Here is a 72089-nt window from a genome sequence, read left to right on the forward strand (position 1 = left end):
AGGTTTTGCAAGTTCAAAATCTTTCTCAAATTCGTCTTTTTAGCAGTTTTAGTAGGCTAACCCGACGAGTTTGATCCTCTTTGCCACCACTGAGTCAAACCAAGGATCCAATTTTCACCATAGTGCCATAATTCTCTCATTTTGATTGTTTTCTTTCTCTATCTCAACCGTAACATAGCAAGTTTATATCAAAGAAGATTTTTAATTCCATCTTGGATTTAACTATTTAAGAACTCGTTCATTTGATTTTAATTTGATTGACATATTAAACTATTGTTCGAATTCAAATTCACATCAATAAATTAATTATAATAATATAAAAAAAGCTATACTTGACTAATTAGTTTTGAAAAGGTGACATGTTTTTTACCAATACGATAAATATATAAGATAATTTTTAAATTTTTTAAAAATTTTAAAGACAACAAATAACTAGTAACTTAGAGTTTCTCTAATAGAATATTTTTTGAGTATGATTTTTGATACTTTTAAGAAGTAAATTAATTTAAAATTAAAATTTATATTAAAATTGATTGATAAAATAAAACTAATATCACCTTAAAAATATAATATCACTTTAATAAAAAAAATTAATAAAATTTTGTTATACATATAATTATGTTAATAAAATAATTAAATATAATATAAAGTTTTAATTAAATTAAAACTAAATATTAAATAGATAAATTTATTTTATTATTTATGAGATATAGTCTTATAGATATTTATGTATTATTTTAGGATTTTTTATTTAAATAAAATAAATATTTTATTTACGGAAATACATAAACGCTGGGGTATTTACAAAATTGCATAACAGGACGCATCTCGTATGCTGAAGGGAGGGTTTCTAAATACGAAAATATATCGACATCTCAGACCCCATTCTGTGACAGGGTGACGCCAAGTCATATATAGGGAGCACCCGGATATGTAATGGGGCAGAGATCGGGTGCCGATCATCCAAGATATGCTCGGAAACGAAACGGGATCTCAGCACACGAGATGTATATAGTTTCTTTCTTCTGGCCTTAGCAATCCAAAATATTGTCTAGCCTCTATTTTGGTTCACAGCACCAAATGATAAAATAGTCTTAGCAAGGTTTGGTGGTCAAGGATCTCTATCCTTATCACTAACCACAACATGAGAATTGACAAGGATCAATCCCATTAAATCATCCTCTAACTTAGTAAAGGAAAGTCAAATGAACTATATTAATCCAAGTCCATAAGTCCTAAATTGGATCTAACATCAAATATTCATAACTAAATTGGCAACAATAAGTAATCAATAATGGAAATAAGTAAAGTAGAGTATTAGAACAAATAAGAGTAGAAGAGAACTAAAATTGAAAATAAGATAGAATTTAGAAATTGAGAAGAAATAAAACTAAGATCCTAAAACCTAGAGAGAGGAGAGAGGTCTCAAAACTACATCTAAAACCTAGATTATGAATAATGAGAAGTGTCCCTCTGATTCTGCTCCACTCCCAGCCTCTAATCTGTGTTTTTTGGGCTTGAACTGGGTCAAAAAAGCCCAGAAATTGCCCCCAGTGATTTCTGATCGTTGAAATCTACGCAAATGCACACATATGCATGATGCACGCATGCGCGTCGCTTAACTGCAGGGCAACCAAGGCAAATTATATATCATTTCGAAGCCCCAGATGTTATCTTTCCAACGCAACTAAAACCGCCTCATTCGAACCTCTATAGCTCATGTTATGATCAATTTAGTACGAAGAGGTCAGACTTGACAGCTCAGCCATTCCTTCAATTTCTTGTATTCCTTTCACTTTTGCATGCTTCCTTTCCATCTTCTAAGCTATTTCTGTCCTATAAAACCTGAAAACACTTAACACACATATCACGGCATCAAATGGTAATAAGAGAGCATTAAAATTAGCAAAATTAAGGCCAAACAAGCATGTTTTCAATCATAGCACAAAATCAAAAAGAAAAATATAAAACATGCAAATTCTATGAATAAGTGTGAGTTTAGTGGCTAGAATCCACTAAATTAAGCACAAGATAAACCGTAAAATATCAATTTATCGATCTCCCCACACTTAAACATTAGCATGTCCTTATGCTAAGCTCGAGAGAGACTATAAGAGAGTACAGATGAATGGTATAATATATGGAATGCAACCTATCTATATGAATGCAACTAAATGTGAAATGCTTCTACTTACTTGGTTAAAAATAGATAAACCCTTTCAAGAACAAATATGAACTGGATTTCACTAATTCAAATCATAAAAAAATGAAGTACAAATAGACTTGCAGAAGAAAATAGCTCATGAAAGTCGGGAACAAAGAATCGAGCATCAAACCCTTATCGGAAGTGTATACACTGTAATCACTCAAGTGTTTAATGTTTGATTCTCTCAGTTCTCTACTAATCTTGCTCTCTAAGGCTTGCTGCTCTTCTACCAATCAACAAAGAATTAATGTACAGATACACATTCAAGAGGTCTTTTAAGGGTTGTAATGGAGTTAGGGTAAAGGTAGGATTGTATTTGGTCAAGTGGACTAAAATCTGAATCTTTGATTAACCTAAACTTCCCACCTAACTTAAGACAATCAATGTAATAAGAATATAAAATATAACTACCCATTAACTATATTTACCACGTATTCATGCATCCCAAATTTAAGTACAACTCATATGCATTGATATTATTAATTAACTTGGGGTATTTTGTCCCCTTTTTTTATTATATTTTTTTCTTTTTCTCTTTGTTTTCTTTTGTTTTATTTTTCTCAATGCATATGATTAAAGTATTGAATGCATAAACATGTCCTCAACATTCTTTACACATTTTTACAAAAGGTATACAACACCCAATTCTCAAACCAAACGTTTTCAAACCCAATTTTTCCACACTTAAATCATGAGCACTCTCATTAGTCTAAGCTAACCAAGGATTCAAATTAAGGATATTATTGTTTTTCACTTAGAGTTAGTGATGTGATAAAGTAAAGAATAAATGGGATAAAATAGGCTCAAAATTGGTTTGCAAGGGATAATGAAAGATTAAGGCCATATGGGTATGTAAGCTAAAGTGAAACAAGGTCTCAATCATATAAGTGTATGCATACATCAAACAATGAAAATATAGAATTAAGCAAGACCAATATCACAATTTTAGAGAGAACAACACACACCAAAATAAAACATTGGTTGATAAAATGCAACCAATCAAATAGGCTCAAAATCTCACAAGGCTGTGTGTTCGAGCTCTAAAACCATGTTCCAAAATAAATTTTCTCAAGCAAGTTTACCAAAAATTTTAATTCAAATTAGTGAGATGCTATAAAATAGTTTCTTTGAAAAATAATTTATCACTTCAACCAAGTAGTACCTAAAATATGCACGAAATTTAACAAACATGCAATCAAACATGCAAATGCAACAACTGACTAATGAACCATTGGTGTTGAAAAGAAGGTAACTAACCCACGGAAGTCGGTATCGACCTCTCCACACTTAAAGATTGCACCGTCCTCGGTGCATGCTAAGATGTGCAAGTGGACGGGTGGCTCCAACTGACGCTTTGTCTCCAAAGAATGTGCGTAGGAACTTGTTTGCCGCCCCATGTAAAAGTCTTCCGTTTTTCTTCTTGATGGCCATCCTGAAAGAAGAGAAAAGGGAAGAAAAGTAACCCAGAAGTAAAGATAGAAAACAAATAAAATATGGGTGGGTGAATGCCGAATAATGAGGGTCTCAATTACATGGTAGCTACAACATGTGAGTAAGAAAATAGTAGAAGAAAATGGCATATCAATAGTGCAAAAATTGCAATAATGGGGGAGAGAGTGTGGGTAATAAAAGACAATATAAGTGCATATCAATGCAAATGGAATACAAGTATTATAAAAATTATCATTGACTTATAATTAATAACACCCAACAGTTTAAAACAAGTCACAAAGCACCAAAATAATTCAAGAAAAGATGCAACAGTTGAATAAGAACATTTAACACCAATGGTAAAATAGGAAATTAGAAAAGGAGATAAAAATATGAATAAAATAAAAAGGCAATGAAGGAAAGTATGCGAATGCAGTATGTAAAAGTGATGGAAAGAGAATAAGGAGTAGAAGAAAGTGAGAAAAGAAGAAGGAGTAAGAGAGGAGAGAAGAAGAAGGAGAAATGATAAGGGAACAAGAAACGGACGCGATGCGCGCGCATGCATCATGCGTACGCATGAAAACAAAGATGGCCATATGACGCGTAAGCGTCCTCCACGCATACGCGTGGGTGGCCGAAGATGAACATCGACGCGTGCGCGTCGGTCACGCGTACGCGTGACCACTCGCATGCTTCCAGCACAGTGGCAGCCCAACTCTCTGTTCAATTCGCGCTTTTACACCGATTTTCATGTCCTCGCGCACACATGATTGTCGCTTACGCGTGGATGGACTAATTTGCAAGTGACGTGTACACGTGGGGCACGCGTACGCGTGGAGTGGCTCGTGCTCCAGGCACCCCTCCCGCGCGTCTCCATCGCAACTCTCTGTTTGTTTTCTCTTTGTTGCGCATTCACACACGACGCGTGCACGTCGTAGACGCTTGCACGTCGATTTCCTTTTTTTTATGCAAAATAAAAGTAAATATGCAGAACTGGAAATTAAAACTGACAGAAAGAAATTAAAACTAATAAAAAGGAGGATCATACCATGGTGGGTTGTCTCCCACCTAGCACTTTTAGTTATTGTCCTTAAGTGGACATTTGGTGAGTTCCTTGTCATGGTGGCTTGTGCTTGAACTCGTCCAGGAATCCCCACCAATGTTTGTACTTCCAGTAGCCTCCGGGGTCCCAAACTAGGCGCATACAGCCTTCAAGCAAGTGACAGGGCCCTAAGAATGTTGATTGCTAGAATGAATTCCGGGGTCCCAAACCTTGCTTTTGCACCCGTCTTTGTGTTGATCATCATTGTTCCAACCGGGTGGCAAGCAATGTGAATTCTCAATGAAGTACCCAAACGACTTCCTAGACCCATTCAATCGAGCTCTACCCCAATCCTTGCACTTCAATTGGGAACGTGCAACCATAATGAACCTTGCATGACAACTCCTACCACTAACCATCTCCCGCTTACTCTTAAAGCCACATAGAGCTCTAAGTTGACCATCCGTCTCAAGTAAACCATATTCAAGTGGGAAAGTAAAGGTTAAGGATAAGGATTTTACCCACTTGAATGTTGTATTAGATGGTAATCGCTTTGGGAGAGGTGTTTCTAGTGATCTTGCAAGCTCCACTCCCTGATGCTTTTCCTTGACAACTTCCACCTCTGTACGAACTTCTTAAATTGCAACCGCTTCCTCTTGGTAGCTTTCTTCCAATTCAATCTCTTCTTCATTGCTTACCAAGGGCATGGAAGGTTGTGCTTCTTCTTCTTTATTCTCTATCTCTTGATCAACCTCTTTAAAGTCTTCAACCATGATATGCCTTGGAGGTTGTACACCCTCCTCAACATCAAATTCAAACTCCTTAGAAGGGGGCTCTATGGCTTGAGATTCCCATGGACGTTCCGCATCTTCTAAGTCTTCAACCACTTCCTCTTCTTTGATAGTTTTGGCTTTCTCCACTTGCTGTAGTACAAAATCAGACTCCTCCTTGATGTCTTCCACTTCATGACAACTTTCCTTAAGGGTCTCTACTACCTCTACCTTTTGGGCCTCCTCTTGCTTCTCTTGAAGTATGTATGCGTGAAACCGATCCATTACGTCCCTTAGACGATCCCTTCTCTCTTGTTCCATGTCACTAGTATAATTGGGATCATGTTGCTCTTGGATTGATGGATGTGGGTGCTCTTCCATAGAGGGTGGTGATGGGATGGAGAGATCATGATATGGTTGAAAAGGAAGTGCACTAGAGTTTGAGGGTTGAGTATTGGATGTAGAGGGTGGACCCATACGGGATATAAGAGCTTGGAGAGTAGAGGTGAGTCTAGTGAGAGTAGAGGTAAGTGTGCTTTGAAGCTCTTCTTGTCGTTGGCGAATAACATTAAAGGTATCATCTATGGGAGCTTGGGATGGATAGGAGGGTTCATTTGTTGGGAGAAAGGGCTCATAATACGAAGGTGGTTCTTCTTGATAAGGATATAGAGATGGTGTATATTGAGGTGGTGGTTCTATGTATGATTCATGTGGCTCATAAAGTGGTTGGTTTGGTGGATATGGGTTAGGGTCATATGAAGGTGAATGGTGAAAAAGGGCTTGTGAGTAGGGTGGTTCAAAGCTATGTTGAAGAGGTGGTCTATAGGTATGTGGTGGTGGTTGGTGACACGTACAAGAAGGACTACCACATCCATTCGATTGGTATGCATTGGGATTAAAGTTATACCTGTATGAGACCGGAGGAGGTTGTTGCCAAGAAGATTGTCTATAAGCTTGTGGCTCCTCCCAACCTTGAGTGTTCCATCATTGATGCATATCCTCATTGTAGCTTTCATTTCCTGCAACATAGTTTGAACCAAACTCATAGCCAAAGGGGTAAGAATTCATAGTAGCTAATAAAAACATGAACTAATAAAAATAAGCAAGTAAGTCCTAAAACTAGCAAAAAACTAACAAATAAGCAAAAGCAAATATTTACAATAACCAATAATAAGGCACACGTTTGTAATTTTCTGGCAACAGCGATTGAACGGACTTTTGTGTGGTCTAGAATTCACAAATATGTTCTTGTTGAAAGTATAGTTTCTAAACCAACAATAATCCTTTTATACAAAAGTTTGGTTGTCACAAGTAACAAACCCCTAATAAAATTGATAACCGGAGTATTTAAACCTCGGGTCGTCTCTCAAGGAATTGCAGGGAAGTATGCTTATAATTGGTTATGAGTTGTGTATTCTGGGGTTTTGGATTAAGAACAAGAAAAGTAAATTGCGAAGAAATTCAAATGATAAAATGGTCTTGGCAAGGTTTGGTGGTCAAGGATCTCTATCCTTATCACTAACCACAACATGAGAATTGGCAAGGATCAATCCCATTAAATCATCCTCTAACTTAGTAAAGGAAAGTCAAATGAACTATATCAATCCAAGTCCATAAGTCCTAGCTATCCACTAATTCAATTAGTGAGAACTAGAGTTAATGGCTACCAATCATCAATTACTTAGACATTAGTAACTCAAGAATTGCTAAGTTACCTTCCCAAGCCAAGAACATAGAATTCTACTCTAGCGTCCTTTCAAGCATTTCATCAAATACTTGGTAGGCACAAAATGAAAACATAGAAAACTAGCAAGGGAAATAGATCTAACTACCAATTGCAAGCATCAATAACACAAATCAACGAAGGCAACAATAACCATAGGAACATAAATTGCATTAATATAGAAATTGGATCTAACATCAAATATTCATAACTAAATTGGCAACAATAAGTAATCAATAATGAAAATAGCTAAAGTAGAGTATTAGAACAAATAAGAGTATAAGAGAACTAAATTGAGAATAAGATAGAATTCAGAAATTGAGAAGAAATAAAACTAAGATCCTAAAACCTAAAGAGGAGCCTCTCTCTCTAAAAACTACATCTAAAACCTAGATTATGAATAATGAGAAGTGTCCCTCTGATTCTGCTCCACTCCCAGCCTCTAATCTGTGTTTTTCGGGCTTGAATTAGGCCAAAAACAGCCCAGAAATCGCCCCAGCGATTTCTGATCGCTGAAATCTGCACAAATGCACGCGTGCGCGTCGCCTAACTGCAGGGCAACCATGGTAAATTATATATCATTTCGAAGCCCCGAATGTTAGCTTTCCAACGCAACTGCCTTAAGTAATACATGTCTACCACCTGACGAAAGAAGATTGCGCTTCCACCCTTGGATTCTTTTTCAAACCTTTTCTTTGATCATCATACTAAAAGAAGCCTTTTTTTATTTAGAGACTGTAGAAGGCAAACCAAGGTATTTATCCTGAGCCCCAATATGATTAATATTCATAGAGTTAGCCAGTAGTGTACGAGTAGTGGAGGGAGTGTTGTGGCTAAAGAATACAGCAGATTTATTAAGATTTACCCTCTGACCACTAATGCTTTCATAAGAATTCAATAAATGCAGGATATTTGAACATGCTTCAAGATTAGCCTTACAGAATAAGTTGAAATCATCAGCAAAAAGTAGGTGGTTGACCTTGGGACATCGCCTATGTATCTAAAGATCCTGAATTAGTCTGTTTTGTTCTGCCTTGTGTAACAAGAAAAAAAAATACTTATCTAATAAATTTAAAAAGTGAACAATATATTAACAAAAAAATAAAATTATTTTTTTAAAAATAATAAAAAAATGGCTAAATAGGCACATTAGTTTGCAAAATGAAAATTATATTATCCAAATATACACAGAAAAGAAATTTAAACTTGATTTCTTTTTATCAACAGTGTATGTATGGAGAATTCATCTTTAAAATTAGTTCTCACCCAAGTGTTTTAATTAATTAAACTAAGCAGCATTAGCAAGAAGATTATTACCCTAATTTAGCAAAATAATTCAATACTAGATGGTAAGATTTTGATCAATATGGGTGGCATCATACGCGGTTAGTTTATCCATTTTAATTTTAAGTCGTTTGCAGGTTTGATAATAAATAACAAGGGCCAAATATTGGATAGTGATAATGCCATTATAGAAGGTAGAAATTAAGAATTAAGAATTAAGATAACCACTTTTTTATTTTCTAACAAAAAATGTTTTTAATTTTTTTGAAAGATATATTTTCAATGTATTAAATATATAAAAAATCAAAAGCTTTTATTTATTTTTTAAAAACAATTATAACAAAAAATTTAAGAACCTTCACTACTACAAGAAAGTCGTTGAATTTACCGACAGATTTATTAAAAAAATTTACCGATAACCTGTTTACCATTGAATTTAACAGCAGAGTAAATTCGATCATATAAATTTCGTGGGTGATTATTTACTGAAGGATTCTTTTGTGGAGGATATAAACTTTAAATTGACACAATTCTAAAATTTGTTATCGTCATATTTTTTTCAATAAATTCGACGGTAATATATTATTTATTATTAATAACTAAATTAATAGTTAATGATAGATTTAACCGACAGCAAACTTAAATTTTAACAAGTGTAATTACTCGTGTCATGCACGTGCGATGCATGTGCCATGCATGTGCCATGCACGTGATAAGATCGAAATTATAATAAATCGTGGATATTTAAATATCTAATCAAATTAATTAGTAGATATAATTAATTTATTGTAATAAATTGTATTTAATGTTACATAAAAAATAAATTAAGAAATACGCTCAAAAATAGTGACGGATCCAAAAATTTTAAATAGTGGAGGTAAACATATAATATATAAAAATAATAAAAAATATTTATAAATATATCAAAATATATAAAAAATAAATAATATAAAAATATTAAATATTAAATCATTTTTATGTAATTATTATCAATATTAATATATTGATAAATAATAATATGATTATTAATTTATCTTTCTGTAAATTAAATATAATAATAATAATAATAATAATAATAATAATAATAATAATAAATAAAATTAATCAAAATATAAATAGGTTATCTTCTAATCAATAATAAAAGTGGAATATATTTTTTTATGAATTATATACAATAAATAATTTTTTAAATAAATGATATTTTTTATGTTATTTTTTTCAATAAATAATATCACGGATAATTATCATTATCATATATTATTATTATTATTATTATTATTATTATTATTATTATTATTATTATCATCGTAATATTTTGAATTAAGACAATGATAAAAACATTAATAATTATAGTAATGAGAATAATAGTAATAATAATTTTAATAATCAAAATAATATTAATACTAATTATAACAATAATAATTATAATAATAACACTAATGAAAACAATAACAGTAATAATAAGAAGAAAAAAATTATTAAAATTAATACAATTTTACTTAAAATAAATATTAAAGAAGAAGAAGAGTATAATAGACCCAAAAAAAATTATAAAAGCGAAGGTTGCAAGAAGAATAATATTCTCATAAGTTTAACTTATATCTAAATTTGCCTCCAATTGTTACAATTTATTATTTATGAACTGGTTTCTATATTTTTTATTATCTTCGTTTATTGCCTGATCTTTCAAGCTCCTGATTATACTTTCTTCATTGAAAAAAGCTTCATCTATATGAACGTAATTCGACACAATGCCAGTTGTTTTAGTTCGTTTTTAAGCACAGTATCTAAGACATCGTACAAGTATTGTTCATTTTTAAACACTAATACAAGAAATGACCGTCCAAACATTTTCAAAAACGGGAGAAAACTCCAAAACATTAATTTTATTGTTAACCCCCCAAAAATAAATAAATATGAAGTTGCATTATTAATTAGGATAATAGAGCAAACTTGATTTAGTGGTTACAACAGAAAATTATTAATAAAAAATTAATAAAAATAAATGAAAATATTGAGTATACTTAAAGTTGGAAAAAGATAAAATAAGAATTAAATTATCATTAAATTTGTAATTTTTATCATATTTAATTATTAGGGTAAAGTATACTTTTTATCCCTGAAGTTTGACAAAAATTTTAAAAATACCCCTAAGTTTTATTTTGTTTCAATTTTGTTCCAAAAGTTTTCGATTTGCATCAAATATACCTCTGACGACTAATTTTTCAAAAAATTTAAGATCAATTCAACAACAATATCATAAGAACAACCCTCAACACAAGCAAATCAAGCATAATTTTCATGTATTATTGTTAGATTAGTCTTAATTTTTTTAAAAATTTAGCCGTTGAGGGTATATTTGATGCAAATCGAAAACTTTTGGGATAAAATTGAAACAAAATAAAACTTAGGGGTATTTTTGAAACTTTTGCCAAACTTCAGGGACAAAAAATATACTTTACCCTAATTATTATTTTAATTTAAGAGTAAAGAAATTTTTACTTATTTATCTTATTAAAAACTTAATATCATAAAATTATACTTATTCACAAGTAGTATTAACACCAATACTGTTAGTCACGACAAGAAGACCCCGCCCAAATACATTTTAAAAAACGGGAGAGAATATTACCTTAGTTATGAGCATTACCTTAGTTGCATTGGAGCTTTCTTCAATGAGAAAAGTATTTTCAAAATTTTTATGGTCTAATATTCTCTATAAATCATAGCCATTGAATTTTTGAATCATAGCTTAGATTTAAAACTTTTATTAATAATATAATAATTATATATATGTTTAAATATTTTTACAAATACTTCTATTTAAATATTATATTTTTGATTGTCCTTATTTTTCATCTTTTTTCCATCATTCTCTCTTGCCAGTGACGTCACTGAAAGGAAGAGCACGATCGCCACAAGGAGCCGCCGTTGTCGTCATCTTCTCGGGCTGCCTCTGCATGTGCCATCCTCACCGTCGTTCATCCGCATCTTGCCATCACCGAACCGCCGTCGTCGTTATCTAGATATTTCAATGGCTGCCGCAGATGTTGAGTTCCGGTGCTTCGTTGGTGGGCTTGCATGGGCCACCGATAACGAAGTTCTAGAGAAAGCTTTCTCTGCCTACGAAAAAATCGTTGAATCGAAGGTCCGTTTATTGTAGGTATCATCGATCGGGATCTGAACACCGATTCGGATTTGGATTTGTTAAAGCTATCCATCTGATCTGTGATATGTGTTATGTGTTATGTGATCTGTTTTTCGTTACTTGATCTCTGTGTTATTCTTGTTACATCGATCAATTTCTATTCGGTTCTCGAATCTGATAATTATCTTTGTTCTTTCTCACATCTTTTTTTTCTGAGCAAGCCATGAGGGATGCGATTGATGGCATGAACGGCTCCAACCTTGACGGTTGTAACATCACTGTCAACGAGACTCAATCCCGTGGAGGTGGCGGAGGTGGTGGCTTCAGAAGCGGAGGCCGTAGTGGATATGGTGGTGGCGGATTTAGCCGTGGCGGCGGCGGTGGATACGGAGGCGGGACCATCATGAAGATAGATACAATAGAAACGGTAGTGGCGGCAGTAGCTACGGAGAAAAAGATGTGAGAAAAAGAAGAAGATGGAAGAAGAAGAAGATGATGATGATATTTATATAATTTACTATTTTATTTTATAAATTTTTTTTTCAAGACCACCAAAAACTTGAATATACTTTACCCACCTAAAACAAAGTCTAGTTGCATTAATTTTATTGTACCGCTTTCTTAGCTACTTTTACTGGAAAAATTTCACATTATTCATTTGTAAGATTTGGTTTCAATATTACATGATTTTGAATATAGGACAACTTTGGCATTGTGGTAGCCAAAGATGAAAATTGAAAGAGACATCAACTGAGTAAACATGATTAGTGTGATCGCAACACAATTGTGTATATATATACAGGGCCACACATATTCCTCAACTTAAATCAATAACACCAACAACTATTATACACTTTTTAATTTAGATATGGAAAGAGAAATGGTGTAGGACACAGTTATTAAGTGTATAGATGCTTTACGCAGTTGTGGTGTCAAAAGCAAATCGGACCGTCCGATTTGTATTTAAAAAATTAAAAAAATTACATCACACAAATCGGACCGTCGAATTTGTATTTTAAACAATTAAAAAAAATAATATTGAAATTGGACCATCCGATTTTTGTTTTCAAAATAAATTTTAAAAAAAGTACAAATCGGATCCTCCGATTTTTCCTCCTACATCCGATTTGTGTTCAAAATTTTTTTAACAAAGAAATCGGACAGTCCGATTTCTTCACTTTATGGTTCAGAAAAAATTATCCCACATTCATATCTAGCACCACCCACCTCTAGGGGTGGCAATGGGTAGGGTAGGGTAGGGTTTGGAGCCAACCCTAACCCTACCCGCGGGTTAAAAATTTCATATAAACTCAACCCTACCATACTCGCGGGTTGAGAATATCTCAACCCTAACCCTACCCGTTCTCAACCCGCGGGTACCCGACCTTACCGCGGGTTATAAAAAAAATACAACATTATCATATAACTTTATAATAATTTAAAATAGAACTGATTTTTATGTAAAAAAAATATTAAATTATCAATTAATAATATTCTTTTAGTGGCTAAGGATTTTTTTCATTTAGTGATAGATCTTTAGTTCAACATCCACTTGAAACATATTTTTATATAAGTATATAACATATACATATATAGGGTGTGGGTTGGTCGGGTAGGGTTGAAGTTCAACCCGCACCCTACCCGACCCGCATGAAAACCCTACCCGCATCCTACTCTATCCGCTGCGGATCGAGTTGGTAACTCTACCCGAATTGGGTACCCGCAGATATGATACATATTACCACCCCTACCCACCTCTATACCTATGCACAACACACACAGAATCTGCATATCCAAAAAAATTAGCCACCATGGTATGTCACTAATTTCCTCTGATTTCCTTTTCTTCTTTATTTATTTTTCTTTTTTTTTGGGAGGGGGGAGGGTCTTGGGCAACCCAGGACCAGAACAGAGAACCCATGTTCCCCATCCTTTTGCGCGCGCGAGAGAGAGGCTGGCTTTACCATGCTACGATGCGGCTTCCTCTCCTCAGCAACCCGGCGCGGTGATCGGAACCGTGAGCGCTGAGGGAAATTTTTCAGAGAAGGGAGGTTTTTTTTTTGGTCAGGACAACGGGCCCTTAGCTAGGCCCTAACCCAAACAATATAAAGCTTCACTCGATTCAGCTTCAGGCTGCATTTGAACTTGCTCTTCACCTGACCAAAAAGAAAAAAGAACTTGCTCTTCGAGAAGGGGCGTTTCTATAACGGCTTCCTCTTCTTTTGGGCATGACACATTTCTTTTTGTACTGGCCCAGTTTTTTATTCTTTTTAAATATATTTTTAGATTGCTTGTTTAAACTATTGTGTGTGTTCCATTATTTGTGACTAGTTAGTTTTTCTTTTATTTTGGGCTACGGCCCCATCAGTTTACCCAATTTTTTTTATATTCTCATATTATTTGCCTCTAATTGAATTAATTAAACAACTAAACTTCTGAATTTTTGCCTTATTGATATGTTTTCAATTTTACAGAACCATGTTCATATGGACAAAATATTAATTAAGATTAAGATTTTCAAATCAAATCTTTTATTTATTTTCTTTAAAAAACCTCAAAACCATCAATTTGTCACTTATTTTATATATACAAGTGTATTAACCCGTGTCATGCACGTAATAAGATTGAAATTATAATTTTAAATTATTTTATTAAGATTAATTTAAATTATAATAATTTGATTAATAAAAATATAACATGTTATATATTATTTGTTTTTTCTTAAACTAGTATTAAATATATTAACTCTAAAATAATTATTAATTAATTTTAGTAATCAACTTTTTTCAATAAATCAAACATATATATTTAGTGTGACCATAAATAACTTAATAATACTTAGACCCACCAACAAATTTTTATATATTGTTTTACTGTCAAGTAAGAATATATCAAAATTAACTCAAAATAAATAATAAATTATTAGAGAATTCTAATGCATAAAATTCTATAATAAACAATAAATAATTTAAATCAACTAAAAAATAACTCAATACTTTTCTTTGATACCTACAAAATATATACCTGAAATAATATTATATCAATGTTAGTATACAGTTTTACAATCATCGGCCGTATTTACTATACATGACTCCTTCTTAAAAGTTATTCTATACACGTGTGCAGTCGGAAGATAAATTATTGGACTTTATTTTATTTTTCTAAATTATTATAATTATGCATTATTCATTAAATGCTAATTGTAATATTGTAATATAATTATAATAAAGATATTTTTCTAAAATAAACTTAGAAGAGAGAATAGTAATTTCATTTTGGAGGAAAAATGAATTTATGAGAAATTGATACCTCACTTTTATTAGTTGATAATGTATTAAATATTAATTTTGTATAATTGTAATAAAAATATTTCTCTAAATTAGTATAATCATGCATTATTCGTTAAATATTAATTGTAATATAATTATAATAAATATATTTTTTTAAAATAAATTTAGAAAAGAAAATAGTGATTTCATTTTAGAGAAAAAATGAATTCATGAGAAATTAACACTACTTTTATTAGTTGGAGAAAAAATTCAGTTTTAGTATATTTTGTCATTATTATACATTTTTCTCTAATCATATATCTACTGTTTTCCTTTCTTTATTTCAGTATTTTGAATTTGGGTTTAACTTCTCGTAGTTCTAACTTCTCGTAGTTCTTACTTCTCAGTCATTCTATTAGATGTAGTTGATAACTATTGAAATTTTTTTATTAATATAGGAAAAAATATATTATTATATGATAGAATTAATATGAGTATATTTTATTATTAAATAAATAAAGTTAATATAAAATAAAATTATAAATAAAAAAGCAAAGAAAATAAAATTAAAATAGCAAAAGTGATAAAAAGATTATTTTTATAATTTTGTTTTGTCATTTTTATGTATAGAAGATTAAAAAATAGTAAATTTTTAACTAAATTAATTTATATTTGTTGTATTCAATTTAAATAAGTAATAAATTATCTTATTTTAATTTATTCCTTAAATTTATATATCATAAAAATTAAATCAAATAATTAATATACATAATTTTAAATTGTGTGATACTTAAATATCTATTCAAATCAATTAGTTGATATAATTAATCCATCATAATGAATTGACTTTAATGAGTTAAACAAAATAAAGCAGAAACATGCTACGTTGATTCTATCATTAAAGGTAAAAATTCGATTTTTATATAATAGAATAGATAGAATAGATAATATAATAGATGGCGAGAAAGAGAAAGATAAACATTTTAGATTCTAAGTTGTTTCATTTGAATGTTGCAATGTGGGTATCACATTATTTTACTTATTCTACCCAATGGACTCTTTTAATTTGTAACTTTATTTCAGTATTAATGGAATATCACTACGTTTGAGTACTAAATTAAAATTCAATTGAAACCGAAAAAAAAGTGAAGAGTATAAAATTATTGATTGAAAAACATTCTAAATAATAAAAAGTCAAATTAACTTTTATATAAATAGAAATTATTTAATTTAAATTACAATTTCATATAACAAAACAGTGGTTAACAAAAATTATGGAATCTTTTTTTGACATATGTATTATGCCATACGTATAAATTATATGGGGTATTTTATAAATTCATATATATGCATAACAAAACAGTTTAATATTATATATTGTCTACATTAATTATATGCCAAAATTTTGAAAAAAAGATAAAAGAGGAGATATATAAATATATATAATATTATTGCTATATATAAAGCAGTTTTATATTACTATAATTATAGAGACTTACTATAATTATATCAAATTTAATTATGACTGTAAATAAATAAAATAGGAAACAATCAAAACTAATTTTTTTTTCTTTTTATGGTCAAAAGTTACCGTAAATATAAAAAATAAAAATCTGTAATGCTTAAAAATTTGAGTAGAAAATAAAATTTCATAAGCTAAATTTAATTTGTTAACTAATTAATTTTATGTCCATATAATATTATTATTAGTCAATTATATTCAAATTATTAGTCAATTATTTTTATGAGAATTCTTGCTATAATTAGATTATACTTATGTTTTTATCTTGTATTAATCGTTATAATTAATTTAATAAAGATATTTATTAAGTATATATGTTATCTATATTAATTATATGCCAATATTTTTAAGAATGCATTAAAAAAGTGATATATAAATGTATATAAAATTATTGTTATATAAAACATAAATTTAAATAATATATAGAAAACATATATCCTGTGTATAAAAATGTGATTATTAGTAATTTTATTAATAAATCTTTTTTTAAATTATTACTAATTTCAATTTTATTAGAAAATTTGAGCAAATAATTTTTCTTGCCATAAATAATATACTAAAACTGTTAGTATATTGAACTCTATATGGTTAATTGAATTTATCAATGATTTTCCTGTGTAAATCGTTATTACCCAGTTTTTAATAATTACTTAATATACAAAATTTGAAATTGGAAATTGTTATTACTAATTCAATTAACTGATTAATTGAGTAATAATTGTCAAATTATTAAGGTGCAAAATCATTGATTTACTCAATAGATTTCCATATATTATTTATATTTCAAGTAATAATTTGAAATTATATTATTTACGCAGTTAATAATACTATTATTAAAAATTATTTTTTGCATTGATTTTTAAATCAATTATTAAATAATTATTTTTGTTAAGATAATTGTTTATAAATTATTTCAAATTATATTTTGTTAAGATATAATTATTTAAATTATTACTCATGGCACGGGTATAATTTCATTTTATACCAATTAATCAATTATAATTATATAGCACGGGTATAATTTCAATTTTATTCACGGATTATTTTCTGTAATAATATACGACATATTATTTACTGTGATAATCTAATTTAATTGATTTGTATCTTATTTACTTACATAAATGATTAAAATATATAACATAAATATCGTAATTATTATAATTAACATATTTTATTATAATTAAATATTGATTTGATATAATTATAATGAAAATATTTTTCTAAAATAATATAATCATATATTATTCATGAGCTAATTATTTGACAAAAAACCTTAATATGATTTTTATATCTCCGCTATGGGAAATAACTACTTAGATATACCAAATAATATGTAACATATTACTATCTGTATAAGTTAAGGCACAAAGATAGAATTTAATTAAGGTGATTGAAACTTTCACGAAATAGAATATGAGCTCAATTGAATAAAAAAGGGTACTCGATTTCGCATTAATTAGCTAGTCGAAGAAATAACATAATCATACATTATTCATGTTTCATTATTTTTTTTAGATAAAATCTATTTTTATTGGCAAATAAATTGTGTTTAGGTCAACGATTTAATATATATGTAGGTTGCATTTTTTGTCAAATATAATGAAAATACAAATAAAGAAATAAAGGATAAAAATAAACTTAATTATACCTGACACTACTTTATTTTATTAAATTATTTAAAAATAGCACATTCACAAAAAATATTCATAATATATAAATTGAGGCAATAATTTAAAATTCTATAATTATAATTTAATCACGTATAGTATAGAATCATTCTTATAACGACAACCAACTGAAATAACATCGTAAATTTCAATATTTAGAATTTGTACAAAATCAGACCATCCTCTTGTTAGATAAGCTTCATCATCCGCTATTCATGCAATGCGGTAAGGTATAGAATTGCCACACCGAGAAACCAAACTAACTCTTATTCCCCTCAATAGTATTGCATGCATACAAAAGAAAGCTGGTAATTTCTGAAAAAAATCAAAATATGTTAAAAAATTATTCTAATAATAAACAGCTTAAAATAAGAAAATTTAAATATATTACCAATCGTTCAAATTGCATATCTGAATTTGTCATCACGAATTTAGCAAAACTGAACTTAAATTGAGGAAATTGAATCTCATTATGTGCTCTACTTCAAAAAATTTCGGACAGACGTAAAAAGCATGGAGGGGATGGAACTTGAACTTGTCCTATAAAATTCCGTGGATGCAATTTCTCAATCAAAAACCGATCTCTTCCTAAGAAATCTAGCTTTAACCACATTCCATTAAGTTGGTCATAATAGGTGAGTAGATCCAACCATCCTTCGATAAAGTAGAGACTATTGCCCCTTCTTTAAACGCTTACATCCATATAGTTGAAACCCGAATCAGTGAAGACAACTCGATGAGGTATTTTATGGATGTGATGCATTGTAAATGATTGTAGCAAAAGACAATCGAACTGGAACATTAAACGGTAAAAATAACTTAGAGTAACAACAAATAATAAATTATCAAAAGAATAATATAATAGAATGAGTATATCAAAAATATTATAAAAAATTATAAATTGTACCTTAAAAGGATCAACTTCAATAGAAAACTAAGAATACATTCTTATTCCATGAAGTAGTAAAAAAAACATTAAATATAAAATTATGAATTGACTCTCAAATTTAGATTCATATACCACAGAAAAACACTATATATAGACTTTAGTAAAACAAAAATAAATATGTAAATTACTTATTATTAAGGTAATTTTTTAATAATGCATTAAATATTGATTTGATATAATTATAATGAATATATGTTCCTAAATTAGTATAATTATATATTATTCATTAAATATTAATTATAATATAATTATAATAAAGATATTTTTGATAAAATAATATAGAATAATTAATTGATATTGACATGAATAATTTCATCATATCACGGGTAACAAAGATTTTTTATTATTAGTATTACTATTATTGATATTATTATTATTAAAATGATTAAAAGTATTTTTAATTGATATTGATAAGTAGTTTAATAGTGCATTAAATATTGATTTGATATAATTATAATGAAGATATGTTTCTAAATTAATATAATTATATATTATTCATTAAATTATAATTATAATATAATTATAATAAAAATATTTTTTATAAAATAATTTAAAAAAATTAATTGATAAACGTGAATAATTTCATCATATCACGGGTAACAAAGATTTATTATTATTATTATTATTATTATTATTATTATTATTATTATTATTATTATTATTATTATTATTGTCATTAAAATTATTAAAAGTATTTTTAATTGATAATTGATAAGTAGTTTAATAGTGCATTAAATATTAATTTGATATAATTATAATGAAGATATGTTACTAAATTAGTATAATTATATATTATTCATTAAGTATTAATTATAATATAATTACAATAAATATATTTTTTTATAAATTAATTTAAAATAAAAAAATTTCATTCATTTTGGAGGGAAAACAGAGGCATAAAAGATCGACACGTCACCTTTAGTAGTTGAGGAAAAACCCAATTTTAGTATATTAAGTTGATAAGTTGATTGATAGATATGCTAGAAATAGTCCTCTAATCAAATCAAATCTTTTATTTATTTTCTTTTAAAAACCTCAAAACCATCAATTTATCACTTATTTTATATATATATACTAGAAATAGTCCTCTAAACTAAACTAATATTCCTTTTTGTTTTTTTTTTCTTAGACAAACTAATCCTTTCACTTCCTCAAATGATTTATTGAAGAACGAAAAATAACAATTTTATACAAGAATTAAGAATTTTTTGGTTGAAGAAAACGTATTTTATTTTCATTTTCAATATTTTATAAACTTAAAATTTAATAACAATGTAAAAATTTAAAATAATTAAAATAAAAATTCTTTTTTTTTTACTTATTTAAAACACAAAAATTAAAAAAAATGTGATAATTTTTTTTTCAAACCGAAACACGAATATTAAAATAGCTCTACAGCCAAACTAAAAACAGCATTTTACGAATCACTAGTCTTCATACACACATCACACTAACAGCTAAACACATAGCATAGGCATCACGTCCTTACTTTTATTATCAGCACTATAGAATTTTTTCTTTTAGTGTAAACTAACTTTTTCTTTATTTTTTTTTCCAGCCATCTGCTAATTTGAAAATGCAACGTACTGGAACACCCCCCCCCCCCCCCCAAAACCATGTAAATTGGGTTTTTTTTTAAATATTATATCACTTGTATTTTAACTAAAAAAAAAGTTTATTGTTGTATTTTATTCAATTAGATGATAAAAATATATATAAGTGTTACGGATCCGGCCCACGGACCCCGGACCCATGACCAAAACCCGAACCCGGCTTATCGGGTCAACCCATCCCGACTTTCTAGAAGGCACCGAATCGGCCCTCTGGATCCTCTAACTAACTTTCGAATTCAAACATCTCCCTTATCTTAAGCAAATAAGATAAGATAAGATTATCACCATCACCTATAAATAGAGGACCCAGGTCCCTCCAGGTATTCATTCATTCCACACACCTTATACCTCTTAGATCTATTCTGACTTGAGCGTCGGAGTGTCTTTGCAGGTACCCCCCCCCCCCGCTCCATCAGGGCCGTCCTACATCCGATCCGACCCGCAGGTTCCCGATCCTCCTCTCAACCCGTATCAGAAGCATTCTGTACAATAAGATATCTCAATATTATTTAAAAAATTATTTTAAAGAATCATTACAGAAATTTAATTATCAAAAAGGACTTTTAGTATTAAAATTATTAAAAAATTAATTTTTTATTAAAAAACAAATATCTATAAATTATTTTTTTATAAATATATTTTCTCTTTATTTAAATATTTATCTGTCTTTTTCAAATTTTATCTATACACCCTTATTTATAACAAAAAAAATTATTATTGCAAACCATTAATTACATTAATAATTTAGTTATTGTTTTTGAAGGTTACTGGAACCATGAAATACTCACAAAAATGGTGGGAAAAGATATCATCCACAATAACATTAAGAGGCTTGCTACACATACAAGTCTTTTTGACTTACAAGTTTTACAAGTTGCTACACATTAGAGTCTTTTAATGCGTTATTTAATTTCCAAAGCGCTACACTCACCGTGAATTATGAACGACTCCTCTTCCTCTTCCTCTTCGTCTTCCTCTTCCTCTTCCTCTTCCTCTTCCTCTTCTTCACTCACCGTGAATTATGAACAACTCATCTTCATCTTCCTTTTCCTCTTCCTCTTCCTCTTCTTCTTCTTCTTCTTCTTCACTCACCGTGGATTATGAACAACTCATCTTCCTCTTCCTCTTCCTCTTCCTCTTCTTCTCCTTCTTCTTCTTCCTCCTCCTCCTCCATGTATTTCTTCGTTATTCTCTTTGCCTTTTCATTAGTTGTTTTATTTGCGTTTATTACTGGTATTCTTGCTTCGTTTTTTTTCGATTTTCATGGTTTCTGAAATCAAGCTTTGAAATCGTTTTGAAGATAATGAAACTTCAGAAATACACCCAAACGATTATAGAAAATACACCCAAACGATTATAGAAAATACACCCAAACGATATTTCTTCGTTATTCTCTTTGCCTTTTCATTAGTTGTTTTACTTGCATTTATTACTGGTATTCTTGCTTCTTTTTTTTCGATTTTCATGGTTTCTGAAATCAAACTTTGAAATCGTTTTGAAAATAATAGAACTTCAGAAATACACCCAAACGATTATAGAAAATACACCCAAACGATTATAGAAAATACACCCAAACGATATTTCTTCGTTATTCTCTTTGCCTTTTCATTAGTTGTTCTACTCGTTTATTACTGGTATTCTTACTTCTTTTTTTTCGATTTTCATGGTTTCTGAAATCAAGCTTTGAAATCGTTTTGAAAATAATGAAACTTCAGAAATACACCCAAACGATTACAGAAAATACACCCAAACGATTATAGAAAATACACCCAAAGGACACTTTATGCATAATTCAGAACTCTTTCTCTTTCTCCTCCTCATATTCTGCTGCTTCTTCTTCTTCAAAAATGATTTCAGAGCTTGATATCAAAAAATAATGGAAATCAAGAATAACGAAAAAAGAAAACAAAGAGAAAAGCACGTAAATGAAGAAGGAGAAAGAGAAGGCAAAAAACGAAAGAAAAGAAGAAGAAGAAGAGGAGGAAGAGGAAGAAGAATGTGCAGCAAGAAGAAGAAGACGATGCAGTGAAATTGTGCAGTAACGGTTGAAGAAGGAGAAAGAGAAAGTAAGAAACGAAAGAAAAAAAGAAGAAGAGGAAGAGGAAGAAGAACGTGCAGTAACGTTCAAGCGCGTTAATATAATAACTTGTAAAGACTTGTATAAAAAAATGCTTGTATATGGAGAATTTCTCTAACATTAATCTTTTCACTAATATGCTGGTTGTTTCGGGAGTTATTAACACCTAGCGTTGGAGATTTTATACTTTTGCTATCATCAACAATCAATTTATTCTTTAAAGAGTACTGCTCTTATATAGAGGAGTTAACATATTGGGAATTGGATTTGGATCCTCTAAATTTTAAAATTCACTTTAAAAGATAAAATTAAATCTATCACCATTTATGTCATAAGTGGAATCAAGAAAAAACATGAGAGATAAAACATTCAATAGTAAAAGATTTAACTTTATTCTCTAAAGTAAAAATCTAAAATTTAGAAGATCCAAATCCTCTCGAATTAGAGGTTCTATACTCCTCAGTATCTATTTTATAATTGCGCAACAGTCGGATTTTGCTAGAAGTTTTGAAATTGGAAAAAAGTAAAATTAAATTTTCGGCACACTTTTTTCATAAGTCTTGTTCCCATGATATGTATCTTAACGTTATGTTGGGCCTTTATTTTTACCATTAGTATACTAAAAAAAGTTCATCATGGGATGCTAACTATTGCGCTTCAACTTTTGGTCGTGATGCCGCTGCTTAATGTTGCTGATTTAGTATCTAAAACAGAAAACAAGGTTGTGAAATTGCATTCTCATACAATCTCGTTGTTATGGTTTATATTTTTAAGAGGGATTGGGATAGTTTCAGTGATAAATTTTATAATATTTCTATTAGCATTTTTACCATGTCTATATAGAAAAACAAGGAGAATAGAATTGCAAAGGGCTCGTTTTACCGACAGTCTTATGGTGTAAGAATATGAATAATTATAATTTTTATATATAACCAATGTAAAATTCGCTCTACCCGCGAACTAAATGTTAATCTATTCTAATAATTGTTATTGTTTCATTATCTATTTTTGAGAGACTAAATAATCTTATTATTTTTTCAGTCTATATTCTTAAATATAAAATTTGTTATATTTATGTATTTAAATAAATATTGTTACACTTTATTATTATACAATTCCTAAAAATTAAAATTTTAATAAAAATAATTTATATTGTAATCACACAATCAACAAATACTAACTTTAATAAAAATAATTTACACGGACTCTAAGTGTAAAAAATATAAGACAATTTGCCGGTACATATCTAATGTGAAGGATTATCTTTTCTCTTTCTATTTCTAAATTTGGACTAGCTAGATGTGTCCCTTTACCTTTTGTGGTATTCACAATTTTTTTTATTGTAATAAACCAATTGGCATTTATATTGTCATGAGAAGGAAATATTTGAAGGACAATGTGGACATTATTATGGAACAGCTTTCTGTCTTGCAAGAAATATATTCTTTGTGCATGTTATGTTCTTTGTAATAAGTGATAATATATGTTAATTTAAATATATACTATCTCAATTATTCTAAATTAATTAATAAAAGAATGTCTTCAAGGGTAACATTTTTGTATTGATACATTTTTTTTAATTTATTGAAAAGCTCCACATGTTTCTCTCTTCTCACAAAATGAATAAAAATCTCACATTTAAAACTTTTTTTTTTCCTTTTGGTACATTATTATATATTTATTAATTTTTTTTTTCATGTTAGTAGATAAATGACTTAACAATATTAAATTGGTTAAGTTTTGATATTATGTTAAAATTGAAATTTATTGAATTATTTTAACTCAAAAACTAACTCGTTCACTCAAAGAATAATAAATATTTCACCGTTATAAACTATTTAAGAATTATAATTTTTTAGAGATGTAAGACAAATCTCAATTCTAATGATAACATGTAATGTAATAGTAGACTAGCAGTGTAATTGCTCCGTATATATAAATAATTGAATATTTTAGATGAAAAAATATAAAAATAAATAGATAATAACAAAATTATTCTAATAAAATGAACTTTACCCTAATAATTAACAAATTTGATTCTATTTTGAATAAATTAAGTTTGATTTTTTTTTAACAAAAAAAAATTCAAATATGTGACTTCTCTTAGATAAATATGAAAAGATTATATCATTTGAGTTATAATTAATTGACAAATTAAGTTTGAGTTTAACAAACTAAACAATAATTTGATATTATTATAGTCATTTTATGCATTGATTATCTAAGCTAGCCCATTGGATCTGATTGTTGACGGCTATCTATATATATGCGGCCACAAATGAATCAAGAACAAGAAAGAAGCCAACCAACTTTGGTTTTGATTTAGTGTCCACGCATCAAATTAATTATCAAATAATTAATACCAATGTCAAACTCAGCGAGAAAAATGTGAAACCTAGTTGGAATAGTAGTCACCATTGGAAGTGAAATCATCACAAATTTAAATTTAAATTTAAATAATATAAAGGGGCTACTCAGATAAAACGTCTTTTTTTAAAGATATTTTTTAATAATTAAAATTTAAATATATATAATAGATTAATTTATATTATTTTTGTCAAAATTAAGCCAAATAAATTAATTTGACCGAAAAGACAATGAATCAAATCTTGAACCGATCTAAATTTATTTTTTTTATAGAAAATAACTATAATATCCTTATTATAGAAAATAATTAAAATATTCCTATTATAGAAGTATTTTAGTTATTTTCTATAATAAGTGTATTGTAATCATTTTTTATAAAAAAATAAAATTAATTTAGACCAATTCAAGATTTGATTCACAATTTTTTTGGTCAAATTAATTTATCTGACCTAATTTTGACAAATGTAACACGATTTAATTGATTATATGATAAAATTGTGAAAAAATAGAAAAGTGTGTAATATTGTTCAAGTGTCTGTGCACCTAAGATATGTTGGAAAAAGACTCTATTTATAGAGCACATTCTAATACCACCCATCACACAATTCACAAACCAATCTTTTCTTTTCCTTCTCTGTGTTTTGTTCTGATGGAGAATAATCAATTTTTCTTTTTTGTGGTTTATCCCAATGTGATAGTCAAACACGGTGATGAGGGAGTGATTTTTGAGTCTGATAAGACTGTCATGCTGCACACTAACCGAGTTGATACCTTATATGCGTTCAAGATGGTCATGCTGAGCAATATGGGTGGAATAGGTACGAAGGAAGTTGGGTGGGTTGCATATAGATTTCTGCACGCGCCTTCCGAATGGTGGATTTACCAACTGATTATTTTGATTGATGAGATCAACATGTAAGGGTAATATTCGACGTACATGTACGACTAATGCCGCAAGAACCGCCTCCCCCAAAAGAAATCTGACGCGGCAGGCCTGCTGCCACCAGGCAAAGTACTCCTGTGTAGGACAAAGATCCAGATGTCTGTCGATCGTAACCAAGTGTTGTGGCTGGTAACGACCCCTGAAAAGATCATACCGCTCACGGTGCTGATCGGGCCAAAAGATATAATCTTCCATTGTCGTCTTGAGCAAATATTTGTCGATGTGCATCAGATCCGCAAGCCTGTGCTATTGCCCCCTAGCTACCTCTTCACTCTGTCAACGTGATGAAACTCGACAAAGTGAAAGCATACAATAAGGACGATAGACCTCTATGTGTAAATTTTCATGCCACTCATAAGCCAATCCGGCACAATCTGACCCAGCTGGGGATGTGTACACTGAAACTGTTCACATCGGATTAAAGTCATGTAATTATTAGAATCCATATACCAATGCATTGAAAAACTAACAAACAAAAAACCTTAAATACCTGGTCAAATGTTAGGGCATCCATGCGACAGCGTAGACTCTGGATCTTGCCATCATGACGATCTCTACTTTGTTGACCCAGTCCTGGCAACCTGCACAGAATAAAAATATTTAAACAGAATTTACTTAATTATATTTCATAATGGCTAACAAGCGCTCAATGCATACTAGTTGGTAACTTAAAAATTATTTACAATATGCACGTACCTAATGGCAAGTGGGAACCTGATGAGATCGTATTCCGCCGGGTTAAAACACGAAAATCTATGGTATAACCACGAGACAACAAGCAGCATACACCCGGCAATGTCAGTTACATTACGCGCTGCTGCAGTATACTGTAAGACCCAAGACTTTTGAAAAGTCTTATTTTGAACTAATCCCAAATTATATATTTATTTATAGTTTTAATTTCAGAAATTATTCTTATTGAAAATAATTAAAGGCAATTAATTGGATTTGAAATAAATTAAGATTTTTATCCAAATTCTATACATATGGATTATTTTCCTATTTATGATTTAAAGTTCTAGAAATTTGAAAAAATAATGAGGTTTGGCTATTTAAATTAGAATTTTATTTAATTTTATAATTATTGAATTATTTTCTATATTTAAATTATAAAGTTGGTAGTTATGAGATAATAAGAATTTTATATGATTCGATTTTAGATGCTTTATATTTATATCATTTAATACTTTAAGTTAAAGGTAAAGAAAATTAATTATATTACCATGTATTTTCAATTAGAGTAATTTATTGAGAATCAATTAGTACTTTTATACCACAAAAAAAATTTTAAAATAAATTTTAGAGATTAAATTAGTTTTCCAAATATTAATATTTTATGCGCCAATTTTATTAAAATTACCAAACTACATATACCTATATTTTACCAAAATCCTAAATCCCCAAAATATCACACTAACCCTAATTTCCCCAAAAACCTAGCCGCCAATGCAAACCCCCTTACATACCCACTAACAGAAGAAGAAAAAAAGAAAAGAAAAGAGAAGGGAGCAGAGGGCGTTGAGGAAGAAGGAGAAAGGGGGAAGAGGGAAGAGAGGAAGACGGCGCTGGCGGGCATCACTGCCGCCACGCTGTTGTGTCACCGTCAAAGGAGAGTGGGAGCTGCGTGGAGAAGCCTAGCCAAAGAAAGAAAGGAGGACACGAGCAAGGGAAGAAGAGAAAGGGAAGCCATTACCATTACCCGTGTCGCAATCGAGGGAAGGGATCTGCCGCGCGCAGCCGCCACTGTTCAGTCTCGTCTCATCGCCAGTCACTGTAGTTGTCGCCAATGATGGAGAAGAGAGAGAGATGAATGCGAGGAGGGAGAGAGAAGCCCCTCGCGTTGTTGCTGTCGCGTTGGAGAGCTGACTGTCGAGTAAGCACTGTTGTGAACTCTTGTTGCCTGCACCGCCGTGAGTCAAGCCGTCACCGCCATGCCATCATCGCGTCGTGGATCTGCTCCATCACTGAACTGAGCTATAGGTGAAGGGTCAGAACGCAACGGGAAAGGGAGACAACCTCCGCCGCTGTCTTGCCGCCAGACCTGTGTTGAATTAAACATTTGGGAATGAACTTTGGTGTTGAATTAAACATTGTGTTTCTTGATTGCGTGGTTGGTTTCTAATTGAGATTTTCTTATAAGAAAGGAAAGGTTTCGGATTTCTAAAAGATTAAACATTATTTCTTTGAAAAGGTTTTGAACGATTACCTATTAGTTTTTAAAAGATTCATAAGGCAATGATAATCACTGAGCTTGAGAACAGTTTTCCTATTAAATATCTTCTTATGACAACTTTGAAACTCTGTGGTGAGACCGTGTGGTTAGGTTCTCACCCCCCTACAGCTTTACCTTTTCAGGAACCAGATGAAGCATTATGAAGAGTTATACTACGTTTGGTTTATTTGTTGTTATATTAATTAGATTACTTTCTTCCCTCGTCTTTGTTATTACAAGTTTGTAAGAGGGATAGGAGTTGTATGTTTTATATCTTTATTATATTATAACATATTATGTAAGGAGTCTTGTATATGAATCCATGTCTGCTTGTATTTTTCTTAAGATAAATTATTTATTTCCGATTTTCAAAGAAATCAGCGATACGGTGTCGAGTCACAGGCTCCTATTTTAATATTTAGTATATAAAGTAGTCGTAATACTTCTTGCTATTAGAGTGGCGCAGCTGGAAGCGTGACATTCTGGTAGTGAGGGTGTTACATGTACAACGAGTGATACGTATGACAACTGGATGCACCGCTCAAAATCCTCCAATAGTGACAACCATCTTAAGGGGACAAGTGTGGCAGACTTGTCCGTGAATAGAAACCCCAATGAGCATCATCAAGTAGCATTGGCGCGTACTGACGGAGTGTATTCGGACCTGCACCCTCAGGAATGTGTGCAACCCTGTCCCTCAGCTAGGTCATCCTCACATCGAAAACTTGATTCACTCCCTCCAACTGTGGTGGCGGCCTGGCGCCTAGTAAATTCTAAACCCACTCCCAAGTGGGGTGTCCATGCCATCGCTGAAAGTCTCTACTGCAACTCCCGATCGGCTCTCTAACAGTGCGCAGACCAATGTGATAGGCAACATCCTGGAGCGTAATGCTGACCTCGCCCCATGGAAGGTGGAACGTGTGGATCTCGGGCCTCCACCGCTCGACAAATGTAGAGATCAAGTAATTATCAAACATAAAATCCCTAAACTCTACTGTATGCCCAAATCCAGCCTCTTTTATATAAGGCAACAGGATGTTCGATAGAAGAGACCCAGATAACATGTTGTGGCAATAATAACCGTGGTCTCTACAATTCCAATAACATTTATTCTAGTCTGTTAATCTCGCCTAAAGCGTTAATTGATGCTACACTTTACTAAGGAAATGGATCCTCTCAATTGTTAAAAAAAAATTGAGGGTGTAAAGTATGATCTCTAATATTTCATTGTTCTCTCTCATATTTATTCTTGATTCCACTTATAAAATTAATGATGAAAGATCACACTTCACTCCCTCAATTGTTAAAAAAAATTGAAAGGATTCATTTCCCTTTACTAAAAAACTATTAAACCACCTATATAAACAATTATATTAAATAGCAATAGATTTCGCTTAATTCCACTAACATTTTAATTGAGAGTTATTTTTTTTATTTAACTTTACACATAATTATTTACTTACCTATTTTATTTATTTTGCTTAAGTAACAATTACTAACAATTAATTATACAAATTATAAATAAAAAAATCCATTATTTTATAATATCAAAAATAAAATTTTAATTTAATTAGAATTGGCATGAGGGCTGTTATTACTTGTTAGGTTATTTGTAGGTTCGGTTTCGATTAGGGATGTCAATGGGGCGGGGCGGGGCGGGGGCGGGGGATGCTTCCCTGCTCCCCGTCCCCGCCCTCAGATTTTGTCCCCGTCCCCGCCCCGATCCCCGCCGTGGGGAGATAATTGCCCCCATCCCCATTCCCCGCGTTCTCCGTGGGTCCCCATTCCCCATCTCTTTATGTTGAATATTTATATGAAAATTACAATAAAAAATTTAAAAAAAATATTAAAAAAAACGACAAAACATTATTACAACACACAAACATACATATCTTATCCAAGATTACAACTTATAAATCAAGAAATATAAAATAAGAAATCATAATCCATAAAACGAAATTTTAAAATACAACTTCCATTCTTAAAAAAAGCCATAAAATAAAGTCTTCAACTTCCAACAAACAACTCCATGTTCTCTGTTAAAATACAACACAAATATGAATATGTTAACATACATCATAAAGTGCCTTTTTCGTTATTGTACTTTTCTAATTTAATATAATTAATCCCGCACCAGGAAACAGCATACTACTAATTTATGGCTCAGAAAAAAAACTTCAGAAAAATAGTATGATCTTTAATGATTTCTATAACAGAAAAATATCAAACATGTGATGTTATAGATTACATACACATGCAGTAACAGCATACTAGGCATACTAGGCAAACCACCACACAAGTGGCAGCCCTCAAACAAAGCAAATACAAACCAAAAAGTACCAAAGCAAGAAAGATACAATAAGCAGGCAAGTCAAGCCAAATTCAGACAAAAACGAAAGCCAAAAAAAGGAATAACACCAACACAAGGGGATCACCAGGGTGTAGGCACACAATCTATCAACCAAGAGGTGCCAAAGGTAAAGTCAGATTGCTTATTTTACATCCCTTAAGTAATCAATATTCTAAGGATCTCACTTGGTATTTTTTATTTTTTATCATCTCATTTTGGCACGCTAATCTTTTAACCATTTCCAACTTCAGCTAATATCCAAATGCCAAGATAGCTTAATTTGGAGGAACCACTGGGAACAATATATTCCAATTTCAGAATTACAAGAAAAAAAAAACCTATAGAAAAAATAATTAAAGACAAAACGCCCAAAAAAAAGATCTGTGCTCTAACTTGGATTAAAACAAAATTTCAAATTACTAATTACATCACTCTCAAGGATTGAAACCTGTGTATTACTTTCTTCCAACCACATGCAATCAATCACATTTTGCATGGCAAGGGGAGTTTTCTCAAATCCGTGTACACATATTAAAGTCAGAAATTACAGCACAACAAACAGAGAACCTGAAACTTGAGGCCTGGAACACACTTAATTCATGTATCACCGTTTTGGGTTATAATTTAATATATAAATGGTGCAGCAAATCAGAATTTTTCATTCTACAAAATATAAATTATTAATACAGAATAGCATAGCATAAATTCATCAACAGGCAACAGCTACTAAAATCAGAATTCAGAATTAATGGAATATAAAAAAATTAAAGTATAAAAAAAATGAAAAAACAGCCACCAATTATCAGAAATTCATAAAACAAAACATCCATTAATAAAAACAACAGCCACCAACTTCAAAAAATCAAAATCACCATCAAATTCATGAAAAAAGCAAAAACCTAAACTGAAATCCCAAAATACAAGAAAAGGAGAGAGTAGTGAATCTTACCAGGGATAAGAGAGAAATGGCTGAAGAGGTCAGAAACGCTGGTGACGAGAAGAGCGGCGAACGACAGGAAGAGAGCAAACGGAACAGGGCGCACGGGGCGGTGCGGTGATGATGCAGTCTGGGCCGGCTGAAACGGACAATGACGAGGCCGTGACGATGGTGGTCGGAGGTTGCTGGCTGGGAGCCTGGGACGACGGAGAGAATGCAGAGACGAAGGAGAGTTAGGGTTAACTGGGAACTCGGAGGTAGGAGGTTGCGGCGCTCTCTGTTGGAAGTGGGAACTGGGAACTGAGAAGAAGAGTAAGGGATTTAGGGTTAACTTTATATATATATGCAAAGTGAAATTACTTAAAAACCAAAATAAAAATTAAATTCATAAGGATATTTAAGTAATTTAATATATTCGGGGATTGTGGGGAATACGGGGATGGGGACGGGGATCCCCGCTCGGGTCCCCGCATTTGCTTCGGGGGAATTTTGTCCCCCATCCCCGTCCCCGCAGGAAAAATTCCCCGTCATCGGGGCCCCATTCGGGGCGGTCCCCGCGGGGATCCCCGCTTCCTGGGGATTTTTGACACCCCTAGTTTCGATGACTGCGTCTGAGAACACACTAACTTTCTTAAACAAACACGGAAAGTGGAAAGCAGGGAAATTGTCTTTGCAAATTGCAACTACTGCCATTTCTTCCACTTCCATCAACATTTATTTCACTCACACGCTTCAAACGACGTCGTTTTGCTTAACATTGTCATTGCCCTCTTGAAGACCTCCACCACTCTCTCCTTCAGAGCAACCGCTTTTCCGCTTTTACCCTCCGATGTCACCCATACCACCAACACCAGGTTCCATTCTATCTTTCTTTCTTATTTTATCTCTATTACTTCCATATTATTATTGATTTTCTCATTATTGTTCCGTCGAATTATGCTCTTTTTTTTTCTGTTTGTGTGTATATGTAGTGATAGGGATACAATTTTTTTTTCTTTTGTATCTTGACTTGATGTTTGTTTCTCGAGGTTTCTTTTTTTTTTCCCTGTGTGTTCTTTTTTAGAAATTTGGTTGGGAAATCATAAATTAGAAACACGATCTATGGTCAATGATGTATTATAATTGTTACGGTAGGTAACCGGAGATTAGTCCACTGGATGGCGTTCGGCGGCCCAAGTGTATAATAGAGGAGGACTCCAGGTAGGTTCGCAACTCGGGAGGCTCCGTCCGACTTGTGCTCGCGTGTGAATGGGGGGTGGTACCTGCAAAGACACTCCGATGCCTAAGTTAGCAAGGGTGTAAGCAGGTCTTATAGAGTATTGGACTTAGGAATACCTGAGGCGTGTCAGTGTACTTATAGTGGTGAGCCAATAACCACCGTTGGAGTAGTGCCGTATCTTTAGGATAATAACCGTCCCATTATCTTAGGGAGGTTAAGATATGGCTTTATGAAGTGGTTAGAGAGATTTTCGGGGCGGTTACTCATCTGAATGAGTGTTTATCTGCCAGCTAATCTCATAACCGACTTCTTCATCGCAGGTCGGGATGAACACCGACTTCGTATGTGAAGGCCGGCGTTTAGTAAGGCTTAATCTATTGGATTAGGCTTTTTAATAGGACCTGGGCCCTTATCATTGGGCCAGGGTATGAACAGTGCCCCTACTTGAGCCCAAGATCCTTTTAAGGCTTGGGTTCAAGTATTCAACTCGGGTGCGTAGTCGACTTGTTTGAAAGAACACGGGTTTTGGAAACCGACGTGATTTTTGTGGCCTTTAGTTTCTGACAGTTACGTCAATTCAAGCGTCGTGTCCGTTGAGGGATCATTTAGGGATTGAGGACCTTGGTAACGGTGCAGTCTCATTAATGACTGCCCCGTCTTTTACCATTATGCCCCTTAGCGTATTTATAAATACTTTCCCTTTCTTTCCATTTTCCGTTTCTGCAATCTTTCAAACTTCTCCTTATTTTGTTCGTGCTGCATTCTTGCGTTCGAAGACTTCTGTTCTTTTCCAACCTTCATTTTCGGCTAAAGGTTAGTTTTGCCTTTTTCATGTCATACTTTTTGTTTGCATGTTTTGTTTTGCAAGTAGATAGGTTGACCTGTAGATTCTAGTTTCGAATCTTTCTCCTTAGAGGCCGTGTTTTTTTATTTTTCTTTTTCTTTTTCCCTTTTTGTAGGTTTCTGCCACTTTTCTTTACATATATAAAAAATGGCTTCCGTAGACGTTCTTTCTCAATGGGTAGATGTTACGGTCCTTGGGGAGGAACCGTTGGTCGACGCTGAGTTCATCACTCATCTTCGCACTCATCACAGGCTCTGTACTTCAGAGGAGGACGAGCCCAAATATGAACTGATAATCCCGGGTCCTGAAGACCGGGTCTGTTTCGGGAGAGAAAATGAGGAGGCCCCTCATTTTTTCTTTATGTATGAGTGCATGATCACCCGTTTGGGTGTTTTTCTTCCTTTCTCAGATTTTGAGATATCTGTTTTGCATCATTGTAATGTTGCCCCTACTCAACTTCACCCCAATTCTTGGGGTTTTTTGAAGATTTATCAGTTTATAAGCCATGCTCTGGACTTTCCGACTTCTCTAAAGATTTCTTCTTCTCTTCCATGTGACCAAGCCTTTTAGTGGGCTCAACAATAAACAGCAATGGGTATCCTTCCGAGCCATTCAAGGTCGGAGGATTTTCACCCTTTTGATGAATCTTTCCACGACTTTAAAAATTCTTTTCAAAGTTCAAGCCGTAGAGGGTCACCATCCCTTTTTTCTGGATGAGCATTCCTCTCCCCGCTTTCCCCTTTATTGGTCGCCGCCCTCTTCTTGCGAAAAATATGGTCCCGATGACCTGGATGAGGTGGAGGCGGCCATTGTAGGGTTTTTCCGAGAAGCGTGGGGGAGGTCCCCATACTTGGATACCAGAAAAATTCTTCAGGGAACACCGTCTTTCGTTCAATCTCAAATAGGTAGTGCATGCATTCTTTATTTCCGAGTTGTTTCCGGCGACTTGCATTTTACCGACTTGTAACTTGGTTGTTTCTTTTGTAGATATGGCAAAAAGGAACGCTCAGGAGGCCTACCAAAGGGTCCGGGAGGCCAAGGCGAAGTCCCGGGCTAGGTCCGGGGGTGCCGGGGCGATCACCTCTCCTCCTCCTCCCCCTCCTCTTCCTAAGAACACTGGCACTCCTTCTCAACCTATTGTCATTTCTTCCTCGAGTTTGCCCCGACCACCTCCTTCTGCCCAAATTCTCTCCGAGCCCGAGAAGAAGAAGCGCAAGACTTCAGAGTCTGGCTCTTCTTCTTTTGATGGTGGGGTTAAGGCGGATGCTATGGCATTCGTCCGAAAGAACATCTATCCTTTTATCAGTATGGATGATGTTTCTATTCGAAACCACCTCACCACCATGGCTGAGGAGAGTTTTAGGGCGGCGGGTGTTTGCGGCAAACTTTTGGACATCTTGAGAAGGCTCCCCTTAGCTCCTTGGGTGCAACCTCGAGGGTTGAGGAGTTGGAGGGGAGACTTCTTTTTGAAAAACATGAGAAGGAGTTGAAGGAGGAGAGAGATAAATTGAGGAAGGAGAGGGATCACCTTAGGGAGGAGGTAGGTAAGCTCCGGGCTCAGTGCACTTTGGAGGCTAACCTGAGGAAGACGGCGCAAGACAGCTACCATAGCTATTTCAAGATATTGTGGCCGTGAGGAAGGACTTGCTGAACTCTCGGAACGCATACGCCGAGTTGGAGGACTCTATCGCCGATGGTGCCGAGGAGTCTTGGAGAATTTTCTTGGAACAAGTCAGAGTTATCGCTCCCGACTTGGACCTTTCTCCTTTACATCCCGACAAGGTAGTTATTGATGGCGCCATTGTTGATCCGCCTGTTCCCGAGTCGTTTCTGAGTCAGACCTAAAGACTCGAGGACAGAGGATCATGAGTCTCCTCCTCGTCCCCAAGATGCTCCGAGTCTTCAATCCTTACCCCGACTTCCTCTTTGGCTCCTCCTCCCGGTCCTGGTGGTGCTCCTCCTGGTGGTGGTGATTCCTACTCCGATCAAAAAATGACTTCTTCATTTTTATGGCTATATGGGGGCCCGGCCTGTGGGTCCCCCCTTTTTAAACTTTATTATCTGTTAGTGTTTGTGAACAATTTCTCTTCTGGCCTTTTAAGGCCGTAAACAAAATATTCCAATCCGTACCCTTTTTGGATAAGGGTTTTAAAAATAAATGCCCCTTTTTGGATAAGGGTTTAAGTTACCTGTGCGTGCACATGCTTTTCTGTTTTGGATATGTTTGATCTTTTCTGAAAAAACCCTTTGTTAGCTTGTATTGTTTTCTCAAGCCCTTTTCGTTCGAAGGTTTGTATGCAACCTTTGAACTTTTTCAGGTTTTGATATCTCTTTTGTTATCCTTTTCAACTTTGCCTTAGTGAGTTTTTATGACTTAGGTTATTTTGCGATGCGTTTTTCATTTACTCGGAATATTTCCGAGTTTTCTCTCGGGTTCTTGTTTTCGACTTATGAGCGGATTGTTCCCGAGTTTAATACGATCAAACTCATATAACCTCTTTACACCGACTTGTACCTCGTCGTTTCATCCTGACGACCATGTTAGGTCGGTTCATGGGATTTTCACGTTTTGTCGAGCTTAAGTCGGCGCGTTTCGTGGAAAGACTTAAAAAATAAAGGAGGATATTTAATAGAGACATAGTAATGAAAAAGATCTTATTAATTGGGAAGGTACCTTTGCTACTAAGGGTCTTTGACAGCATGTTCCCTTAGCCTACTATGATGCCTCGTTAAAAACCTCTTCAGAAAAAACCCTTTTTTGGGAAAAAATCATGAAGCTGGGAAAAGAGTACATCAGGGAGTAGAGTTCGCTTCTAACTGTAGTACCTTTTCATATTACAAGCATGCCACGACCTTGGTAGCTCATTGCCGTCCAGGTCGGTTACTTTATAATAACCTTTCCCTAACACTTCCTTGATTTTGTATGGCCCTTTCCAATTTGCGGCGAGCTTTCCATCTCCTGATTTGTTGACTCCAATGTCGTTTCTGATTAGGACCAAGTCATCTAAGGCAAAATGTTCTTCGAATGACTTTCTTGTTGTATCTGGTAGTCATCCTTGCTTTAGTGCCGCTTCTCTTATCTGGGCATCTCTCGGACTTCGGGGAGCAAGTCGAGCTCCTCTTTGTGCCCTTGTACATTTCCGACCTCATCGTGGAGAATTACCCTTGGGCTTTGCTCATGATTTCTATAGGAATCATGGCTTCTACACCATAACTAGTCGGAAGGGTGTTTCCCCTGTGGCGGATTGGGGGGGTCGTCCTATAAGCCCACAATACTTGAGGGAGCTCTTCAGCCCAAGCTCCCTTTGCTTCCTGTAATCTCTTCTTCAATCCTGCCAGTATGACTTTGTTAGCTGTCTCGGCTTGCCCATTGGCTTGTGGGTGTTCCACCGAGGTGAATTGATGCTTGATTTTCATACTGGCTACCAGATTTCTAAAGGTGGAATCGGTGAATTGGGTTCCATTGTCTGTGGTGATGGAATAAGGTATTCCATACCTTGTGATAATGTTTTTGTAGAGCAACCTGCGACTTCTTTGAGCAGTGATAGTGGCTAGTGGTTCTGCTTCTATCCATTTTGTGAAGTAATCTATTCCCACGATCAAGTATTTGACTTGCCCTGGTGCTTGGGGAAAAGGACCTAACAAATCCATTCCCCATTTTGCGAAAGGCCAGGGGGAAGTTATACTGATGAGCTCTTCTGGGGGAGCCACGTGGAAATTTGCATGCATCTGGCATGGCTGGCATTTTTTCACAAAGTCTGTTGCTTCTTTCTGCAAGGTCGGCCAATAGAATCCTGCTCGGATTACTTTCCTGGCCAGCGACCTTGCTCCGAGATGGTTTCCGCAGATCCCACTATGTACTTCCTCCAACACCTCGGTGGTTCTTGAGGTCGGTACGCACTTCAGCAATGGCGTTGATATCCCTCTTCTGTAAAGGACATTTCTCACCAAAGTATAATGTTGTGCTTCCCTTCGGATCTTTTTAGCCTCTTTCTCCTCTTTGGGGAGGATGTCGAATTTCAGGTATTCGACTAAGGGGTTCATCCATCCGAGGTTTAGGCCGATTACCCCAAGTACCTCTTGCTGATCCTCTGTTTTTGAAACCGAGGGCTCTTGGAGGGTTTCTTGGATCAGGCTTCTGTTGTTCCCTCCGGGTTTGGTACTTGCTAATTTGGATAGGGCGTCAGCTCTGCTATTCAGATCCCGAGTTATGTGCTTAACCTCGGTTTCCGCAAAGTGCCCAAGGTGCTCCAAGGTTTTTTCCAAGTATTTCTTCATATTGGGATCCTTCGCCTGATATTCTCCACTTATTTGGGAAGTCACCACTTGTGAGTCGCTGTAGATCATCACCTTTGTAGCGCCAACTTCTTCTGCTAACTTTAATCCGGCAATCAAGGCTTCATATTCTACCTGATTGTTTGAAGCCGGAAATTCAAATTTTAAGGAGACCTCTATCTGGGTTCCTTTTCCATCTACCAATATTATACCTGCGCCGCTCCCTGTTTTGTTGGAGGATCCGTCTACATAGAGTTCCCATGTAGCCGGTTTTTCCTCTTGTTCTCCTGCATATTCCGCAATGAAGTCGGCGAGGCATTGGGCTTTGACCGCTGTCCGAGTTTCATATCTCAAATCGAACTCGGAGAGCTCTATCGCCCATTGAACCATTCTCCCTGCAACATCCGTCTTTTGGAGGATTTGCTTCATGGGTTGGTTTGTACGGACTCTTACTGTATGAGCCTGAAAGTAAGGTCGTAGCCTTCGCGAGGCTATCACTAAGGAGTAAGCAAACTTTTCTAGTTTGTGGTACCTTAGCTCAGGGCCTTGTAGAACCTTACTGGTAAAGTAGACCGGGTGTTGACCGACCTCGTCTTCTGTGATCAGGGCTGATGAGACAGCCCTGTTTGCGGCGGATAGATATAGGACGAGGTCTTTCCCCGGTATTGGTCGAGTTAATATAGGAGGTGGCTTAAGAATTTTTGAACTCTTGGAACGCCTCCTCGCATTCCGGAGTCCATTCAAACTGGCATCCCTTCCTTAATAAGGAGAATAATGGAAGGGATTTTAGTGCCGATCCTGCCAAAATCTGGAGAGGGCTGCAAGTCGGCCATTAAGCTGTTGAACCTCTCTCAAACAAGTCGGACTTTTCATTTCTAGGATGGCTCTGCATTTGTCGGGATTGGCCTCAATCCCTCTTTGTGTTAGCATAAAGCCTAGAAATTTCCCTGCTTCTACTGCGAAGGCGCATTTTGCGGGATTTAGTCTCATCCCATGCAACCTTATAGTGTTGAAGACTTGTGAGAGGTCGGTTAAGAGGTCGACTTCTTGCTTGGTTTTTACCAACATGTCGTCGACGTATACCTCCATTAAGCTCCCTAAATGGGGGGAAAACACTTTGTTCATCAGCCTTTGGTACGTGGCTCCTGCATTCTTCAGTCCGAATGGCATGACCACGTAGCAATAGTTGGCTTTTGGTGTGATGAACGATGTTTTCTCCTGATCGGGTTCATGCATCGGGATTTGGTTATATCCCGAGTAGGCATCCATGAATGATAGGTATTGGTACCCCGAGCTGGAGTCCACCAGGGTATCAATACTCGGTAGAGGATAAGGGTCCTTGGGACATGCCTTATTCAGGTCGGTATAGTCGACGCACATTCTCCATTTACCATTTGTTTTTTGACTAGCACTACATTGGCTAGCCATGTTGGGTATTTGACCTCCCTAATAAAGCCGGCTTCCAGGAGCGCCTGTACTTGTTCTTCTACTATTGAGGCTCGTTCTGGGCCGAGCTTGCGTCTTCTTTGCTGTACAGGTCGGGACCCCGGGAAAACCGAGAGCTTGTGGGACATGAGCTCGGGATTAATCCCGGGCATGTCGGAAGCCTTCCATGCGAAGAGGTCGGAATTAGTTCTTAGGAGTTCTCCCAACCTTTGTTTTAGGGTTTCCCCTAGGTTGGCTCCTATGTAAGTGTTTTCCTTCCTCTTCACCGACTTGTATTTCCTCGGTTTTTCCTCCCGGTTGGGGCCGTAGTTCTTCTCTGGTTCTTGCTCCACCCAACTCTATGGTGTGGACTTCTTTGCCTTTCCTCTCAGGTTTAGGCTTTCGTTATAGCACTTCCTTGCCAATTTCTGATCTCCCTCACCGTTGCTATTCCTCCGGGAGTTGGGAATTTCATGCAGAGGTGAGGAGTTGATACCACTGCTCCAAGGCGATTAAGGGTAGTTCTGCCGATTAAGGCATTGTAGGCTGACCCTTCATCGATGACTATGAAGTCTATGTTCAGAGTCCTTGATTTTTCCCCTTTTCCAAAGGTGGTGTAAAGGGGTAAAAATCCCAGCGGCTTTATTGGCGTATCCCCTAACCCATATAGGGTGTCGGGGTAAGCTCTCAACTCCTTTTCATCTAACCCTAGCTTGTCGAAGGCGGGCTTGAAAAGGATGTCCGCCGAGCTTCCTTGGTCTACTAGGGTTCTCTGGAGATGGGCGTTGGCTAGGATCATGGTTATCACCACGGGATCATCATGCCCGGGGATTATCCCTTGCCCATCTTCTTTCGTGAATGAGATGGTGGGGAAGTCGGGTGTCTCTTCCTCGACTTGGTAGACTCTTTTGAGATGTCTTTTGCGAGAAGATTTGGTGATCCCGCCTCCCGCAAATCCTCCCGAGATCATATGGATATGTCTCTCTGAGGTCTGTGGTGGCGGATCTCTCCTGTCCATATCATCCCGCTTTCTCTTTCCATGGGTGTCCGACCTCTCCATGAGATATCTGTCAAGCCGGCCTTCTCTAGCCAGCTTTTCTATCACATTTTTGAGGTCGTAACAGTCGTTGGTGGAGTGACCATATATTTTATGGTACTCACAATACTCGCTGTGACTTCCCCCTTTCTTATTTTTAATAGGTCTTGGGGGTGGCAGCCTTTCAGTGTTGCAAATCTCTCTGTATACGTCCACTATAGAAGTCTTCAGAGGAGTATAAGAGTGATACTTCCTGGGCCTCTCGAGACCGAGTTCTTCCTTCTTTTTGACTTCCCTTTCTCTCTCCCTAGAGGAGGAAGTGGGTCCAGGTCGTGAACTCAGGTCTCTTAGCTTTGCATTCTCTTCCATGTTGATGTACTTCTCGGCCCTTTCTTGTACATCACTTAGAGAAACGGGGTGTCTTTTAGATATGGACTGTGAGAAGGGGCCTTCTCTAAGTCCGTTGACTAACCCCATTATTACTGCTTCTGTGGGCAGGTCTTGGATCTCTAAACATGCCTTGTTGAACCTTTCCATATAGGCTCGTAAAGACTCTCCGACCTCCTATTTTATTCCCAGGAGGCTCGGTGCATGTTTTACCTTATCTTTTTGGATTGAGAACCTCATCAAGAATTTCCTTGAGAGGTCTTCAAAACTAGTGATGGATCTTGGGGGAAGGCTATCGAACCACTTCATCGCTGCTTTCGATAAAGTGGTCGGGAAAGCCTTGCATCTCGTAGCGTCGGAGGCGTCAGCTAGATACATCCGACTTTTGAAGTTGCTAAGATGATGCTTTGGATCCGTAGTTCCATCATAGAGGTCCATATCAGGGCTTTTGAAGTTCGTTGGAACTTTTGCCCTCATTATGTCCTCGCTGAAAGGATCTTCTCCGCCTGGGAGTTGATCTTCTCCTTCATCGCGGGAGTTCTTGAGAGAGGATTCTAGCTGCAAGAGTTTTCTTTCTAACTCTTTTCGCCGTTCCATCTCTTCTTTAAGGTACCTTTCGGTTTCCTTTTGCCTCTCCCGCTCTTGTTCCAATTGCTCTAGGCGGCTATGAACCAATCCTATTAGTTCAGCTACGTGAGCTGGTCCGCCTTTTTCTGATTCACGCCCATCTGAGGAATTTACCTTCGGATTCTTTACTTCGGAGGTACCCTCTCTGTGTTGATCATTGTCTTGATGTTGGGCTGTGTCTTCATTGTCATTGTCCATGTCTAGATTCTCTTGCTCAGAATCCGTTTCGACATGGCCTTCTTCATGGGATCTTTCTGCCATCGAGGGATGATCTCGCGGGTCCCCGGCAACGGCGCCAATGTTACGGTAGGTAACCGGAGATTAGTCCACTGGATGGCGTTCGGCGGCCCAAGTGTATAATAGAGGAGGACTCCAGGTAGGTTCGCAACTCGGGAGGCTCCGTCCGACTTGTGCTCGCGTGTGAATGGGGGGTGGTACCTGCAAAGACACTCCGATGCCTAAGTTAGCAAGGGTGTAAGCAGGTCTTATAGAGTATTGGACTTAGGAATACCTGAGGCGTGTCAGTGTACTTATAGTGGTGAGCCAATAACCACCGTTGGAGTAGTGCCGTATCTTTAGGATAATAACCGTCCCATTATCTTAGGGAGGTTAAGATATGGCTTTATGAAGTGGTTAGAGAGATTTTCGGGGCGGTTACTCATCTGAATGAGTGTTTATCTGCCAGCTAATCTCATAACCGACTTCTTCATCGCAGGTCGGGATGAACACCGACTTCGTATGTGAAGGCCGGCGTTTAGTAAGGCTTAATCTATTGGATTAGGCTTTTTAATAGGACCTGGGCCCTTATCATTAGGCCAGGGTATGAACAATAATTGTATTTTATTTTTTCATGTCTTAAGTACTTATTTTGATTTAAATGCATGCATGGATTATTATAGCTTATATCATTTCTTCATGAGGTTGTTCATTGCTCCAATTTAGTTAGTTCTTATAATACATGATGAATAAACTGTAGGTGTGGTTTTGTGGGTTTGTTAATTGTTCATTGTCATCTTGGCCTTGTCAACATTGTTTTTTCTTTTAATTTGGAAATACCATGCTGTATGATTTATAGCATAATAATGATAAAACAAAGCCAGCCCGGTACACAAGCATCTCGCGTAAACGCAGGGTCCGAGAAAGGAAGACTCCCAACTGATAATTACATCAGTGGCTGTTTCCACGGCTTGAACCCGTGACCTTGAGATGACTTAACTGTTGCTCCAAGACTCCCCTTCTTATAGCATAATAATAAGATACTAATTAATTGAGACTTGCTTGGTCTTCTCTGTAATATGTGGATTTTGAGTTTTGACCAAAAACATTGCTGAACAGTTCTGAGTTCTAACTCTAGTTATCTATATCTATTTTTCCAAGTTCTTCATGGACAAGACTGTTTTTTTCTTGATATAAGGAAAAGAAGTAAACGAATCTTTTATGATGGAATTGATGATGTGTATCCATTACTCTATTTTGAACTGAATATATACACTTTTACAATTTTGGTTTGAGAAGGGTGAATTGGTGCCAATTGAACGGTGGAAAGATTCCAGCATTTTGTCGTTAATCCTTTTCTTTTAAACACTAAAATGTTTGTCTATATGAACCAGGAAGTTGCATTGGAAGCCTACTCAAGCAGCTTTGACATCCAGTTTCCACCTTCCTATGCGTAGCTTTGAGGCTAAGAACAGGTGGGTTTTTATAACAAATGTCATGCGCCAAATCATGTTTTCATTTTGCTAGATGATCTTTTCTATTGTATTTGCATTCTTTAGGTGGGAACTATAGAATGTATACATTCACTGAGTTTGATTCTCGGAGGACAAAAGTTGATTTTCTATTCTGCTTTGTGATGCAGTGTTCTCTCACCTGCTTGCAGTTTGAACTTGGTTTGCATATGTTTTTTCCTTTATTATTATTCGCTTCAAGATATAGTTTACTAGGATTATGTCTTTGATCTGCACAGCAGTTTTATACTGATTTAAGAAACAAGCTATATGTTCACTTTTTAAACTTGAACTAGATTGCTGACATGTTTTTCCCAATACATGAATTCCTGTTTGTATGGCTAGTTTAGTTTATAGTTTCAGACATGTTAGCCAACTTTTGCGAATTCTTTTCTAAAAATTTCGTCTTAAGAATCTTTACAAGCATAGCTTCATAGATGCTTTTTCATGGTGTGAAGTATTGTATGCATTGTATATTTGTATTTATAGGACTTCCACAGATGACGTAAAACGTCTGAGATTGATAACTGCCATTAAGACACCATACCTACCCGATGGTCGCTTTGATCTTGAAGCATATGATACCTTAGTAAATTTGCAGATTGAAAATGGAGTTGAAGGTGTCATTGTTGGTGGCACAACCGGAGAAGGCCAATTAATGAGCTGGTACGAACACATAATGCTTATTGGGCACACAGTCAACTGTTTCGGAGTGAAAATCAAGGTTATAGGAAACACCGGAAGCAACTTTGTAAATCATCCCCTTCCGTCTTGCTATTAAGTATAATCACAAATCATAAATAATACAAAATTATACCAAAAGTATCATAAAATCTAACAATCAAGACATACCTAATAGATTTCAAATAAAATCAGCAAACAAAAGACATGACAAATTGTTATATAAAAGAATTTCTTGTATTCAGTGATTTACTCTAATTTGTTCCACCATTCATAGTCTCTACTTGCCCTCGTTTTCAACTTCTAATTCGTTTTTGTTTTGATTTTTTTTTACTTATATTTTCAGTTTGTATTTTTTAAAGTTTTTTTTCTAAAATTAGCAGTGAAATTCGAACCCGAGACTTTTACGTGAAAAGGAGAAATTATGTCATTTGAACTATAACTCGTTGGCTCATTTTGATGAAAGCTATTGGAATTTTTTTTTTCCGGAAGAAAACTTTCATTTAAGAAAATAGTCAAACGGCATTTACATATTGCAGAAGAAACATTAGATCTAAAACTAAACAAGAAAATGGATAAGTTCTATGTTGAATTATTATCTGAGAGGAGGTGCAAAGTTCAATTACAAAGAATCTTATACAAGAGAAACTGAGATTTGCTACAATCTCTTTTGTTTCTAAATCTACACAAAAAGTGTTGCACTACAGAAACTTATCTTCTCTTCTTCTCAGAATAAGTCTAAATGTTATCTGAAACTGTAAATATTTCCATAGATAAAAAGCCCTCGTTATATTTTCATCCCGAACCTGCAAAAACATCACCAACAACACCTATAAAAAGGACCAGTACACCACAAAAGGGGAGAGAAACACCACAAAGGGGTTATTTAATCTAGATCTGGATTTCTGATCGAGATCTCTAAAAACAAAAAACAACAAAATGAAACAGGCAACAAAATAACATCAGAAATAAGTAGGGAGATACAAAAGAAAGGTTGCAAAAGGAAGAAGAGAAAGCATGTGATAGCAAGAGAAGGGTAGTGGAGGGTTGTGGCCGGCAAGAAGAGAGAAAGAGCTGAGAAGGGAGATATAAAGGGTTTGAGAGGAAGAGAAAAGAAAAGGGGACAAAAAAAGAAAAGGGAGGAAGTTTCACGGAGAAGAAAAGTACTAAAGGAGAGGAGGAGGGCCACCGCAGCTCAGGCTGGGACGAGGCGGTGGCCCTCAAAAGGCTTCAACTCTGTTTCCTTTACTTGAGAGAGCTAGGTTTTATGCTTCTCTCTTCTGGTTCTTCAAACTATTAACATGATAGCTTGCAAAGCTATTGGAATTTATAAAATAGGTTTGATCATGCTTTAATAATTTAGTTTAATTAAGTAAAGTTAAAAAGATGATTTGACAAAAATAAATATTTTTAATAATAATTAAACAAGTCATAGAGAATAATTAAGCGAGTTCCAGAAGGTTTAACGCTACAACAAGTAACTGAAATGCGTAAAAAGGTAAGGGAATTAATTCCCATATGCAAGCTAGGTACCTCTTTAATGTTGAGAATGTCCACTACAATTCATCTTTAAAGCAAAATTATTGTTCTTTTCTGCTGGCAAACAGGCATTTATCTGTCTTCATTTTTATTGTTTATACAAAGAAAATGATATATTTTCTTGTTGCAGGAAAAAAATGGTGTTTACTGCGACAGAGGCATTTGAAGAGTGTGAACTTGTCTGCATAAACTGCCAAGGGCTAAATAATAGTGACTATAGAAAGATTGGAGCCAAACTAAGGGTATAAACATTTTTGCCACAATTTTGTATGCAATATTGAATGAAGATCAAATGGATTTAAGCCCTTTTCTTTGTTTATTTGGTTTTGCTATTATATCATAAGACTGTTTTCTTTAAAAACTAATGATGATGCTATTGTAACATCGTTTTTCCTCCTGTATTTTTTAAATGTAGGATCTCGTTCCATGTGTATTGCTTTCATTTGAAAACGAGCAAAATTGGAATTCGGCTCTACCAAATCCCACAGATAATTCAAAGGGGACCAATGAACAAAATAACAAGATACTTGCATCAGAAGTCTCAGCAACAAGTCGGCAGGAGAATTCAGTAGAGAATGAAGGCAATGACTCTAGCATTTCTTCGAGTTCAAGTGATTTGGCTTTGGGAAAAGTTGAGGTGTTGTCTCCCATAGAAGATAGCAAGCAATCTGTGACTAGTGCTACTTCACTTGCAAGAAAATCTGATGCCGAATGTATAAACAATGTTACAGGCTCCTATGGTGAGCCGGAGTCTCGCGGGAACATTATCACTAATATGAGTTTGTAGCTTGGAATGAAAGCAATGGAGCCGAGGATATGATGGATAGCAAAAGCTGCAGTGATGGCCCTTCTACATCAGTTTTAGGATCTGAGGTAATGTTAGGAACTAATGACAGTTATATCAATGGCAAGGTAGATCCTCAAGTCGATAACACTATAGATGGTTCAGAAACTGATGATGCCAGTTGGCCACCAAGGTCAACTGCACCTTGTATGAAAGGCATTTTATCATTGTTGGAGGAAGCAGTTGAGAAACGATGTGCACTTATTTTAGATGAAGATTCTTTGGATGTTGACACTATTTATCAAACTACAGTTTCCTTTGCCAAATCAGCTTCCTCCGGACCAGTCTTTAGGAGACATAGTAAGGTTGTGGTTCAAAAAACTGCCAAGCAACAAGGTTCCGCTTCCTCCAAGGGAAAAGAAACTGCTGCCATTCCTGTGAAAGATAAATGTGAAAGGGAGAAGACTCAAAAGAGTTCTAAAATTCAAAGAAAAACAAATTTTGATGAACGATTTCTTAATGTTGTACCACGAGGAACATTACGAGTAGATGAACTTGCAAAACTCTTAATGTGATACTTATTGCTATCATAAAATGTTATGATCTTATCAAATGCACCATTTTTGTTAATTTGCAATGTCCTACATATTATTTTGTACTGAGTGAATACTCATCTTATCACCTGATTTTAACTTCTGATAATTTTTTTTGAAGGACTGAGGCCCCCAATAAAAAAAATAGTCTATTTCAATTCTTGGTATTTATTTTCATGAGATTGGATAGCTTATCTGTCAACAATCTCTTTTCAGAATATGTTTATGTGACACATTAATCACTAATATATTTTTTATTTAATTTTTATAAGTAAAAATATAAAAGTCACTAATATTTCTTAGTTTTACTTGGTAAATTTAGCTAATGTATTTGAAGAAGGTAATAAAAAGAAAAACTAAACGACTCTGAGCTCTTAATGGAGCAACAGTTTAACATGTCATGTAAGTTTATTCTATTAATACGGAGAGAAAATATTGATAGAGGAACTAATCACATAAATAAAAAACAAAGGCTAGAAAGAGTATTTTTTCATTGAGGGCCTCGCCTTTCAATGTAATTGTCAAGAGCCGTTTATGATTTTTTTTTTCCCCTGTTATATTGATGTGGACATCACAGGAATAGATTTTCTCAATTGTTAAAAAAATTGAGGGAATAAGGTGTAATTTCTAATCCTTCAATGTTTTCTCTCATGTTTTCTCTTTAGTCTCACTTATAAAATTAATGGTAAGAGATCACATTTTACTTTCTCAATTATTAACAAAAATTGAAAAGATCCATTTCCTGGATATCACCACAGATTAAATACGATAAAGCATTTATATTCAAATTAAAATTATAGCATATAATCCATATTTGATCATTTAAGCATAGAACAATTGTAAGACAAAAAGACCAACACCATGGGAAGACAGCTGCTATTTAAGAGCCTCAATGAAGGTATGCATGTTTGAATTATCAGCTGTAAGTCAGACATGGTTAAAGTAAAGCTATACAAGAGAATAACTTTTACCTAAACCATGTTTTGGAGCTTTCCAGATGGCAAAGAAGTGCAGTGAAGATCCCATATTTGAAGTGGCAAAGTGACGTGAGGAACAACTGTGCCACAAGTGCAGTGAAGAAGATCATGTTGACACACACCACTATACTCTGTGCTGTTGATCTTATCTCCAATGGGAAGAAATTTTTAGGAACTAACTATCCTAGTGGATCCCAAGATCTTCCAAAAGGCAACACAAATAGGAATATCAAAATAACAAAAAAGTAATTGACTTACTTTCTTGTTACTGTGATATTCTTATTTGCGTTGACTTATGAAAGATCTTGAGGTCCACTTGAATGGTTAGTTCTTAGAGAACTCTTTCCATTGGAGATAAGATCAACAGCAGAATACAGTGGTGTGTGTCAACATGATTTTCACTGCCTAAACCAAATGCCTCCATCTGTGGCCTCTTCTCTTACTCTTCTTTCAGCATTAAAATCCAAGGGGTCGTTTCTGTTCTGCGCCGGAAAACTTCATAAACCAACTGTATCTGCAGCTTCAAAAATGAACAACAAAAACAAGCAATTAATTTTGAGAAAAGGGTGGGGGCAAAACAAACCGAAACCACTTGTCCAACCTGATCGACCAAATCATAGAGGTTCTCATCGACCTCAGGGTCCAGATCCCCAATGTACAACGACGTCGTAATGAACTGCTTCGAAGCATTTGCAGCACCCGCCGCCGCCATCGGTAAAGTTCCGCTGTGACGCTGTTCTGTGGATCCATCACCGTCGTCACCTCACTCTCCTCTTCCTTTCTCTCTCGACGTAGCCTCCTCCTTTCTCAATCCATCACCGTCGTTGCCGCCTTCTTCTCCTTCTTCGGTCGTGCTTCCTTTTGTCACTCTGTTGTTTTCATCTTCTCTGCTTTGTTCTGCCTTTCTATGTCTCTCTCGATTTTGTATTATCAACAGACACCGTTACTGCCTTCCATCAGCAGCGAAGTCCTTGCTTCTTCTTCCTCGCTTGTGATATCTCCATGTATTTTGAACCAGCCACTCCATTTGTGTACTCAATCAGAGAGAAAGAGAGTACAAGAAAGAAAGAAGAGAAAGAGAGATAGAGGGAATCTAGAAAAGAAATTGTTTTTAAACCTGCATTAAATCTGTGCACTCAAGAAGGAAAGATAGCGCTTAAAATTTGTTTTCAAATTCTGATATCAAAAGGAGAAAGATTGCGCTCAACTCGATCATTCTTTTTAAGCAGTGTATTGGACAAATAACCATTTACAGCATTAGTTTTGAATTAATGTGAAAATAATAAGGATAAAGTGTATTATATTTTAACTCATCACAAATAACTGAAATGGTTTTTAAATTCAAATAAATCTGACAATTGCCAAGTATTTAGTCATGGCACTCTTCAATCAACTAACTTACTACTATTCTCCTATATTTTATTTCATGGTTTAATTTTTTAATCTATAAATAAAGAATTTTATACATAAACAATAAAAAATTTTGTACATGTGATATGGAATGAGAGATTAATCTCTTTTTGTTATATAAATATACAAAATTATTATTTTTATAATACAATCAATCACCAATGTATTTATGTATAAATATATGTGTATTTTAATTTTCTTATTAACTGATTTTTGTATACACTTACATAGAATAAGATAAGCAAAAAGTATGAATTTAAGACTCTTCATTAACGGTAAGAGAAACATAGGAGATTACCCTATATTTCTTGGATTTGGTCCTCTTACTCATTTGCTAGAATTTTTGTCTTTACTGCTTCTAAAAAGACATAATTTATAGAGATTTATACAAGTTAAAAAAAATGATGTCCAAAATCCTTATAAAATGAGTATATTTAAGTCTAAAACTCCAAATATAGTCAAAACACCTTTTTAAGATGAAATATGAAGTGCATTTTAAGGTCGAAAATATCACAAATCTTTTTATATCATGTCAAGTAATAATTTTGAAGGACAAAATTTTTAAAATGAATCTTTAAGTAACTTAGTAATCCTCTTAAAATGAAAAGCGCACCAAAAAACAAACCATAGTACAAAATTAGAGCAAACAAAGGCATAAATCAAAGAAAACAAGCCAACAAATCACCACAGAAAATTTCCAAAATCAAATCCTTTTCCTCAAATCAAAATAAAAGATACATGACCTTACCCTAGTTCAAAAATGGTGATAATGATAAACAGGGAGAAAAAAGAACATAGAGAAGGGGTTACCTGAAAGTGAAGATAGCACCAACGGTTGCTATTTCACTGCTTCTCAATACGAGTTCCCTTCAAAATGGTAAAAAGATTTCAACCACGGAAATTTCAGAAAATGGATAATTAAATTCGTAGTTTCATATCTTTGCAAAGAGAAAATAACAAAGTGTACCTTCAGTTCAAGTTGCTGCTGCTGTTGTTATTGATGTTGTCTTCATGATATATGATTATTATTATTCTTGTGACAAAGAAGAAGCTTTGTTGTTGTTGGGTTTGGTGCAAAACTTGAGGTTGGTGTAGAAGGAAAATGCCAGAAATACTATGCAGTTTCATGAAAATAACAAAATTTGAGTCGGCATGTAACACTAGAAGGCATAAACTTGCCATAGTATAACTACAAATTTGATTCCAATGGGAAAACTTTAGAATATTTACCTGAGGGATTGAAGTTCTCTGAATATATTTTGTGAGGGAGAGAGGGAGAGGGAGGCTCTGCCGCTGGAGTGAGCTTCAAAGCTCAGAGAGAGTGAGGGGGGATGGGATTGGCCTTTGAGCCAGCATTAGGGTTTTTTTAAGTTACTTGAGAATAATGAGTTAATGACGGAGATGGGAAGATGGGAAGCAATTAAATGCACTGGTGCTGGTTCCCAGTTCTTTCACTCTCTCGTGACATGTCTATTTCACACCGTACCAAGTTTTTATGTAATGTAACCACTTTTGAGTTTTGTCCGTTTACTATAATTTTTCCGTACATAGCATTTTTTAAGTTTAAATAATTAATTTGTAATTTCTAATTCTTCATTTTAAAAAAATTAAATATATAAATTTTATTAAATAATTATATAAAACTTCTATATAATATAAATGTATAAAAATGAAACTCTTTTTCAAAATATTTGTGATTAAATAAGATTTACATCTATAATCACATGTTAATAATAATATTTGGTCATTAATCTTATAGTGTTTAGGTAACATTATTTATATTCCTTTTAAGTTTAGTTTTTATGTATTAAAAATTATATATATATATATATATAAGATAAATATTTTTTATTAATATGACAAAATATTATTAAATCTTTATGTAAAATTCTTAATATAGGTTTTTATATTAATTCTTATACTTAATGTTGAATTAGTTCATTAGTTGATAACATCCATTATTTATATACATAAAAATTGAACTTTATATTTATAAAATTGAATTTGAATGGAAGAGGAAAAATAATTAAAATATATTAATAGATAGATGCCTTCATTTCCCATTGAAGAGATAGATGTATAAAAAAAAGAGAGATGAGATAAGATCTGTCCAATTAGAGAAGACACATAAACCTTTATGGGCAATCGTGTTTCAATCCGCTCCTCACACTTTGCAATTTTGCATCCCTCACACACCCCCATCCTATCTATTTTATTTTATTTTATTTCAACAATATAAATTAAAAAAAACTATATTATAGTTTTAATTATTCCATTTCATTTATCTTGATTTTTATTTTATTTTGGTCTTCTTTTTTAGTTAGATTGTGTCTTTTCCATGACCTAAAGACAAAATTCACCTCAATTTCCAGGTAGAGTCAGACACCCTTTTCTGCTATACAAAAGGTTAAATTGTATTTTGTTCTAGTTTAGGTACTTTAGCTTGCTAGAGTGAGCTGGAGTCACTAGCTACCATAATTAATTAATTAATGTGTTATTTTACTCGAGGTGTATACTTTAATAATATTCACTCATAAAATATAAATAAATTCTTTTAAAATAAAATATGACTTACAATTAAAAAAATCTTTGTTAAATATAATTTATTTCGGTATATTTATGTATTTCTGGAGATGATGATATAGTTGTTATTGTTAAATACGGTTTTTTTTTAATTTATAATTAAAATTTTTTTAAAAAAATTATGTTTGTTGTTTGTGTATTTTTGTATACTTCTATATACTATTTATAGATTTATATACTATTTGAAGATGATAATAATGAATTAAAATGGATTAAAAACGTGAGATTTAAAATATTTGAAGAGATTTTTTCGAAATAAAACGAACTCTATAATTTTTATAAAATTTGCCAAAAAAACAGCGAATTTTCTCTAAACAAAAAAAATCCTATTTAAAAAATTAAAGTTTAAAAATAGTATTTAGAAAATTTTGAATTTTTTTTTATCTTATTTCTAAAAAAAATCCATCCGATGATCAGCATAGAAATGAGCAATAGAATTGAAATGCATATACACTTTCTCTCACCAGCCGTCTCCATAATTTTTAGAGATGTAGGCATGCAACTTAATGCTTCCACGCATTTCAATGAGAGGAGGTTGAGAATTTAATTCGAAGTTTCATAAATATGATCAATTTCGGTACATTATCAAAAGTATTTTTATTAACTTCTACTAACTTTTGTTTATAACTGTGTTTAATGAAAATATTTTTATGAATGTGTCTAATAAAAATATTTTTTTATGATGGAAAAGTATAGAGAGTCAATGGTCTAAGCGTACAATGTGTAAGTTTAGGATTAGGGAGTCAATGGAAAATATTTTTTATGGAGGTTTAGAAAGTATTAGTGATATGACCATTAGTGTTACATTGTCTTGTCAGGTTACGCTTTTGGGATAAGTGGGTTCATGACATAGTATTAGAGTTCTAGATCCGAAAGGTCAAGAATTCGATCCTTGGTGAACTCCAAAATTAACTTAAGTTTTTAGGATGAGTGATTTTATGACATGAGATGTTTATTATCCCTGATATTCGGATGGTTATTCTGGATAGTGTGGGTGATGTTCATTTTATTCATAAACCAAAGGTTTAGCCCATTGTACACATTGTACACTTAAGCCATTGGCTCCCTAGCACTACCCTTTTATGATTGTATTAAATAAAAATATCTTTTATAAATATATTTTTAATATATTTTTTTATACATATATTTAAAATATAATAATTAATTATTATTAATAATAAATCTGCTTGGTCTATGTACAAAATATGGTACCAATTCTAGGTTCATTTTTTTAGTTATTATAAAAAATTTGGTGTAATACCTCAATATTGGAAGTGAGGGTGTTTTGCAAAACTGTGGCAGCGGAACAATTTGCACTCTGCGAATTGTCAGGAGTAGATTCTGCCTGCCACAGCCATGAAGACAATACGCAAAAGACGGATTGTAATTTTATAATATTTAAGGGACAATACACAGTCTGTGTATTGACAATACGCAGACTGCGTATTGTCAATCCACAGACTGCGAATTGCAAAAACACAAATTGCGTATTGTTAATCCGCAAATTGCGTATTGTCTTTTCGTAAATAAAAAATTATAATTGAAGTACTATAAAAGGAGGAACGGTATTAGGTTGATTGAGTGCGAGAATGTTTTATTTTTTTGAAAATGTAAGAGTATAAAAATGGAGAGAGGTATTAGTTTGAAAATGTATTATAATGGTCAAATCTTTTCCCAAACATCTGAGGATGTGAGTTTTGTTTGTGAGAATCCACGTGATATTGTTATTCCTTTTGCAATAACATACGAGGAATTTAAGAGTATACTTTGTCAATGTGGTGATAATCAAGTATTAAAGAGAGTCGTTAATATTTTTTATAGACAGTCTGTTTTAGTGTTCGGTGGTTTCGTTCAGTTTCAAATGATGCATGTGGTTGACGAAGGAAGTATGCAAGGAATGTTTTCGATCTACCAACAAACACGGGCACAAGTGTCTATTCTCGAATTGTATGTTGAGTTTGAAGAATTAGTTGAGGTTGATTTACCAGAGATTAACATCGACTGGACTGTTTATAACAGTGAAAGCGAAGAGGAATTTGAGGGCACCTACCATATTGTTGGTCCAACTGAAGAAGTGAGTAAAGATGATATAATAATTGAATCTAACGTAGCAGATGTGGCAAATGCACTGGCGAGCCAATATCCATCTAGAGAGCCTTCTTTCATGCACGCCTTGGATGTAGACGCTATGAATGCACCAAAATTTTCTGAATATATCAATTCAAGTAAGCCGTTATTATTATTATTATTATTATTATTAAAAATATTTTCAATTTTAAATATATATTATGACTATAAATATATTCAAATTCAAAGTTAGATATATAGTTAAATTCGAAACATGTTTAATTTATATCTAAATTTAAATTATTAATATATATTTACTCAATTTTAAATAAATACCGAAAACCAACCAAAATGTAATTAACGACATTTTCTGGACTGTATTTTATTTTAAAAAATATATAATTTAAAATTATAAATATGTATTTTCATACTTTTAAATTTTATTCAAATTTAAATTTAAATATTTAATTAAAATCAAAATATATTTAAAGTCAGATTTTAAGGTAGATTTAAATATAGACTTAAATTTCAAATATATTCAAATTCAAATTTAAATTTATAATCAAAACCAACGTAAACTTAAAGTCAAATTTAAATACATATTTAAATTTAAAATATATTTAAATTTAAATTATAAATATATATTTTTATATGTTTAAATTTAAATTTAATTTTATAAACAAAGCTAAAATATAGTAACGTCAAATTTACTTATATACATAAATTCAAAATATATTTAAATTCAAATATCAATATAAAATTAAAACTGAAACATATTTAAATATTTATTTAAATTTAAACTCTTTAACATATAAATTAAATTCACAATGATATTTTATTTTTTGATTTAAATAGCCTAACTAAAATATTATATTTAAATTTAAAATATATTTATTTAGTACTAATTATTAATTAATATCATCATCATTCATCTAAATATATAATAAAGGTATAATTTTTATTTATATATTTTTTTTAACTACTAATAAATAAATACTATTTAATTTAAATAACATATATTATTATCACATTATCTCTATTTCAAATAAAAAAATACACAATTAATCTACTAATTATATTAATAATATTTAAATAACTTACTTGTTAAAACTTGAAGAAACAACAAATTTAGTAAATGAAGACGAAGTCTGTGCAGGAGGAAGCATGGAAGGATAGAACTGAAGAAATATTAGAGAATAAAAGAAAATAAACGTTTGAAACTGTGATTGTCTCCGAAAATGTTTGCAAATTGGGAAAGCTTGTGTATATTGACGAGAGAGAGAGAGAGAGAGAGAGAGAGAGAGAGAGAGAGAGAGAGAGAGAGAGAGAGAGAGAGAGAGAGAGAGAGAGAGAGAGAGAGAGAGAGAGAGAGAGAGAGAGAGAGAGAGAGAGAGAGAGAGAGAGAGAGAGAGAGAGAGAGAGAGAGAGAGAGAGAGAGAGAGAGAGAGAGAGAGAGAGAGAGAGAGAGAGAGAGAGAGAGAGAGAGAGAGAGAGAGAGAGAGAGAGAGAGAGAGAGAGAGAGAGAGAGAGAGAGAGAGAGAGAGAGTCAAAATCTTGGTACTTTTGCAAGTACGTTGTTGTTATCTTTTACCAGTCTCACTCCCCCTCCCCTTCTCTTGCATGTACATACTTGAGACATAGACTAATAAAATTCTTAAAAAAATTATTTTATTTTATACATTTTTAGGATAAAATGTTTTATTTAACATTTAATTATGCATTATATGTCTATTTTCTATTATATATCTAAATAAAAAAAATTAATTATTTTTATTGCATAAATAATAACACTTAATTAAATATCATCAGTGCAAAAGAATCTTGTACTAAATAATACATATAAAAAGAATGAAACCTTTAAAAAACATAATGAACAAGCAAGGGTTAATTATAATAGTGGGCCAAATAATTCGTTATTAGAGAGTGGATCTCACTTATACAGCAGTCTATCATGTACAGATCGGTGGCAAGTAAAATTGTTGTCGTTTTGCACGGTGCGTAAAGACAAAAAAGCCCATAAAAAGACAGAAAAAAGACGACTAAGTGTAGAATGGAATATGTGACTAATGATAACATGTATTGGTGACCTTGTCACGAACTCAGGATACTTGGAAAACTTTGATGAACTAACGATGAACTATTGTTTTAATAGCATATATTAACAATTGTTTATTTGTTTTGAATTGATATTTTTTTTAAAATAATATATGAATATTTGATTATTTATTAAAATTAAAAAATAAATATTATCACTTTTATTTTGATATTGTCACTTTTTTTATGAATTTATGGACACATACAATATAAATCATATACAATTTGACATTATTAAAAAATAAAAATAAAAATATTATTTTCTTTCATTAATATGTCACAGTCTTAAGACACATTCTAATATTCTGTGTCAACACTTGAACATACTCTTAAAATTTACTGTGACAAATAGCTGACTTAATTCAACATTACATGCATAACTTGCGGAATGGGTTCAAATAAAAATCTTTACAAAAAATATTATTTTTAAATTTAAATAACGTCATTTTAATCATAGTTATCAAATCCGGATCGGATCGACCGATTCAACCGGAAAACCGGTAAACCGGACTCTCATCTGGTCTAGGTTAAGAGTCAAACCATACAAGCAAGCGAATCGATTAGACTCGAAAAATCCGATGAAAACCGGACTAAACTGCGAACCGAACCGGATCGATCAGCCCGCAAGATTTTAAAAAACGTCATTTTAATCATAGTTATCAAATCCGGATCGGACCGGCCGATTCAACCGAAAAACCGGTGAACCGAACCCTCATCTGGTCTGGGTTAAGAGTCAAACCGTACAAGCAAGCGAATCGGTTAGACTCGAAAAACTCGATAAAAACCGGACTAAACTGCGAACCGAACCGGATCAGTCAGCCCGCAAGATGAGCACGTGCATTTTAAAAATTTTTGCACGGTGTCACCTGCTGGGTTCGAACCTGGCACTCCTGGAGAACAAAAAGAGCTATTAAGCACCAAGCCAACATGTTTTTTTGAATTATCAATGCCTTTTTATAAATATATTATAACTTCTTAACTATATTCTAATTAATAACTTTATCTTATTAACTCTTTTACTCATGTAAAATTTAAAATCTCCTTACACTTTTATCTTTTATTCTAATAAACAATTTTATATTTAATTTAGTTAATTTTTTATTTTATATTTACTCACTTAAATTAATTATTTTTTAATTTTACATAATTATTAAAAATATTAAATGTTGTTAAATATTCTTTAAATTAAAAAAATAAACAAAAATATTTTTATTAATCATACCATATTTTTGTTATTGATAATTATATAATATTTATTAATATTAACTCTTTTTCAACATATATTTGATTAATATAATTAATTAATAAATTATTAAAATATTAAAATAACTTAATTTTGTATAAAAAAAATAAATTTTATATAATTATTCAATTATAACCGAGTCAACCGATTCAACCTGTGACCCAACGGTTGAACTAGTGACCCAGTAACTCAGTAGTCTCACCGGGTTAATTACCGGTTCGGTTCTGATAACTATGATTTTAATTCATAATTATATTAAAATAATATTTTTAAATTTTAATGAATTAATAAAAAAAAACAACATGTATTATATATGTGTTTTATATATTTTTTCTTATATTTAAGAAGTTATAATTCATATAATTGAAAAAAATCAAAATTAAAATTATAAATTTTAATTTTATCTATACATAACATGAATTATTAAATTTATAAAGACTTAAAACCATAATTCACTTTTTTTACTCAAATAAAATTATTCAATTTAATTTTTTATTTTTTTATTTTTTTCTTTCATAAAAATTAATATGACATAATTATTTATAATTTTAATCGTATCAACTAAATACTTTTTCACATAAAAATTTCTCTTGAGTATTATTTTTTTAATTAAAATTGTATTTACAGCTCGTCCGACATAATAGAGAAAAAGGTAAATTATTAAAGTGAAACCTGATATGATACACAAAAATAATCTTTAAAAAAATAAATGATAAATAAATTTTTCGGTATTATTTTAGTGGGTGGTGTTAGGTAGCCAAAAATTAATTACAATATAAAAATATCACATAAAAATTTCTAGTCTTCTAATAAGCAAGTGATATATACTTTTTTATTACTTATTCTTCTTATCACCTACGATTTTGCTGCATGTTTGGAGTTATTAATGTTCTTTCCAAAATCAATTTCAGTTTCTTCCAAATCAAATCTCTAACATCTCTCAATCACATTATTATCCATTAAAATACAATAATTCTCTGCAAAAAATGTGAAAATTAAATTAAAAAATTTTAACAATTTCTACTATACAACTTATATTTTATATATAGACTATTAAAAAATAAAAAATAAAATATAAATATAAACAAAAATTAAAAAATAAATTTTTTAAAATAATTATTAACTCATCGTATTAAAATCTATAAATAAGCATACATATGAATATTAAATAAAAATATTAAAATAATTAAAATTATGGTCTATTAGTGCACATATGAGATAATTTAAAAAATATAATAAGACATATAGTTTAAAATTTGATAATATTAATTATAAAAATTTATTAATTATAAACATTATAGGTATGAAATTATGAATATAAATTATGGATGTTATTAACATGAAATTATGGATGTTACGTGTATAAATTTATAGATGTTATGAGTAAATTTATCAATTGAATAAATTAATTTAAAAATTTGATATTTTTTTAAATTCAATTATGATAAAATTTAAAAACATCTGTGTTAACTTTATATTTATTTATGCAATAACTAAAAAAGGATATGTATGGGTGTAATATCTAATAAATATAAATTTAATTTTTAGATGTTAGTTGTATGTAATTATGGATGTTATGTATATGTACGTATGAATGTTATGTGTATGAAGTATGAACTTAGTCAGTACAATATAATTATAAATGCATATAAAAACACAAAAAAATTAAATCAGTTTATTACCATACTTCATCAAAACTAGTGTGGTTTTTCATATTCTCGAAAATTGGTTGACTGATAACAACTTCATCGGGTGAGTCCGTCTATTGTTCAAATTCTTCATCAGCATCTTCTACCATAGGTACCGTATTAAGGTCGAATTCAAGTGCCATACTATTTGCAATGATAAACGCAACTTATTGTAAAATTCCTTAACTTATACACTATTGTGCTTGCAATAGTATTAGAGTCATGATTTTGAATGATCATAATTAAATTAATAGAAGGTATATATTACAAAGAATCAAGTGCAAATAAATGTCTTAATGAAAACAAAGAATTAATGATTTTTTTGTATCTCCACTGATTGATATTAAATGCTTTAAGGGGAACAAAAAATAAAGTGTAATTAACTCAATTAATGTATATTATCACGTCCATTATTATTATTATTAATATTTAATGTATTCTTGAATATAAAATTAAATTATAAAAGAAAATATTAAGTATTGATTACAAGAATGCCTAATAATAAGGAATATGATATTATAATTAATATCATTAATAAGTGAAGTTGATAAGAATATAATAAGTGAAATGATAAGAGAGTGGGATAAAAAAAAAACAGCCAGAATTTGCCTTATTTAGTTTTCATTAATTGTCGCAACAATTAATTAATGCTAAATAAGGCAAGTTATGGCTGATTTTGGCTGATTTTCTTTGGTTACCAAACATTTCTGAAAAAAATAAAACTATTATTAAGTGATATAAATATAATAAATTACGAAAAATTTTGGCTAATTATGGCTTAATATTTTTTGTTACCAAACTTTTTCCTATTTTAATATATTCTTATGCTGCCATGGTATAGTAAAAAACCTTTGTGATTTTTTGGGATAATATTTTTGAAATAATTACATTTAAAATCATTTTAGTAAAAAATTAGATAACAAATGAAATAAATTAATATGTATTATGAAATAAGAGTTAGTTGAAATAAGAGAGTAATTAATAATTGAAAAACATCAATTCAAAAATAATTTTCAATATAATATTATTATTATAATATTATATTATTGTTGAGTTTTAAAGGAACCGAAAACTTAAAAAGTTCGAGAATTTTAAAATTTGTTATTAAAAGTAAAAAATCTAAAATTTGCAATATTTTTATACTATATTTATTGAAAACATTTTAATAATATTTATTTTAAGTAATCTTAACAAAAATTTAATTAACATCGATGATCTTGAACAAATGCTAATATACTCTTTAAAAAAAATACAAATTACAATGATTTTAAAAAAATAACTTACTGTTTTGTCGATTTTTAGCAAATCGATGTCGGTTTGATTCTAATGGTCTGGGAGCGAAACCAATTTTTTTGTGCGAGTACCAGTTTTCTATAAGTGCATCAAAGTGTCTTCGATTAGACTAAATTTAAAAGATTAAAATACAGTAAATTCATAAATTAATGAATAAAGTTCAGAAAATAACATTTTGCAAATAAAATCAAAGATTTTTTAAAGAAATTAAAGAAAAAACCACAAATTACTTTCTTTTGAAATAAAGGACTTCTACCTGTAAAACGATAATGATAAAATGCTGAAAGCTAAATTTGACAGAAAAATAAAGAATATGAATAATACTTAATGAATAAGATTAAATGAAATATGAAGAATACAAACAGGATTGAAATTAAAAAGAAGAAGAAAGTGGAAGGAACCCTACAGAAAAAAGAATCTCAATCGCAAACTCAGGGATACGCTGGGATGTGAGAGTGCTTAGAGTGTTTTTCTGAATAAAAGTTTCAACCCCCTTTCACTGAAATTCCCTAGTATTTATAAGCTATCCTTACATAACGGTCATTTAAAATTACATTAATTACAATTAATTATAATTAAAAATAAATTACAATTTTAAAACACAACTGCCTTTTGGTAACTGTTCCCGCTACATGATTATAGATATTCCCCATGTGATTAGTTATCCACTAATCTTCTCACTTCTTTGACCACTCGACTAAATCTTCGGAAGTCTTCCTTCAAATTGAATCTCCTCCTCGACTTAGCTTTCTCGATTTCGACAAAGCAACTCGGAAACAACTTCCGTGTCAGCAACTCCCAGACTTAGCCTCCTAAACACATTTCCTCGAAAACCTATATTTGATATCTTTCTATTCGATTTCTTTCGGATCGAAAATCAATTTTCGATCAACAAATTACCCCCTTGGATTAATGTGGTTTTCTTTAATATCATTATCGAAAAGCAAAGCACTTAATCCAAAAACATCAGTTTTCAAATTAATAATAATTGTCATTAAAAACTTCCATTATCACTAGCCCGCTTGACACGTCTCCCAAGAGTCAAGCCCTCTCTCTTCACCATTCTATCTTCCTCAAGAAATTACCTCTTTTTTACGTCTTCTCTACAGTAATGGCTACAACAACACTTTAAAAGCACCATTCTTACCTCCATTCAATTTTTCTACATTCCATTATTCTCTAAACTTTCTTTACAACCTCGAATTTCTTCACAAAACTTCCCAATCTAAGAATGGCTGGCTCTTCTTCACAAATCACTCCTTCTAACAAAGGTAAAGGTCATGCATCAATACCACCACCTCCACCAGCTCTTCGCATTCTCAATCAGATTGATGATGAAATTATTGACGACCCTCTGTAAAATCCGGTTAATTAACGGCTAATTAACTCATAAATGAGAATTTATTTTAGAAATCCCAAAATGTGATTTTTATGGCTAAATGTGATAGAGGAGATTGAGACGAGAATTTCGGTACCAATTTTATAGAATTCAGACCAAGATTGGACCGAACGGGCCAAATCGGGCCAACCGGACCCAAAGTGGGCCTTTGGCCCAACTAAACTAAACCAAAACCCTAGTTTTCAGCACTCTCTCTCCTCATTTGAGACACTAAACACGCTGAAATGGAGGCCATGGAGGGAAGAACACTCTCTCAAGTTCTTTCTCTCACTTGATCTTCAAACCACCATAACTTTTGATCTAGAGCTCCGATTGTCGCACCGTTTGCGGTCATGCGTTCACCGCAGAGAGCTCTACAAAACCCATACAATTAATCTTGAGGTAAGCCACGTTTTGCTCTTCGAATTTCTAGCCTTGATTTCGAGTTTTATGAGAAAAAATGTTGAGATTTTGGGCTCTTTGATGTTATAGGACCCAACTCTCTTGAAGGAGAAGGTTAATCTTGTCTCTTTGGATCTTGGGTGTGGTAAGATTCTTAACTCTAGTGTAATTTGTGGTTCTATGATGTTTGGATTTTGAGATGTTGTGTATGGGTGTGATGATTGTGGCTTAGGTTGTGTATATGTGAATATTGGAGCTTGATTGGTGATTTTGGAAAGCTTAAGAAGGGATTTGGTGGTGAAAAATCTGTTCTTGGAGGTGTTGAGGCCTTGAGAGCTTGTGGATAAGTGATTTGGAAGTGCTCCGGTTGAGCTTGGGAAATCGGCTAAGGTATGGTCTCGGTTTCCCGTATCTAATATGTAATGTGATAGGAAATACTTAGGCTAGATGCCCTAAGATAGGCATTGAATTGTTGATGTTGTTGAATGGTTGATATATATATGATGTGGTCATATATGTGATGATGATTATTGATGCCTTAATGGTATGATGTATGAGAAATATGCATGTTGTGATATATGTTTGATGATTGATTATGGTTGAATTGTGGGTGGAACCATGTTGATGGTGAGTATGATATTGATTGTGTACAATAATGATTTATTGGAATTGGTGTTGTTGAAAATTGGCATGAGGAAGAGTATATGATATGTCCATGTGTTTGAGTTTGAGCCACTTGGGTGAAGTGGATTAAAATGATGGGATAGTGATTTTGTAAATTGTGGTAATGTGTCAATGTGTGAGTTGAGGAGGCTTGATGTTGAATTTGATATATTTTGATTGATTTCAAAGAAAAGGGATGAAATTGGCATGTTTTAATTGATTTTGAAAAGAATTGAAAATGGCTTGTTTTGAAAATGGTACTTTGTGGTTTTGTATGAAAAATATGGTTTTTGGTCATACTTTGACAGACATAACTTGGACTACAGATCTCTGTTTTGTGCCAAATCTATTTAGAAATGAAATTGGATCCGGGATGTCCATGCCGTTCGAAAAACGGGTGAAAAATGATTTAAAATGAGAAAGTTATGTTCGTTGGAAGATTGAGGTTTTCTGTGAATTCTGCAGCTTTTAACTTAGAAAAATTTTAGCAGAATGACCCCTCACGCGTACGCGTCGTTCTTCCAGAAAGCGTCATCCACGCGTGCGCGGGATATGCGCGGGCGCGCCGAATGTGCTGCACCCAATGCCCAGCCATTGTCCAGAGAGTTGTGCCAGAACTGTGCCAGTTTTGTGCCTGGGGCACGAGAGCACCCACGCGTACGCGTGGTTGACGCGTGTGCATCAATTGGCTAATTTTCGATCCACGCGTTAGCATGCATGACGCATACGCGTCGATGAGTTTTGTGGCCATCCACGCGTGCACGTACGCGTGGCCCTGTTTTCATCCCAAAGTTGATTTCTGAGTTTTAAAAGCCAAATCTCATACTTCTAAGCCTCCGAGCTCACCACTTATGTCTTAAATCATTATGATATGCCTAGCTATTAGAAAAAGAGCTAGGAAATGTGGTAACTTGCGAGTGAAGCAAGGGAAAAATGAATGATCAATGAGGATCAAAGATGATTATGTGAGAGGCGGAGGATGGCGGTGGAAGTGCTTGTTATGCCATGGGCCGAAAGGCCGTAATTGTTAATGAGATGGCTGGTTATGGATTTAACCGTGAGTCGGATGGCTAGATTATTGCCGTGTTATGGCGGAGCCATGATTATGGCTATGTATAAATGCATATATGCTGTTGAATGAATTGTGAATGTTGCACTTCAACTGTTGGAGATGAGAGTTTCCCTGTAAGGAAGCAGTGGCTAGCCACCACGTGCTCTAGGTTGAGACTCGAAGCTCTTTTGACCCTATGTCGTAAGGGTGGCCGGGCACTGTGAAAGCCCCGGATGAGCTCGCCCCCGTAAATATTCACCAGTGAAGGTGATGGATATAGATCATGATTATGATCAAGTTTATGATGAGTATAACTCGAGTTGGGGATGCGTGACAGAGGGACAGTCCAATGGTTAGCTACCAGGACTTGTCGGGTTGGCTCTATAACCGACAGATGATATCATCAGCCACTAGGGACAGGCATTCATCATATGCATACTATATGAATTGTTTGAGATTGCCTATTTGACTGCATATTACTTGCTAATTGTCTAAATGCCTTATTTGTTCCTATTTGTATATTTCTTGTTTGATATAACTGTTTTTGCTACATTATACTCCTAAGTTCAAGGGAACTACTAGCCATGGTAATGATGGAGGTGGAGTTCAGGGCCCGATGACACTGGCAAACTTTTTGAAGGTTAATCCACCTAAGTTCAAGGGAACTACTAGCCCGACTGAGGCTGATACATGGTTTTAGGCTATAGAGCGAGCATTGTAAGCACAAGTGGTACCTGAAGGACAGCGTGTCGAGTTTGCTACCTATATGCTCACAGGTGAAGCGTCGCATTGGTGGCAAGGTATCCGACGTCTTCTGCAGCAGAGTGATGACTATATCACCTGGAAGGTCTTCCAAGGGGAGTTCTATAAGAAGTACTTTCCGACTTCTGCCAGAACGGCTAAGGAACTTGAGTTACTACAGCTGAAGCAGGGTACCATGTCCGTATCAGAGTATACTGACAAGTTTGAAGAGCTGTTCAGGTTCTCTCGTATGTGCCAAGGGACTCCGGTGGAATATGAGGAATGGAAGTGTGTTAAGTATGAAGGAGGACTCCAGAGCGATATTTTCAGTTCAGTGGGACCAATGGAGATTAGGACTTTCTCCGAGTTGGTAAACAAGTGTAGGGTTGCTGAAGAGTGTGTAAAAAGGGCAACCGCTGAGAAAGGGAGTCACAAAGGATCATTCCCACAGAATCGAGGGAAGAGCTTTGCACCTAGAGGTTCGCCTTTCAAGAGGGGAAGCTCTTTCAGGAGGCCCAACAACAACAACTCCCAAGGGAAGAAGTTTGGGAAGCAGCCTCAGAATGATCAAGCTTGTGCTAGATGTGGGAGTCACCATCCGGGAGCACCATGCAAGGCCGGATGGGGTTTGTGCTACAATTGTGGAAAGGTGGGGCATAAAGCCGCAAGTTGTCCGGAAAAGCAGAAACAAGGTGCTGGGAAAGCACAACAGACTGGTCGGGTGTTCACCACTTCAGCTATAGGTGCTGAGGGATCTGAGACACTCATTCGAGGTAACTGTGAAATGGCTGGTCAAACTTTAAATGCTTTATTTGATTCGGGAGCATCGCATTTATTCATTGCATTTGAGAAAGCCCATGAGTTAGGATTGAAGATCATAACCTTAGGTTATGACCTAAAAGTATATAATGCTACCCATGAAGCCATGGTAACTAGGCTAGGATGCCCAAAAGTTTCGTTTAGGTTCAAACAGCGTGATTTTATTCATAATTTAATCTGTTTACCGATGATCGGTCTTGATCTTATCTTGGGATTGGACTGGTTATCTAAGAACCATGTCCTGCTTGATTGTTCTACAAAGTCGGTGTACTTTATGCCGGAAGATACAGAAGGACCGGTCGTGGTGAATAATTATGACTTGAATTCGATGATGGTGAACTGTTCTGGAACCGAATGTCAGGGTATCCTGTTGTTAACCGTGGGCGTTTCGGGTGATGATCAAAGGTTGGAACAGATTCCGGTTGTGTGTGAGTTTTCGGAAGTGTTTTTCGATGATATTGATGAGTTTTCACCTAACCGAGAGGTTGAGTTTGCTATTGAGTTAGTGCCCGGAGCGGGACCAATCTCAAGTGCTCCTTATAGGATGTCACCATTAGAGATGGATGAGCTAAAATCTCAGTTAGAGGATTTGTTGGGTAAGAATTTTATCTAACCAAGTGTCTCTCCGTGGGGTGCGCCAGTGCTACTGGTAAAGAAGAAAGATGGGAATATGCGGCTCTGTGTGGATTACATGCAGCTGAACAAGGTTACAATAAAGAATAAGTACCCATTGCCGAGAATTGATGATCTCATGGATCAGTTACAAGGAGCTGGAGTTTTCTCTAAGATCGATTTGTGATCCGGTTATCACCAGATAAGGGTGAGGGGTGAGGATATCTCTAAGACCGCTTTCAGAACTCGTTATGGTCATTACGAGTACACTGTGATGTCTTTTGGGTTGACGAACGCTCTTGCAGTGTTTATGGATTACATGAATAGATTTTTCCGTCCGTTTTTGGATAAATTCGTTGTTGTCTTCATTGATGACATACTGATTTATTCCAAGACTGAGGAAGAGCATGCGGAACACTTGAGGACCGTGTTGCAGATTCTAAAGGAGAAGAAACTCTATGCAAAACTGTCTAAGTGTGAGTTTTGGAAGAGTGAAGTAAAGTTTTTGGGTCACGTGGTGAGTAAGAAGGGAATAGCCGTAGATCCAACTAAGGTGGAGGCTGTGATGGATTGGAAGCAACCAACCACCGTAATAGAGATAAAGAGTTTTTTGGGCTTAGCTGGCTATTTTCGAAGGTTTATTAAGGGCTTTTCACAGATAGCTTTGCCAATGACAAAGTTAACCCGCAAAGACACTCCGTTTGTTTGGACTCCTGAATGCGAGGAGAGCTTTCAGACATTGAATAAAAAGTTGACCACTGCACCTGTGTTAGTGTTACCTGAGCCGAACGAGCCATTTGAGGTGTACTGTGATGCCTCATTGAAGGGTCTGGGGTGCGTGCTGATGCAGCATCATAATGTGGTGGCGTATGCCTCACGACAGTTGAGACCGCATGAAGTTAATTATCCTACGCACGATTTGGAACTTGCTGCGGTCGTGTTTGCGCTAAAGGTGTGGAGGCATTACCTCTATGGGGTTAAGTTCCAAGTTTTCTCTGATCATAAGAGCTTGAAGTACCTCTTTAATTAGAAAGAGCTTAATATGAGGCAGAGGAGGTGGATGGAATTATTGAAGGACTACGACTTTGAGTTGAATTACCATCCGGGAAAGGCGAATGTAGTGGCGGATGCGTTAAGTCGGAAGTCGTTATATGCGGCTTGGATGATGCTCCAAGAGGAGAAGTTGCTCAAGGGATTCGAGAGTCTAAAAATTGGTGCTCGAGAAGTATCCGGAACCTTATGTTTGAGCCGATTAGAAATCTCAAGTGACTTTAAGTCCGAACTCCTAAAGGCTCATCAAAATGATGAAGCGTTGTGGAAGGTGTTACCGGCCATTGAGCAAGGAAAACAGTAGAGAGTGTCGGAAGAAAAAGATGGGTTATGGAGGTTCAAGGGGAGGATCATTGTGCCGGATGTTGGCACTTTGAGGCAAGATATCTTAAAGGAGGCACACAAAAGCGGATTCTCCATTCACCCGGGAAGTACTAAGATGTACCATGATTTAAAGGCGATGTTCTGGTGGCCGGGTATGAAGAATGATGTGGTGGAATATGTTTCAAAGTGCTTAACTTGTCAAAAGGTAAAGATTGAACATCAAAGACCTTCCGGGATGTTGCAACCTTTAGAGATTCCACAATGGAAATGGGAAAGTATTGCAATGGACTTTATGTCAGGATTGCCAAGGACTAGGGCTGGTTTTGATACTATTTGGGTGATTGTGGACCGACTGACGAAGTCAGCTCACTTTTTACCCATTTGGATGACTTACATCCTTGAGGAGCTAGCACGGTTATACATAAAGGAGATTGTGAGACTTCATGGTGTACCTGCTACTATAATCTCTGATAGAGATCCTCATTTCACTTCAAGGTTTTGGGGTGCATTTCAGAAAGCTTTTGGAACCCGATTAAGCTTGAGCTCGGCTTACCATCCTCAAACAGATGGTCAATCTGAGAAGACGATCCAAACACTAGAGGATATGTTGAGAGCTTGTGTTTTGGACCAACCGGTGAGTTGGGATCGGTATATGCCATTAGTGGAGTTTGTATACAATAATAGTTACCATGCGAGCATCGGAATGGCTCCGTATGAGGCCTTGTATGGGAGAAAATGTCAATCTCCGCTATGTTGGTATGAAGCTGGAGAGAAAGGCTTGTTGGGGCCGGAAATGATAGCTGAGACTACTGAACAAGTCAAGAGAATCCGAGATAGGATGTTTACAGTGCAGACTTGTCAAAAGAGTTACGCCGATCAGAGGCGAAAGCCCTTAGAATTTGAGAAAAGAGACCATGTTTTCCTTAAGGTTACTCCGACCACGGGAGTAGGTAGGGCAATTAAAGCAAAGAAGTTGAATCCTCGATACATTGGTCTATTTCAGATCTTGGAGAGGATTGGACCGGTGGCGTATCGGATGGCTCTACCACCTCATCTTTTGAACCTGCACGACGTGTTTTACGTGTCGCAGCATCGGAAGTACACTTCTGATGCTAGCCATGTGTTAGAACCTGAGTCGGTTCAGTTAAGAGAAGATTTGACGCTTCCAGTGGCTCCGGTCAGAATTGATGATACTAGTATCAAATGGTTGCGTGAAAAAGAGGTTTCATTAGTCAAAGTGGCATGGAGTCGAGGCAGTGTTGAGGAACACACTTGGGAACTTGAGTCGAAAATGCGAACGGATTATCCGCACTTATTCTCAGGTAATTGCATTTGAATTTTGTGGGCAAAATTCCCAATTAGGTGGGTAGAATGTAAAACCCGGTTAATTAACGGCTAATTAACCCATAAATGAGAATTTATTCTAGAAAGCCCAAAATGTGATTTTTATGGCTAAATGTGATAGAGGAGATTGAGACGAGAATTTCGGTACCAATTTTATAGAATTCGGACCAAGATTGGACCGAACGGGCCAAATCGGGCCAACTGGACCCAAAGTGGGCCCTTGGCCTAACTAAACTAAACCAAAACCCTGGTTTTCAGCACTCTCTCTCCTCATTTGAGACACTAAACACGCTGAAATGGAGGCCATGGAGGGAAGAACACTCTCTCAAGTTCTTTCTCTCACTTGATCTTCAAACCGCCATAACTTTTGATCTAGAGCTCCGATTGCCGCACCGTTTGTGGCCACGCATTCACCATGGAGAGCTCTACAAAACCCATACAATTAATCTTGAGGTAAGCCACGTTTTTATCTTCGAATTTCTAGCCTTGATTTCAAGTTTTATGAGCAAAAATATTGAGATTTTGGGCTCTTTGATGTTATAGGACCCAACTCTCTTGAAGGAGAAGGTTAATCTTGTCTCTTTGGACTTTGAGTGTGGTAAGATTCTCAATCCTAGTGTAATTTGTGGTTCTATGATGTTTGGGTTTTGAGATGTTATGTATGGGTGTGATGATTGTGGCTTAGGTTGTGTATATGTGAATATTGGAGCTTGATTGGTGATTTTGGAAAGCTTAAGAAGGAATTTGGTGGTAAAAAATCTATTCTTGGAGGTGTTGATGCCTTGAGAGCTTGTGGATAAGTGATTTGGAAGTGCTCCGATTGAGCTTGGGAAATCGGCTAAGGTATGGTCTCGGTTTCTCGTATCTAATATGTAATGTGGTAGGAAATACTTAGGCTAGAGGCCGTAAGATAGGCATTGAATTGTTGATGTTGTTGAATGGTTGATATATATGATGTGGTCATATATGTGATGATGATTATTGATGCCTTAATGGTATGATGTATGAAAAATATGCATGTTGTGATATATGCTTGATGATTGATTATGGTTGAATTGTGGGTGGAACCATGTTGATGGTGAGTATGATATTGATTGTGTACAATGATGATTTATTGGAATTGGTGTTGTTGAAAATTGGCATGAGGAAGAGTATATGATATGTCCATGTGTTTGAGTTTGAGCCACTTGGGTGAAGTGGGTTAAAATGATGGGATAGTGATTTTGTAAATTGTGGTAATGTGTCAATGTGTGAGTTGAGGAGGCTTGATGTTGAATTTGATATATTTTGATTGATTTCAAAGAAAAGGGATGAAATTGGCATGTTTTAATTGATTTTGAAAAGAATTGAAAATTGCTTGTTTTGAAAATGGTACTTTGTGGTTTTGTATGAAAAATATGATTTTTGGGCATACTTTGACAGGACATAACTTGGATTACGGATCTCTGTTTTGTGCCAAATCTATTTAGAAATGAAATTGGATCCGGGATGTCCATGCCGTTCGAAGAACGGGTGAAAAACGATTTAAAATGAGAAAGTTATGTCCATTGGAAGATTGGGGTTTAAATCTGTGAATTCTGCAGCTTTTAACTTAGAAAATTTTTAGCAGAATGACCCCTCGCGCGTAGGCGCACTTGGCGCGTACGCGTCGTTCTTCCATAAAGCGCCATCCACGCGTGCACGTGATGTGCGCGGGCGCGCCGAATGTTCTACACCCAATACCCAGCCATTTTCCAGAGAGTTGTGCTAGAACTGTGCCAGTTTTGTGCCTGGGGCACGAGAGCACCCACGCGTACGCATGGTTGACGCGTGCGCATCGATTAGCTAATTTTCAATCTACGCGTTAGCGTGCATGACGCATACGCGTCGATGAGTTTTGTGGCCATCCACGCGTGCGCATGGAGTGCGCGTACGCGTGGCCCTGTTTTCATCCCAAAGTTGATTTTTGAGTTTTAAAAGCCAAATCTCATACTTTTAAGCCTCCGATCTCACCACTTATGTCTTAAATCATTATGATATGCCTAGCTATTAGAAAAGGAGCTAGGGGATGTGGTAACTTGCGTGTGAAGCAAGGGAAAAATGAATGATCAATGAGGATGAAAGATGATTATGTGAGAGGCGGAGGATGGCGGTGGAAGTGCTTGTTATGCCATGGGCCGAAAGGCCGTAATTGTTAATGAGATGGCTGGTTATGGATTTAATCATGAGCCGGATGACTAGATTATTGCCGTGTTACGGTGGAGCCATGATTATGGCTATGTATAAATGCATATATGCTGTTGAATGAATTGTGAATGTTGCACTTCCACTGTTGGAGATGAGAGTTTTCCTGGAAGGAAGCAGTGGCTAGCCCCCACGTGCTCCAGATTGAGACTTTAAACTCTTTTGACCCTATGTCGTAAGGGTGGCCGGGCACTGTGAAAGCCCCGGATGAGCTCGCCCCCGTAAATATTCACCAGTGAAGGTGATGGATATAGATCATGATTATGATCAAGTTTATGATGAGTATAACTCGAGTTGGGGATGCGTGACAGAGGGACAGTCCAATGGTTAGCTACCAGGACTTGTCGGGTTGGCTCTATAACCGACAGATGATATCATTAGCCACTAGGGACAGGCATTCATCATATGCATACTATATGAATTGTTTGAGATTGCCTATTTGACTGCATATTACTTGCTAATTGTCTAAATGCCTTATTTGTTCCTATTTGTATATTTCTTGTTTGATATAACTGTGTTTGCTACATTATACTCCTGCTAGTGGTTGGGAGGTCTGAAGGAATTGGAAAGGAAAGTATTAGTTAGACTGAAGAATCTTTAGTCAGATGCCCTTTTATGGTTTAGCTTGTTTATAAGCATTTGAATTATCTGGAGAAAGTTCTAGGATTGCCTTCGGCTTTCCTCTATTATTATGTATTATATTTGTGGAAGCTGTTACCATGCTGGGGACCTCTGGTTCTCACCCATGCGGATTTTGTGGTTTTCAGATGCAGGAAGTGAGGTTTCCCGCTGAGGCATGCTGGAGACTTCTAGATTTGCGAAGATCCTTTGTTCTAGGACTATGATTTGGTTTATATGTTTTTCTTAGATACTTTTATCTCCATTAAATAATACAAATTGAGATGACTCCTCTTATGGGAGATTTTGGAGAATAGGTTTCTGTATTTGTGTCCCTTTGGGTTTCCTTTGGGGTTTTCCTTATTTTATCATATGTATATATTGCTATGCTCGGACTGGTTATCTTCGCAGCCGGATTTTGAGTCTTGATATTCCTGTTTTTGACACTCCTTTGTATATATATAATCTCGCGTTGGTTTATCCTTGTTCGTTACGTTATCGATCGGAGTGTTGCGCTTTTAAGTTACGATTTTTGTTTACCCCTTTTTCTACAAAGGCTCCTAGTTATAATTAATCATTCATACTATTATACGTACTAAATTTTTATTTTAGAGGTCGTAATACCTTGCCATCTCTGAATTATGACTTAAGCATAAGACTCTGTATGGTGGGGTGTTACACCCTCACATTCAATCCAGTGATAATAGGATTTTAATTCCTTTCACAATCGGAACTGACACACATTGCTTTCTTGGAACGATTGAGTCTCTGGAAAAGGTGAACAAAAAGTCCCTTTCTTTTCCCAGTGCTGAAGGGAAATATTTGCTGATAAATTAATCTTTCAACATTTCTCATTTTATCA

At 34.2% G+C, this 72089-nt stretch overlaps 1 protein-coding gene and 2 long non-coding RNA genes across 7 annotated transcripts; 2 read left to right on the top strand and 1 right to left on the bottom strand.

The window, feature by feature from the left end:
* Window positions 1-11490: 11490 nt before the first annotated feature.
* On the top strand, window positions 11491-12067 carry LOC130975537 (small RNA binding protein 1-like). The gene is given in 3 exon segments (XM_057900322.1): window positions 11491-11607; window positions 11609-11658; window positions 11806-12067. Coding segments are annotated over 3 exon segments (429 nt in total).
* Window positions 12068-32347: 20280 nt separating this feature from the next.
* On the top strand, window positions 32348-43686 carry LOC130974075 (uncharacterized). Its single transcript, XR_009084395.1, has 3 exons — window positions 32348-32364; window positions 42934-43014; window positions 43540-43686. It is a non-coding gene; the product is annotated as an uncharacterized LOC130974075 (long non-coding RNA).
* Window positions 43687-45187: 1501 nt separating this feature from the next.
* On the bottom strand, window positions 45188-50495 carry LOC130974074 (uncharacterized). 5 transcript variants are annotated; one of them, XR_009084392.1, is made up of 5 exons: window positions 50265-50495; window positions 50002-50148; window positions 48226-49901; window positions 47619-48144; window positions 45188-46489 (listed from the first exon to the last, which is right to left on the bottom strand). It is a non-coding gene; the product is annotated as an uncharacterized LOC130974074 (long non-coding RNA). The 5 variants fall into 5 exon arrangements; XR_009084391.1 differs by having other exon boundaries at window positions 45192-46489; window positions 47619-48138; XR_009084394.1 differs by having other exon boundaries at window positions 45200-46489; window positions 47619-48717; window positions 49845-49901.
* Window positions 50496-72089: the final 21594 nt, after the last annotated feature.

The sequence above is a fragment of the Arachis stenosperma genome, chromosome 4 (assembly GCF_014773155.1).
Source record: "Arachis stenosperma cultivar V10309 chromosome 4, arast.V10309.gnm1.PFL2, whole genome shotgun sequence".
In the NCBI taxonomy this organism is placed as follows: domain Eukaryota; kingdom Viridiplantae; phylum Streptophyta; class Magnoliopsida; order Fabales; family Fabaceae; genus Arachis; species Arachis stenosperma.